Source organism: Lactuca sativa, chromosome 5 (assembly GCF_002870075.4).
Source record: "Lactuca sativa cultivar Salinas chromosome 5, Lsat_Salinas_v11, whole genome shotgun sequence".
In the NCBI taxonomy this organism is placed as follows: Eukaryota; Viridiplantae; Streptophyta; class Magnoliopsida; order Asterales; family Asteraceae; genus Lactuca; species Lactuca sativa.
Window position 1 is genome coordinate 63,284,644 of NC_056627.2, and position 72,089 is coordinate 63,356,732.

Below are 72,089 nucleotides of genomic sequence, written 5' to 3' on the forward strand. Positions count from 1 at the left end.
GCAGAATATTGTCCTACAGGTGAAATTCAAAAGATGGAACAAGAGTTGTGGAACCTTACACTTCAAAACTCCAATATCGACGCATACATATCCAGGTTTAGTGATCTATATCTTGTGTGTCCCGGAATGATCACCTTAGAAGGTAAAAATATTGAGAGGTTTATCTGGGGATTGACTGCACCTATCCAAGGGAATATCATTGCGGCAAACCCTAAGACGTTTGATAGCGCCAAGAGACTGGCCAAGAAATTGTATGATCATGGCAATAAGAAGGGTGCCAAAACAGTGGAAGCGGAAGTTAAGAAAGAAGAAGAGAGAAAGAAAGGAAGAAACAACAAGCGAAAGGGAAAACAGAACTCCAAATCATCTAAGAAGCAACAAACTGTGACTGTCCATGCTGCAACTCAAGCTACCACCACACCACATGCTCCAGCCTCATCCATGCCAAATGATCCAAAGCAATATTCAGGAAATCTCACCAAGTGTAACAAATGCAACTTCCACCATCATGGGGAATGCAAAGAGATGATTTGCACTAGGTGTAACCGGAAAGGCCATACAGCAAAGTATTATAGGGCTCAGCTTCAACAAAATCAGATGTCAAACAACAACAACAACAACAACAACAACAACAACAATAACAACAACAGCAACACCAACGTTGGGGTCAGTTATACCTGTTACGGATGTTTCAGGAGAAATTGCCCCAACGCAAACAGTTAGGGGGCAGGAGAGCAAGGAGAATGCTAACAATGGGTCAGGGTGAAGCAATACAGGACCCAGCTGTTGTCACCGATACGTTCCTACTTAACAACTCGTATGCATGCATCTTATTTGATAGTGGGGCGGAGCGAAGTTTCGTTAGTAATAAATTCAAATACTTGCTCAATCAATAACCCCAGAAGCTCAACGAAGCCTTCACGGTAGAAATGGCTAATGGGAAAACGGAAACAACCAAAGATATCTATATAGGATGTACATTAACACTAAACAACCACTCTTTCCAAATAAATTTGATGCCAGAAAATATTAGGAGTTTTGATGTGATCATCAGCATGGATTGGTTAATCCCCCATCATGCCGATATTATGTGTCACGAGAAGGTCGTTCGCCTTCATCTTCCTAATCACGAAACCCTAATAATCTATGGAGATAAACCCGACACAAACCTTCGCCTTATCTCATGTATCAAGGCACAAAAGTGTCTAAAAAGAAGAACTACGCATTCCTTGTTCATGTGGTGGATAAAACCAAAGAGGAAGCGAACATTCAAAACATTCCAGTGGCATGTGACTTCCCGGATGTGTTTCCAGAAGAACTTCCGGGAATACCCCCAGAACGACAAATTGAATTCTGAATCGACCTAGTGCCTGGAGCCACTCCAATCGCCAAATCACCCTATAGGTTGGCTCCTGGTGAAATGCAAGAATTGTCAAGCCAACTAAGTGAACTCTTGAATAAAGGATCCATAAGACCAAGCTTCTGTCCATGGGGAGCTCCGGTTATTTTCGTTAAAAAGAAAGATGGATCCTTCAGGATGTGTATTCACTATAGGGAACTGAATAATCTCACCATCAAAAACCGGTATCCACTTACACGAATCGATGATCTATTTGACCAGCTTCAAGGGGCTAGTTACTTTTCAAAGATAGATCTGAGATCCGGTTATCATCAACTCAAAGTCCGAAAAGAGGACATTCCTAAGACTGCTTTCCGAACTCGTTACGGGCATTACGAATTCGTCGTGATGCCCTTCGGTCTAACAAATGCCCCCGCTGCATTTATGGGTCTCATGAATCGAGTCTGCCGCCCATTCCTTGACAAATTTGTGATCGTTTTCATCAATGATATCCTCGTATACTCTCGAAGCAAAGAAGAACATAGCCAATATCTCCGACAGATCTTAAAGACCCTGCAGACTGAAAAGTTGTATACGAAACTTTCCAATTGTGAGTTTTGGATCCACAATGTTAATTTCTTAGGACATGTTGTTAGCAAGTAAGGAATCCATGTAGATCCCTCCAAGGTCAAGGCCATTGAAGTCTGGACAATTCCGGCAACACCAACAAAAATTTGCCAATTCTTGGGTCTTGCAGGCTACTACCGAAGATTCATTCAGAACTTTTCCAAGATAGCCAAACCCCTCACCTCTTTGACACAAAAAGATGTACCCTTCAATTGGACCGAGAAGCAAGAGATTTCCTTCCAAACCTTGAAGCAAGCCCTCTGTAGTGCTCCAGTTCTATCCTTACCGGAGGGAACCGAAGACTTCATTGTTTACTGTGATGCTTCGAATCAAGCTTTAGGTTATGTCCTTACGCAACGCGGGAAGGTAATTGCATATGCATCCAGACAACTGAAAACACATGAAGTAAATTATACCACGCATGATCTTGAGGTGGGGGCGGTGGTCTTCGCCTTGAAAATTTGGAGGCACTACCTATATGGTACCAAGTGCACCATCTTTACAAACCACAAGAGTCTCCAACACATTCTAAATCAAAAACCTCTGAATATGAGGCAGCAGAGATGGGTTGAACTGTTAAATGATTATGAGTGTGAGATCAAATACCATCTAGGCAAGGCTAATGTGGTGGCCAATGCCCTGAGCCGAAAGGAGTATTCAAGTCATCGTGTGAAGACTCTATCAATCACCATCCAATCCCATATAACCTCACAGATCAAGGAAGCCCAATTGGACACATTGAAGCCTGAGAATATCACTAGTGAATCACTACGTGGAATGGAGAAGGAGCTCAAATTTAAAGACGACGGAACTCACTACTTCATGAATATAATTTGGGTTCCCAAAATTAGGGGATTCAGAGAGGTAATCATGCATAAAGCCCACAAGACGTGATATTCTATTCATCTGGGGTCAGATAAAATGTATTTGGATATCAAGCAACAATATTGGTGGCCTAATATGAAGGCAGAGATAGCCACTTTCGTGGGCAAGTGTCTTGCTTGCACCAAAGTGAAAGTGGAATACCAAAAGCCCTCGGGACTACTACAACAACTAGTGATACACGAGTGGAAATGGAAAAGGATTACTATGGACTTCCTGACCAAATTGCCAAAGACAATAGAATCCTACAAGATGGAAAAGCTTACCAGAATCTAGGATTACTATGCTATCTAGGTAATTGTCGATAGATTAACAAAATCCGCTCATTTCCTGCCAATAAAAGAATCCTACAAGATGGAAAAGCTGACCAGAATCTACATCAAGGAGGTTGTGAGACTCCATGGAGTGCCAGTATCTATTATATTGGATCGAGATAGTAGATTCACTACAAGATTTTGGCAATCTCTTCAGAAGGCAATGGGAACACAGCTAGATATGAGCATTGCCTACCACCCACATACTGATGGTCAGAGTGAGCATACCATCCAGACACTCGAGGATATGCTCCGAGCTTGCGTGATTGACTTCAAAAAATCATGGGATGCCAACTTGCCTCTGATCGAATTCTCCTATAACAATAGTTATCACACGGGCATCAAGGTTGCTCACTTCAAGGCTCTCTATGGTCGTAAATGCAGATCGCCCCTATGATGGGTCGAGGTGGGTGACACTCAACTAGACAAAGGTCACTCGCCGGCCAGTCCTCTTACATGACCCGAAATCATCCGTGAAACGACTGAAAATATAGTCCAAATCAAATCTCGACTTCAAGCATCGTGAGACCGATAGAAGAGCTATGCTGACAAGCGACGAAGGCCACTAGAATTTTAATTCAGGGATCGCGTGTTATTAAAGGTCTCTCCTTGGAAGGGAATGATTCACTTTGGGAAACGAGGAAAACTGAACCCGCGATACATTGGACCATTCGAGATTCTTGCTCGGATTAGTCCAGTGGCTTACAAGCTGCAGCTACCTACCAAGCTCAGCAACGTACACCTGGTGTTCCACGTCTCGAATCTGAAAAAGTGACTATCAGATGAACACTTGTCATTCCTTTGGAAGAGATTGAGATAAACGGGAATCTCATGTTTGTCGAAGAACCAGTCGAGATTATGGATAGGGAAGTGAAGCGTACAAAGCAAAGTCGCATTCCGATTGTGAAGGTTCGATGGAACGCTCAACGTGGATCGGAATTCACGTGGGAACGTGAAAACCAAATGAAGAAAAAGTACCCTCACTTATTATTTCCTTCACAAACCTAGTTTTCAAAAGAATTTCATGACGAAATTCCCTCTAACAGGGGGATGATGTCACAACTAGCATTTTAGCTAGGAAATTCTATTCTCGTGTAACCATTCAACTATTTTAAAACATATACTCTAAGTAAATATCACTCAGTGCTCATTTAAATTCACCTATTATGTTCAACAAAGAGTCTGAAAACCCTAAGAATCCCGGTTTAAGTCCATATTAGACTAGGATTTCCTTATTGGGCCTAATGGACCAATAAGCTTCCAATTTAACTATTTTGGGCTTAGGACCCTTAAATGGGGTCTAATTGGACCTACTTCCATGAAACATAGCATTTTTGGCCATTTTCGGTCAAAAATAAATTAGCTTACCCTTAATAGGCCTTATTGGGCCATTAACGAATTAATTTTCCCTAATGGGCCATAAACAACCTTTTTTCTTTCAAAATGGGCCGTGAACCATCTAATGAGCCCATTGGACCAAAAAGTAATTATTTGGGCCTCATAAATTCGAGTAAAGACAAATAAAGTCCCAAACTATTCCACCCTTTCTCTTAGCCCAAAATTCTCAACCCATACTTATATTAAAAAAATGGGAAAAAGGAAGAAAATTTGAGCTCTTGACAACTCATTAATGCATGGTTGGTATCCATGCACAAAACCACCATGTTCCTAGGAGGGATATTACTCACCAAGTATCTAGGCAAGCCACTCCTCTTCCCTCCCCTTTTTCTTCCTCTCGTTCGAAGATAAGCACACACACACATTTTCAAAACACTCTCTCTAACACCCTCAAAAATATCCCACTTCTTCCATAAAAATTTCGAGATTTGGTATGTGTCTTCAAGAGGCTCTCATCTAGATCATCACTCTTTGGTAAGTTCTTATCGTACTTAACTCTTTGATTTTCATCCTTAAGCTAAGATCACTCTCTTATGAAGCTTCATTTCGTGATCTAACACCTTACAAACTTCATAAGCTCGAAAACTACTTCAAGGTGTTGCTAGGACCAAAAATCTTCTTCCACTCCTTCTTCAAAACCGAAACATCAAAGTGTATATTGAGCCTAATATTTTCCATGACATGTTTATTGGGCCATGCGACCCAATTACATGTTAATTTGGGCCCGAGCTATGGGTGACATGTTTGTTGGGCCTTGGTGGTCCACTTACATACCTATTGGGCCTAAATTACCCTCTTACATGTACTGGACCTTTGTGGTCCATTTACATGCTAATTAGGCTTGGACTGAAATTCACATCTTTAGTAGATCATAGCTATACCTTTATATAATTATTTAACTTCGTATACTTATATACATACCTTTGGATTTGAAAACATACAACATTCATGTAAACATTAAACATGGTGAAAAACATAACAAACATGAAAGGTTGAGAATCTAGTGAGACTTGTCGGTTGGCACCTCTGAGTGTACAATCGTAGCCTTTAGTTCTAACCAAAGTTTCTTGGAGGGAGAGCGGAAGTTTTGTAAAGATCTACACTGGGTGACCCCCCACGTCTTAGTTCTTCGCTACAGCTAGACTAGGCCAGTCTACGGAGACAAAACCTTAAGCAAATACCAACGTTTGGAAAAATGCCAAGACGGGCAATCTAGTCATTATCATGCATGGTTATAACGGATCATATATAGATCTCATACCAATTTAGCATTTCGGAGATTAACTCTTCGATCGTGTCAGTATAAAACCACTTATTTGATGATACAAGAACGACGACATTATATTAAATCAGAAAATATCAGATTTTCTGGAGAAATTCTATTATTCAATTTCCATTTACTTACAATACAAAGAAATTTAAACTGCATTCCTATATGTTACTGCTATGAAGTTTACACATGCATTTATACTAAATTTTTACATCATTTTCAGACATTTTACAGAAAATATCGGATTTTCTAGGTTTACAAAAGATACAAAGACTTTTATTCAAATATACTTATGAACTCACCAACATTATATATGTTGACTGTTTTCAAAATAACTTGTATTCTAAGGTAATCGTTAAGCAGGAAGATTTCAAGTGTGTATGGATTTATTTTGTGTAAGAATCACTCATCGTACTAATAATACTTTGAATTTATGTAATCTATAAAAATGTACTTGATGTGAACAATTCTGGTTGTAATATGTAACGTTGGTGATGAATGTGTTATGTTTCATGTATATTCATTGTGATGATAGTTCAATTATTAGTCACACGAGCCCTCAGACGTTTCCGTCGTCTGGTTCGCGGGTGTAACATCATCTTTCGTAACTTATGAGTTAATGGTTTAATAAAATGAGAGACTTTTCATTTTATGTAACTTATGTTTTTCTTTAATGGACTTTAAAAGGATGACTTTTGGTAATCCATAACTTGAGGACAAATTATGGATTCCATTAAAACACATAATGATCAAGAATTAAACTAACAAGCAAGTTACAAATAATTCATATAATCTTCTAAACTCATAAGTTCATGAACATGTATATCAACAATTTCAAGAATCATAAATTAACCATATAAAATTTGAAATTTTGATAATAGCTATTGAAAATGGATTAGCATAACCATTACACCATCTAAAACAAGTTTTATAACACCAAAACAGTTTAGGATAATGTTTCTAGTCAGCAGTAAAACTCGAAAATCTGCATTCTGGGGCTCCTACTCGTCGAGTGCACAAACCGACTCGACGAGTAGGATGAATTTACTCATGGACTCGTCGAGTCCCCCATGGACTCGGCGAGTTCATGCTGCAGAATGCAGAAAACTCGAGTTTTTTCAACAATTTGCATCAAGTATCAAATAAACAAGCCTAGGCTCTGATACCACTGAAGCGTTTTGAGAATTCTAACACTCCTATGGTGTACATGCAACCCTATAAACCTTGGATCTATGTTTTACTAAGATACATGCAAATTTGCTTTTCCAAGGTTCTTAACCTAACTAGCATGGCATGGGGAACTTTGAAACATAATAAGCTAGTAGAGTTACATACCTTTTAGTAGTGGTTGATTGGTTGGAGTTTGAGAGCCTAGCACCAATAATGTGGATGCCTCAAATGGAACCCATAAATCACCACAAACCTTGGAAACTTGAGAGAATAGTAGAACTCTTCTTGAAATCGACCCTCTTAGTTTTCACACAAAAACTAGTGCAATTTCAAGTGCCAATGACTCCTTTATATAGTGTGGTGGATTAGGGTTACATCTATGTAAACCCTAATACCCATGACCTTTCATTTGCATGAGATCCATGGGTTAAAGCTCCATGGACTTACCATGCAAATCTAGCCCATTCTAAATAAGCATTAGCCCACACTAGTTAAATACAAGAGTCCATATTTAATTGGTCACACTTTTGATCACTAAATTAATTCTAAATTAATTTTAGATCAATACTAATTAAATAATATGATTTCTTATTAATATATTAGAACTTATAATATATTAATAAATCATAACTTATACTATTCTCAAAATTTTATCCATATAAATTATTTGGGTGAAGTGCAACCCAAATGGACCATGCAAGGTCAGGTCAAGTACATCTCAAATATAGTTATGGGTCACCAATGCACCAGCAACGTTCATGGATCTCATGAACCGGGTCTGAAGGCCGATGCCGGAACGGTCTATGATTCTTTTCGTTAATGATATCTTGTTTTACTCCAAGACCAAGGAGCAGCACGAGCAACATTTACAAGAGGTGTTGGAGACCCTGAGGAGAGAGAGGCTTTATGCCAAATTCTCCAAATGTGAGTTTTAGTTGCGCGAGGTGCAGTTTCTGGGGCACATCGTCAAGCAGGAAGGAATCTTGGTCTACCCGGCCAAGATCGAGATTGTGATGTGTTGGGAGGTCCCGTAGACCACATTAAAGATTCAGAGTTCCTTAGGTCTCGTGGCGTATTATGGGAGATTAATCCAGGACTTCTCCAAGATTGTTGTGCCATTGACCCATTTGAAAAAGAAGAATGTGACCTTTCAATGGGGGATGGATCAGCAGTTGGCTTTTGAGACTTTGAGACAGAGATTGTGTGAGGCCTCGATTCTTGCACTCCCTGAGGATTTGGATAAGTTTGTGGTTTACTGCGATGCCTCTATCTCGAGATTGGGAGTTGTGCTTGTGTAGAGGGGTCATGTGATTGCTTACACTTCGAGGCAACTGAAGCCTCATGAGGTGAACTACCCCACGCATGATTTGGAGTTAGGGGCGTGGTTTTTTTCCTCAAGATCTACACGAACAATTTGTATGGGTTCTGATGTACTATATACATTGACCACAAGAGTTTGAGATAGATGATGAACCAGCCAAATCTTAATATGAGGCAGCGGAGAAGGTAAGATACTGTAAAGGATTACGATTGCGAGATCCTGTACCACCCTGGGAAGGACAATGTGGTGGCCAACGTGTTGAGCCGCAAGACAGAAAGTAATACTATCAGAGATGTTTTCTTGAGGATGGTTGTCACCTCGCCTCTGTTAGATTTGATCAAGGAAGCCTAAATGTGAAGAGTTTTGAGCATTCTAACACTTCTACGGTGTACATGCAACCCTAGATACCTTGGATATATGTTTTCTCTATTATACATGCAAACTTTCAAGTTTCAAAGGCATCATCCTAACTAGCATATTATGGAGTACACAATACAAAAACTAGTTGAATGACATACCTTTTGTTGTAGCTTGAAACCTTAATCCTTTAAGAGCCTAGCACCCCAAGTGTAATGCATCAAATGCTTCACACAACACCACCAACAATGGAAGACTTGAGAGAGAATTCCTTGCTTCACAAAATTGGCTAGCACTCTCCTAAGTTCACTTAGGTTCTTTTAGGTGCCAATTTTGGTAGCCTTAGGGTCTCTTATATAGTGTTACAAACTGGGGTTACACCATGTAAACCCTAATGACCTTCCATATCCCTCATGCTCCATGGGTTAAAACCTTCATGGAGGATCCATGGGTCACCACATGGGTTTAGCCCAACATGAAGAACTATGAATCATAAGCCCACTTTATAAGAATGAATGATTTACCAAATCAACCCATTATATTTAATTAGTCTCTTTTGATCACAAAATTAATTCCAAATTAATTCTTGATCAATACTAATTAAATAATATGATTTCATATTAATATATTAGAACTTATAATATATTAATAAATCGTGAATATCCTCTCCTCATAAGTCCATCCTTACAAATTGTTCTGGTGCCATGCAACCCAAATGGACCATGCTACTCTCAGGTCAATTAAGTACATACCAATTATAGTTATGGGCTTAGACACTAAATCCAACAGTCTCCCACTTGGATAAGTCTAATAACTATAACTGTAAGTATGACTTAAAACACCGACTAGCAATTGTAGCTCTTAAAAGCCTCTGTCGAACTGAGATGCTCCATTTTAGATAAGTGGTCATATAATACTCTGTTCTCAAGATATCAGTCGGATAAATACATGGAACAAGGTCATACTTATCGTCCAGCAGTTTGTTTCCCGATTTCCGGTTTTTTTGACATAGAACTTAATCGAACACGTCAAATTAGTTCTGACCAGGCCCGACACATAGGTCAAAACAAAATCATCGAGGGCCCAAGATACTTTTAATCCTCCAAGGACTAAAACGAACAGATAAACTTCGACATTATATGCTTGTACTAACTATTCATTGAATCATACACAACAGCACGTTTTATAACATTGAGTTACCGATGTGTTTTCGTACAATCAATGTACAACCAACTCATAGTCAACAACTCATATATCTAGGTTTGAAGACTTATATGATATTATCGTCTCGCGATCACTCGAGATAAATTCCATGAAGTGATACAAGTGAGTGCGGGTTGAATCCAATACTCAGACCTTATGAGCACTCATGAATGTTGCAGCAACCATTGCTATGTCTAATACAATTCAGACAAATCTACAAGCCAAATTCATGACAGTCTTGATCCAAAACGTACTTCCAACGTATGATCGACTGTGGATAGTTTGAATAATATAATTATTCTAGAAGTCAAAACATGCAAAGTGAAATAATAGTAAATGAATGATACAAGACAATAACATACTAGTAAATAAAAAACACCTTTTATTTAAGAATCAAATGTCAATTATTTCAACTATTACAAGTTTCGAAAGTTGTCTAATCATTAAAACTAATATCATCCTTCAGCCCAATGTGCCTCGCATGCTGTGAATGCTTGACCCTACTTAGTCCCTTCATGAGGGGATCTGATGGGTTCTCATCTGATGATACCCTCTTTGCCATGAGGGGTCCTTCTTCTATTCTATGTCTAATGAAGTGGTATTTTCTATCGATGTGCCTGGATCTACCGTGATCCCTTGGTTCCTTGGCTAAGGAAAATGAATTCTCGTTGTCACAGAAAATCTCCATAGGCTCCTTTATAGTTGGTATAACTCCAAGGTCTCCTATGAAGGTCTTCAACCGTATTGCCTCCTTCGCCGCCTCGCTTGCTTCTATGTACTCTGATTCGCAAGTTGAATCAGTTATTGTCTTATGTTTGGAACTTTTCCAAGTTATTGTGCCTCCATTCTAGGTAAAGACCCAGCCCGGCTGAGAGCAAAAGCTATCCCTGTCGGTCTGAAAGCTGGCGTCACTATACCCCACCACTCTCAATTCATCACTCCCACCGAGGGTTAGGACCCAGTCCTTAGTCCTCCGCGGGTACTTGAGAATGTTCTTTACTGCAGTCCGAGCCTTGCCGGATTCCCTTGATATCTTCTGACCATGCTCAAAGCAAAGGTCACATCAAGGCGAGTACAAGTCATAGCATACATGTTCGAGCCAACGGCGGAAGCATATGGTATTCGACTCATCTCAGCTATCTCAACCTCTGTACTCGGACTCTGAGCTTTACTTAGTTTGGTGTTGCTTGTCATCGGTAAGTCACCTTTCTTGGAATCATGCATGCTAAATATTTTCAACACCTTATCCAAGTAGGTACTTTGATTAATTCCAATTAGCCTCTTACTCATGTCTCTCAATATCCTTATCCCAAGAATATAGGCAGCTTCTCTGAGGTCCTTCATAGCGAAACACTTCCCAAGCCAGGACTTAACCTACTGCAAGGTTGGGATGTCATTTCCTATGAGTAGTATGTCATCCACATATAATACCAGAAAGCTAGCTATGCTCCCACTATCCTTGACATATACACAGGACTCATCCTCGCTTCTCGAAAAGCCAAACTCTTTGACTTTCTCATCGAAACAAAAATTCCATCTACAAGATGCTTGTTTCAATCCATAAATGGATTTCTCAAGCTTACACACTCTATTAGGGTGCTTTACATTGACAAATCCCTCTGGCTGACTCATGTAAACATCCTCAGCCAACTTTACATCCATGTCGGTCTTCTTCTTGAAGATCCATTTGCACACGACTGTCTTACGACCCGGTACATTGTCAACGAAGTTCCAAAGTTAATTGACATACATGGACTAAATCTCGTTGTCCATAGCCTCTTTCCATTTAGCAGACTCGAGGCCTGCCATGGCTTCCTTGTAGTTGTTACGTTCATTCAAATTTACCAATGTATCACCATCTGCAGTAATATGGAAACCATAAAACCCAGGTGGAACACTAACTCTACCGGAACGCCTCAGAGGTACAGACTTGTCAATCGGCTCAATAAGAGTTCCTTCCTCAGGTCGATCGCTAGTTTTTGAGGTTCCTTCACCGCTTGACTCTTGAAGTTATTCAAGGTTAATTTGCATCCCACTGTCTCCTAGGCCTATAAGCTCTCTCTCTCTCTCTCTCTCTCTCGCGAAAGACTCCTCTCCACGCAAAGAAGACAACATTGCCACTCGGTCTGTAGAAGAGATAACCAAAGGATTTTTGTGGGTAGCCGATGAAAATACACTGGTCGCTACAAGGTTCGAGCTTGTTGTGAGTCCCGTGTGTCACAAAAGCCTCGCAACCCTAAACCTTGAAGTGGTCTAATGTGGGAATCTTCCAAGTCCACATCTTGTGAGGTGTTTAGCCAACCTTTTTGGTAGGGACTAGATTAAGGATATGGGTGACAGTCTCTAAGGCATACCCCTAGAATGAGATTGGTAACGAAGCTTGACTCATCATGGAACAAACCATGTACAACAAGGTTCGATTGCACCTCTCAGCCACACCATTAAGTTGTGGTGTCCTAGGTGGCGTCAACTGTGAAACAATTCCACATTCCTTAAGATAGTCTACGAACTTGATACTAAGATACTCACCACCCCGATCAGATCGGGGCATCTTTATCTTCCTCCCCAGCTGATTCTTTGCTTCCTGTTTAAACTCTTTGAATCTCTCAAAGGTTTCTGACTTATGGTTGATTAAGTAGACATAGCCATATCTACTGTAATCATCAGTAAAAGTCACATAGAAGCGGTTCTGAAGGGTCCATACACATCGGTGTGTATGAGATCCAAAAAACCTTCACCCCTTTCACAAGTACCAATGAAGGGTGACTTGATTATCTTTCCAAGTAAGCAAGATCTGCAAGTGTCATCCGACCTTAAGTCGAATGACTCCAAAACTCTAGCCTTTTGGAGTTGGCCTATGCGCTTCTTGTTGACATGTCCAAGACGAAAATGCCACAAGCATGCCTTATCCAATTCATTGGAAGAATCAAGGTGCAACACATCATTTCCTAAGCTATCTACAACATTCATAGTTTCATATACACAATTACAAGTTAATGCTTTAAAATAAAAATAAAAAACCATTATAATAAGCATTTATATCACCAATTTCATTATCAAATGAAAAACTATATCCTTGTTTGTACAAACCATGAAAGGAAATAATATTTCTCGCCATATCAGACGAGTTGCAACAATTATTCAAATCTATTTCTAACCCACTACTAAGCAATAAAGAGTAAACTCCAATCTTGGTGACATGTGAAACCTTCCTATTCTCCATGATCAAGTTTATCGACTCGTACTCCACATCCTTACTTCTTTTTACGTCCTGCACATCAGAACAAATGTGAAATCCACAACATGTGTCAAGAACCCAAGAGTTAGAATGTGACGAGTTTTTAGATAGAATAGTATAAATACCTACATGGGTGGCCTTAACCTTCCCATCTTTTACATCCTGCAAGTATTTGGGGCAGCTTCGCTTCCAATGCCCTTTTTCGTGACAATAGAAACACTCTGCTTCTTTAGGAATGGAAATGGAAGCAGCAGAACCAGCCTTGGTCCCACTTGAAGAGGATCCATCAAGAGAATTTCCCTCGCGGCTCTTTGAGGGAGCCTTCCTCTTCTTCCCTTTCCCTTGTCCAATTGCCAGAACAGGGGCGATGGTAGGAGTAGAAACAACCGATTTACCTTTGAGACCACTTTCAGCAGTCCTCAAAAGCCCTTGAAGTTTGCTAAGTGTGACCTCCTCCTTGTTCATATGATAGGTTATTCGGAACTGATCATAATGTAACGATGAAATTTTCAAAACAAAATTTTCATTTTTCAACAACCAAATTTTCAAATATATAACATTCTCAAAAGTATTCCACAATAGTTATCAATTCAAAACATATCCCAAGATCACAAATCAAATCTTCTCTCTGTGTGTACGGGTCATGCCAGCGCCTTACCACGATCCTCGCTGGTACCTGAAACACATAACACAACAACTGTAAGCATAAATGATTAGTGAGTTCCCCAAATACCACTTACACACATACACCTTTCCAGGCCATACTCTACATGACCTTTCGGTCCATGTGTCTCAGGGGACTTCCGTCCCAATCCCAGTAGACCTTCCGGTCCTACTCATACCGACCTTCCGGTCCATGACTCCCTGACCTTCCAGTCCATGTCATAATGCCTTCCGACCCATATCATACATAGCATACATATCACATACATAACGCATATAGGACATGTAACGCATAGCATACAATACATACATCTCATAGCATATAAGACCTTCTGGTCACACATAGGTACCTTTCCCGGTACAGTATAGTGAGAAGACTCACCTCGGGTAACTCGGTAACTCGGAAATCTCGGACTCTGTGAGATAGGATCTAGCCTCCGCCTAATCATAGCAAACACTTCTCATCAACACATTACCTCAAGGCTAGACTGGTTCCTTTCCTATCATTCTAAGAAGGATAAAAGACCATTTTACCCCTCTCATGGCCCAAATACCCTAAAGTTGACCAAACCCTAAAAGTCAACAAAAGTCAATCCTCCGGGTTACGCTGCGCGTACCAAACATGTACGCTGGGCGTACCCGGTGCCTTCACAGAATCAGGGTGCGCCACCCCCTACGCTGTGCGTACTGGGATTACGCCCAGCGTAAATCCCAGTTCAGCCATATTGAGTATTTTGGTCTTAAACGGTTAAGACAAGAACTCATATTCCATATCTGACTTCCTTAAGGGTCCTTACTCCATAAAGTCGAAGCCTTTAAGCCTTGCATGGCTAAAAATATCATCTATCACTCAAAACACCTTTCCTCTTTCCACATTAAGACTCTAACTCATGCATGAATCAATATCCATGACCAAGATTGGATTTTTATGAATCCTCAACACATATTACATTGGGAAAGGCCAGATCTAAGCTCATGGAGACTCTTTGCACACAAAGTCTCCACCTTTGAACCAAAAACCCTAAAAATGGGTCCATAAAGGAAAACTCATGAAATGCAAGGAAAGTTTTGAGCTTTTTACCTCAAAAAGGAGCTCCAACCTCTATAGAACTCGAATTTACTCTTGCTCTCCAACTTCTAGCTCCAACAATGGCTTCCTCTTCTCCTTCTTGACCCTAAAAAGGCTCCTTCAAGCTTAAGAACACACACACAAGCTCAAAACGGGTTTTCTGCTCTCTTAGGGCTCACTCAATTAGGTATGGTGGCTGGGGTAAAGGATTTAACGTTCCTTTTATAGTGCACAAGCCAATATTTAGGGTTTACATCTGGGCACATTACGCCCAGCGTAACCCTGGTTACGCCTAGCGTACCCAGGCGAGTCCGCGTCCAAAATAAATGTGTGAGTACGCGCGGCGTACGCTTCATTACGCCCAGCGTACTCACAAATCCAACATACAACTTTCAGGGACTCATCTTGCCAACTTCTCAAAATAGAAGGGTCATAAAGCTTACCTGAATTTCGGGCTGTTACAATTCTCCCCCACTAGAACCAGACTTCGCCTTCGAAGTCTCATGCTGCAAACAACTCCGGATGCTGCTCCCGCATCTCCGACTCTGGCTCCCAGGTCAGCTCGGACCCTCTCCGATGTTGCCACTGGACCTGCACCAAGGGCACTTCCTTGTTCCTCAGAACCGTGGTCTTTCGATCGATAATCACAACGGGCCTCTCCACGTAGTTCAGGCTCGCATCCACCTGAATATCCTCCAGCGATACCACTACCGGCTCGTCGGCTATACACTTCCTCAACTGCGACACGTGGAAGGTATCATGAATCTGCCCCAACACCGCGGGCAGCTCCAACCGATATGCTACCCTGCCTACCCTCGCGACTACCCTGAACACACCAATATATCGGGTACCCAACTTGCCCCTCTTCCTGAATTGGATTACTCCTTTCCAAGGAGATACCTTCAGGAGCACAAAATCTCCAACCTGGAACTCGAGCTCAGATCGTCTCCTATCCACATAACTCTTCTGGCGACTATGAGTGGTCAACAACCTTTGTCTGACCCGTTGTATCTACTCTGTCGCCTGAAGCACTATCTTTGTACTACCCATCACACGTTGCCCTACCTCACCCCAACAAATGGGAGTCCGACACCTCCTCCCATACAACAGCTCAAATAGTGGCATACCAATGCTCGAGTGATGGTTGTTGTTATAGGAAAACTCAGCCAAGGGCAAATACGTGTCCCAACTTCCGTCAAAATCCAGTACGCATGCCCGAAGCATGTCCTCGAGCATCTGAATCGTCCGCTCGCTCTGTCCGTCAGTCTGTGGGTGGTATGCAGTACTAAATGCAGCCTCGTACCCAATTCCTCATGAAATTTCTTCCAAAATCTGGAAGTGAAACGCACATCTCGATCTGAGACAATTGAGATCGGTACTCCATGTCGTGATACCACCTCCCTCACGTACAACTCTGCCAGCCTCTCCGCAGAAGAGCTCTCACTGATGGCAAGGAAGTGAGCGCTCTTCGTCAACCTGTCCACAATCACCCAAATTGCATCGACACCCCTAGCAGTCCTCGGCAATTTGGTGATAAAATCCATGGTAATATGTTCCCACTTCCACTCGGGAATCTCTAACGGCTGCAACTTACTATGCAGACATTGGTGCTCGGCCTTAACCTTGCGACAGGTCAAGCACCTCTCTACGAACCATGCAACATCCCTCTTCACACAGGGCCACCAATACTCCTTCTTCAAGTCCAAATACATCTTAGTGACCCCGGGGTGGATCGAGAACTTCGATATATGCGCCTCCTCCATCAAGATGGTACGCGTTCCGCCCACAAACGGTACCCAAACCCGACTGAAAGGTCATAAGTCCTCGACTATTGGTAACAAACTCCGATACCTGCCCGATCACTCGCTCCCTTTTGCGATTTTTCGGTCTCACGACCTCCGCCTGGGCCCCTCGAATGGTGTCCCACACCGGAGTCATCACTGTCAATCTCATGCAAACATCTCGTAGTGGGGCGCTCTCCGCCTAGGGATGGCAAAAAAAACCCGAACCCCGAAGATTTTGGGGCGGGTCGGGTCACTCTTATCGGGTTTCGGGTCATTATCGGGTTCGGGTCAGGAAGTGGGATATGCATGCCCCGACCCGCCCCGACCCGAAAAATTATATATATATATATATATATATATATATATATATATATATATATATATATATATATATATATATATATATATATATATTTAATGAGATTTCATCCCTCTTACCCATTTCACCCACCCAAAGACTCTAACCTTCAATCCCATCACGTATTCCCAATTTCTCACAATTGTGATGAATTTAGTTACGATATTAGACTTTAGTAATTTCTATTTGGTTCACTTATGTTAAGAACTTATTTGTATTTTAAGCATTTGTAAGGTTTTAATTTCTCAATTGTTTCATTGTAGTTTTCCTAATTTTTTCTACCACCATTTTCGGGTCGGGTTTTCGGGTTTATATCGGGTTTCGGGTTTAGGGTCGGGTTCGGGGATATTTTTAGCCTCAACGGGGCGCCCCGATAAGAAACCCGTCGAGTTTCGGGTCGGGTTCGGGGACAAATATAAATATTGGGTTCGGGTATGGGATATGCCGCCCCGCCCCGTTGCCATTCCTATCTCCGCCCTACGGCTCAGGGCATCGGCTACAACATTAGCCTTGCCCGGGTGGTATAGGATCTCGCAGTCTTAATCCTTTACCACATCCAACCATCTCTTCTGGTGCATATTCAGGTTGGGCTGATCCATCAAGTACTTCAGGCTCTTGTGGTTCGTGTATATGGTACACCGAACCCCATACAGATAGTGACGCCAGATCTTGAGAGTGAACACCACCGCCCCCAACTCCAGATCATGGGTGGAATACCTCGCCTCATAAGGCTTCAGCTGCCTCGATGCATATGCTATCACGTGCCCCCTCTGCATAAGCACCGCTCCCAACCTTGATATCGATGCATCACAGTACACCACGAAATCCTCCATCCCTTTCGGGAGAGCGAGCACTGGGGCTTCGCACAGTCTCTGGCGAAGTGTATCGAAAGAGGCCTGCTGCTCTGGTCCCCATGAAAAAGCAACACCCTTCTGGGTCAACCTGGTGAGTGGCACGGCGATCTTGGAGAAATCCCTGATAAATCTCCGATAATAGTCGGCCAATCCTAGAAAGCTCCTGATCTCGGTGGGCGATCTCGGCACCTACCACCTCATGACCGCCTCAATCTTGGCCGGATCGACCAAAATCCCATTCTGGTTGACGAGATGCCCCAAGAACTGGACCTCTCGTAACCAGAACTCACACTTGGAGAATTTGGTATAAAGCCTCTCCGATCTCAGAACTCCAAGGATCTCCCTCAAATGATCCTCATGCTGTTCTCTAGATCTCGAATACACCAAAATATCATCAATGAACACGATCACCGACCAATCCAGCATCGGCCTGCACACCATGTTCATGAGATCCATGAACGCTGCTGGTGCATTGGTGAGCCCAAAAGGCATCACCACAAACTCGTAATGCCCATAACGAGTTCTGAACGCCGTCTTCTGGATATCATCATCCCGAAACCTCATCTGATGATAACCCGACCTCAAGTATATCTTGGACAACCAAGACGCCCCCTGTAACTGATCGAACAGATCATCGATCCTCGGTAACGGATAACGGTTCTTGACCGTCAACTTATTCAACTCCCGGTAATCAATGCACATCCGGTGTGAACCATCCTTTTTTTGACAAAAAGGATTGGCGCTCCCCAAGGCGACTACTCGGTCAAATAAACCCCTTCCCCAGTAGCTCCTGAAGCTGCGAGGATAACTCCTGCATCTCTGGCGGCGCGAGGCGATAAGGTGCCTTGGCGATAGGTGCTGCTCCCGGAACCAAATCGATACGGAACTCCACTTGCCTCTCGAGAGGCACACCCGACAATTCCTCGGGAAAAACATCCGGGAACTCACACACTATCGGAACCTCATCAATCGAACTTGGCCTCCTAGCGGCCACTCGTGTGTTCATCACATAGGCTACGAACCCGCTGCAGCCCTACTGTAAACTCTATCTCGCCCTGGCAGCCGAACAAAACGCTGACCCACATTGGGTTCCCTCGCCGTACACCGTAAGTACTCCCCCACTAGGGTCTCGTATCGTCACCAACTGACGCTCGCAGTCTATAACAGCTCCAAATCGGCTCAACCAATCCATACCCACTATAACACATACGTCCCCATCACAATCGGGACCAGATCTATCGGGAACTCCACACCGAAGATCTCAAGGATACATCTTCGAATCACATCCGTAGCATATACCGCTCGCTTGTCAGCTATAGAAACTTGCAGAGGTCGACTCAACGCCTCTCATCGGATACTAATGTGCTGACTAAATGCCAAGGAAACAAATGACTGACTCGCACCCGAGTCAAATAATACCAAAGCAGGTACATAATTCACAAGAAAAGTACCTACGCATATCATCATATAAGCACAATATCTCAACTAAAAAATAAATAAATAAAGAATACATACCAGCCACAACATCGGGCACTGCGCGGACCTCCTCCGCTGTCAACTGGAAAGCTCTCCCACGAGCCTTCGGTGCCTCGGCCTTCACTGGTTGAACCTCGGTAACCCTTGCAGTAGGCGCAGATCCCTGTGCTGACCCCTGATGCAACTGCGGACACTCGGCCTTCCGATGGCCAGTCTGGTTGCAATGAAAGCAAACCATAAATCCCTTAGGGCTGTAACGACCCAATTTTTACGCCCAAAAAATTCATTTAAATTAAGTGGTTTGCAAAACATTTGTAGTAAAACATCATCCGATCATATCATTTCATAAAAACATATCTCGTGTCTGAAAACCAAAGCATGAAAATAATAATAATGTCAGATTACAATCCCAGAACATCTCATAATGCAGAAAACCAATGTGTGTGTATGATGTGCCGCTACCGCACCAGCTCCTTCCCCTTCGCTGAAGAGGTACCTAAAAACAAAACTGTAAATTGTTAGCACAAAGCTTAGTGAGTTCCCCCATCGCCCACATACCATACAATCATATAGCATATATACTGCCAGGCATTTCTGGGGTGCCCGACCTACCTGGTACGACCATTCTAGGGTGCCGACCTACCCGTACGGCCATTCTGGGCTGCCGACCTACCCATGCGGCCATTCTGGGGTGCCGTCCTACCCGTTTCAAGTCATTTTGGTGTGTTGAATACCCTTCGGTCCTAACAACCGAACCTCGGGGACTATTCCACTCCCTACTACTACTATCACATATATCATAGCATAAACTATTTTCAGACATATCTGGGGTGCCTGACCTACCCTTCGGTCCTAACAACCAAATCTCGGGGACTATTCCCCCTCCTACTACCTCTATCTCATATAACATATCATGCTAGCAGATAAACATATCATAACATACTGTTAGGCATATATGGGGTGCCTAACCTACCCTTCAGTCCTAACAACCGAACTCTATCACTATCACATATCATATCACGCTAGCATATAACATATCAGGTAGTAGCAACATAGATGAATATCACAAAGACAAACATCTAACGTACGATCCCTACTGGAGGGCCGGCATTGTGGCCGTAGACCCACCACTACTGGAAGGTAACTCCCCTCGTAGTAGCTGCTGAACTGTGCGAGAATCCTCTAACTGTTGCCGCTGCTGCTTCGGAAATCCTCCGGCTATAATTCCCACAAAACACTTAGTCAGAAACTGACATATACTCTTAGGGTAAAATGACCATTTTACCCCTGACCCAGTCAAAGTCAAAGTCAACTTCTAGTTGACCTGACTCGCCGAGTTGGCTCACTAACTCGCTGAGTCCCTATCCTTCCATTAGACCTCATACCCGTCTCTACTCATTGAGTTAGGTGATGACTCGACGAGTTTTCCTTCTAAATGAACATCGACTGAATCCTCATCCGACTCGCCGAGTTGTATGAACAACTTTTCGAGTTCATCATCAACTGATACACAGGTCCTGTCATTGACTCGCCGAGTTGTATGAACAACTCTTCGAGTTCATCTTCATCCTTAAGAAGATTGCCTTGGACTCGCCGAGTCTGTTCATGCACTCGCCGAGTCCCATGAATTTCTAGAACAATGGCTCAGTCCAGAACGTTGGGTCACTCCCTGGGACCCCCTTAAAACCTTTCCACACTCAACTGGGTCCTTATGACCCTCAACTGATATGGGACAGAACCTTGGACTCGCCAAGTCCAAGAACGGACTCGTCAAGTTGGTCACAACCATTCACTGAATCTTCGATTTCTGACGTACAACCTTTGATCAAAAGATAGATCTATGCTCCTACATTCGATCTAGCACGTAAAGTTACAAACTTTACGTGCTTGCATGGGACTTTGAGCTTAAAAGGTCCTTAAACAAGCCCTCTCAAAGCATGGGGCATTCTTTGAGTGCAAGAGCCACTCCTTTCTACCTTGTAACCCCTCTAAGGGCCTAGATCCGAAACATCAACTCCAATCCATGCTTGCAATCATGGTTGGTGACCAAAATGGCTTAGAAAAGCCCTAAAACTTCACAAAATGGGATAGAGAAAATGGAAGAGCAAGGTACAGGCTTTTTACCTTCAATGAGCTGAAAATGGTGCACAAACTCGGATCCCTTTAGCCTCCTCTTGTTCCTTCAAGCTTTTCCTTCTCTCCTTGGATCACAAAAGCACCAAGTCACTCCAAATGCCTTAGATTGTTTCAATTGGGATGAAGGAGGCCGAGTTAAGGCGTTTAAATAGGGTGTAAACCCTCAGATTAGGGTTTTTGTCCAAACAGGGTCTACTCGCCGAGTCCGGGACCTGACTCACCGAGTCCATCGCTTAAGTCTCGCATCCCTTCTCGCTTCTACTCGGCGAGTTGGACCTTCAACTCGCCGAGTCCATGGCCAAAATGCAAATTTTTTAACAAAAGAATACGTACCAAGAACTAGGTGCTACAGGGGTAATCCTTGGCGATATGCCCCTCCTTGCCACATTTGTAGCAAGCACCCGATCGATAGACCCCCTCATGTACCTTGCCGCACTTCCCGCAAGTGCGGCCCTTCTGGCCTCCAGTCCTCGAATCAGCGGACTTGGTCCGCTTGGCTACCGGATGAGACTGAGCCGGCCGCTGATCCATCCTCTGAGACTCGGCCTCCTCCCTGTCCTGAGTCTCCAACTCAATCTCCCTCTTCCGGGTATTTGCCTAGAGCTCAACAAATGTCCGGTACATCGAGTTCGACACGAACTCCCGAATGTCCCTCCTCAGAACGCCCAAATACCGGCCCATACGTGCCTGCTCAGTAGACACCTGCTCAGGGCAGAACATCGCCCTCTCATGAAACTTCCTCGTAATCACAGTGACCGAATCATTACCCTGCTTGAGGGTCGAGAACTCCTGAACCAACCATTCCCTCTCCACCGGGGGAACATACTCATCTCTGAACATGGTGGTAAATCTCTCCCAGTTCACCTCTGAAATCTCTGCAACTGTAAAGCTTACCATCACAAACTTCCACCAGTCCTTCGCTCCTAAGCGAAGCTAGTTCAACGCGAACCAAACCCTCAAATGCTCCAGACATGAACACGTATAGAAGCATCCATCAATATCAGCAATCCATCTCATCGCAGCGATCGGATCCTGCGTCCCATCAAACTCAGGTGGCTTTGTGTTGCTGAACTCCCGAAACAACAACGAGTCACCTCCCTGAGGCCTGGCAGCAGCCACAACTGCGGTAGCTGCAGCGGCAGCAGCCTCAGTCACCGCGGCGTACCGCTCGTCGAAAGTCTCAATCAATATGGTCTTGATAGACCCAAACATCTCCGGAATCTTGGCCCTGATCGCCGCCTCCACCTCATCGTGGATCATCTGACGAAGCTCCTCGTCACTCACACCGCTCGCCTCATGTCTGTGGCATGTCCCAACCTCGATGTCTCTGAAATATAACATAATAATATCAAAGACTCGCTTGAGCATGCTCGCACTCGATAACTCGACCCTACTTGTTCCTTAGTACCCAAAGGATTCTTACTTAGAGTGCGCACTGCTCCGGTGTCTTCGGTAGTACGGGCCTTTATACTACTGTCTACACCACATCAGTGTTCACCCTATGTCCTCCTCCTTGGATACCAAATCACAAGTACTCTATATCTCATTGGCATAGGCTACCCTTCGGTAGACCTCTTATCAGCCACTCACTGCTACCTACTCGCTCTCAAGCATCACATAGCAGCAAAGTCCTTCTTAGGCTAAGGCATCACAAAATCAGGCCGCTCTAGTCCTAATATGAATACCAAGCGAACTCTAGCATGCATAACATAACATATCATATAACATAACCTAAGGGCATTTTGGGGATTCACCGTTCGGGCGCTGGCTGACCGTACACACTGCTCCACTCTGGTTGTCTCAAAACCTCTTGCTCTTTCAGAAAAACTAGTTTTATTGTTTGAAAAATTTCTCAAATCCTCAGTTTGAATTCAGATACGCCCGAAGGTGCATCCGAGTCCCTCAAACCAAGGCTCTGATACCAACTTGTAATCATGAAATTTTCAAAACAAAATTTTCATTTTTCAACAACCAAATTTTCATATATAAAACATTCTCAAAAGTATTCCACAATAGTTATCAATTCAAAACATATCCCAAGATCACAAATCAAATCTTCTCTCTGTGTGTACGGGTCACGTCGGCGCCTTACCACGGTCCTCGCTAGTACCTGAAACACATAACACAACAACTGTAAGCATAAATGCTTAGTGAGTTCCCCAAATACCACTTACACACATACGCCTTTCCAGGCCATACTCTACACGACTTTCCAGTCCATGTGTCTCAGGGGACTTCCGTCCCAATCCCAGTAGACCTTCCGGTCCTACTCATACCGACCTTCCGGTCCATGACTCCCTGACCTTCCGGTCCATGTCATAATGCCTTCCGGCCCATATCATACATATCACATACATAACGCATAAAGGACATGCAACGCATAGCATTCAATACATGCATCTCATAGCATACAAGACCTTCTAGTCACACATAGGTACCTTTCCGGGTACAGTATAGTGAGAAGACTCACCTCGGGTAACTCGGTAACTCGGAAATCTCAGACTCTGTGAGATAGGATCTAGCCTCTGCCTAATCATAGCAAACACTTCTCATCAATACATTTCCCCAAGGCTAGACTCTTTCCTTTCCTATCATTCTCAGAAGGATAAAAGACCATTTTACCCCTCTCATGGCCCAAATACCCTAAAGTTGACCAAACCCTAAAAGACAACAAAAGTCAACCCTCCGGGTTATGTTGCGCGTACCAAACATATACGTTGGGCGTACCCGATTCCTTCACAGTATCGGGGTACACCACCCCCTAAGCTGCGCGTACTAGGATTACGCCTAACGTAAATCCCAGTTCATCCATATTGCGTATTTTGGTCTTAAACGGTTAAAACAAGAACTCATATTCCAGATCTGACTTCCCTAAGGTTACTTACTCCATAAAATCGAAGCCTTTAAGCCTTGCATGGCTGAAAATATCATCTATCACTCAAAACACCTTTCCTCTTTCCACATTAAGACTCTAACTCATGCATGACTCAATATCCACGACCAAGATTGGATTTTTATGAATCCTCAACACATATTACACTGGGAAAGGCCAGATCTAAGCTCATGGAGACTCTTTGCACACAAAGTCTCCACCTTTGAACCAAAAACCCTAAAAATGGGTCCATAAAGCAAAACTCATGAATGCAAGGAAAGCTTTGAGCTTTTTACCTCAAAAAGGAGCTCCAACCTCTATAGAACTCGGATCTACTCTTGCTCTCCAACTTCTAGCTCCAACAATGGCTTCCTCTTTTCCTTCTTCACCTTAAAAATGCTCCTTCAAGCTAAAGAACACACACACAAGCTCAAAATGGGTTTTCTGCTCTCTTAGGGTTCACTCACTGAGGTATGGTGGCTGGGGTAAAGGACTTAACGTTCCTTTTATAGTGCACAAGCCAATATTTAGGGTTTGCATCTGGGCACATTACGCCCAGCGTAACCCTGGGTACGCCCAGCGTACCCAGGCGAGTCCGCGTCCAAAATAAGTGCGTGAGTACGCGCGGCGTACACTTCATTACGCCCAGCTTACTCACAAATCCAACATACAGCTTTAAGGGACTCATCTTGCCAACTTCTCAAAATAGAAGGGTCATAAAGCTTACCTGAATTTCGGGCTGTTACACATAACATGGAGGTAAGGAGTGTAGAATGATATCTATAGCCAGCTCCTCAGGGAAGTTCACATTCAATTTTAGCAACCAGTACACAAACCTTTGCATTTTCTATAAGTGGCCCGTGAAGGGTTCACCATCCTTCATCCTGGTTGTTATCATGGAAGAGATGATTCCATACCTCTCTTGACAAGCACTTTGATGATATCTTTCCAGCAGGTCCTGGTGCATCTCAAAAGGGTAGAAGTCCTCATAGGTGTTTTGGAGTTCAGCTGTCATGGTGGCCAACATGATACAAGATACCTTGGTGGCATCCTTCTCATGTGCCCTAAACACATCGATCTCCTCAGGAGTAGCAGAAGACTCATCAATTTCCTTAAGCTCATTGTCTAGGACATATTCCTTGTCCTTATAGCGAGTGACCATCCTGATGTTCCTAATCCAATCATTGAAGTTGGAACCATCAAAGATGACTCTCCCACAAAGGTTCATGAGAGAGAAGGAGCCAGTGGGGTTTGAGCCAGAAGCAGTGTTGGAAGACATCTGAAAAGAAAGAAAGACAAGTTTAGATTACATAAAGAGTCCTTAATATGACACCCAATATGAAATATTAAGGCTAGGACCCAACACAATATTTTACAAACTAGAAAAGGGATGTCGTAATCCAACTTGCAAAATATTTGAAGGTAGGTAAATGACAATTTACCAATTTCCACCATGAAAACGAAATTGTTATTAAGTTTTAATTGGATTGAAACTCCTAGATTCGTTGAGATTAATTGAACAATTCAATGGCATGTTTAAATCTCGATTATTCCCTTCAGGCTTGTGACAGGGATACCGAGGATCACAAACAAGGTGTGAATAACCATGCAAAATATGCTTGGTACTCCCAAATTTATCACCCAATCAATGTGTCGGTTAACCACACACGCTCCATTGATCTTATGATAAACATCGAACCATTCTTTTCCATCCTTACTAGTCCAAGTTAATGTGGCGGTTAACCACGCACGCTCCACCAACGCCTTGGCAAGGTGCAAAGTACAATTTTCATGGATTAGCATCAATTTCACATTTTCCTAAAGTAACTAAGATTGAGAATTTTGAAAAAGTTTGGTTACTTTATTGATATCATTATATTTTTAATTAGAATTATAGTCCTATCTTACCCATTCAGCTAACGACCCTCCACCAGTCAAAGAAGCGGTGGGTGAGAGTGGACACCCATTAAACTGTCATTTTATAGGCAGTAACCTTATACCGTTATTATAGACCGGCTTCGTGAATGAGGCCTACTAACGGTAAGACTGACTTGATCTTATATATATATATATATATATATATATATATATATATATATATATATATATATATATATATATGGGAAAAGGGAATATACATTATAGCCCCACCTAAGCTTAGGTACTAAACCTCTTGAAAATACATTGTTTTACTATATAAAGATTACGGTTAATGGATTCACGGTTAATACTTCAAGATGTAAATTCAAGATTGACACAATAGGGTTTAGGGTTTAGGGTTTAGGGTTTAGATTTAGGGTTTAGGGTTTAAGTTTAGCGTTTAGGGTTTAGGGTTAGGGTTTAGGGTTTAAGGTTTAGGGTTTAGGGTTTAGATTTAGAGTTTAGGGTTTAGGTTTAGGGTTTAAATTTAGGGTTTAGGGTTTAGGTTTAGGGTTTAGTAATGTTCACTTGAGTTAAGTAATAAACGATAATTGAGGAAAGAAAACAAAGATGGTAAAACAATAATGAAAGAAAGAAATGTTATGGAGGATGATATATTTACCAAGTGAAACCAAACCGGGCATATTTATCATGTTAAAACGACATATTTTAGAGGTTTAGTACCTAAGCTTAGGTGGGGCTGTAATGTGTATTCCCTATCCCCTATATATATATATATATATATATATATATATATATATATATATATATATATATATATATATATATATATATATATATATATATATATATTATCAATTTATAATACTATAAAGTATAAGGGTTGAATTTTAAACTTTTAAAATTCTAGGGTTTGGAATAAGGTATTCTAAAGTGACTTTACAAATTCCAAATTTTGAGGGCAAGTTTTGAAACTATTCAAAACCTTTCAATTCCATAACCTATGAGTTTTAATGCCTTTTAAAGAAGTGATTTTTCATTTTCCATAACTTGAGGACAGGTTATGGAGCACATCAAAGGCCATTAAGATCATCAATTAAACTAACAATCATGTTAAGTAATGTCCATAATCTAGATTAAACTCATATCAACAAGACAATTCAAATCAAATAAATTTCATGTAATTAACCTAACCATATAAACTAATACAAAATATGAAACTTTGACAATTATTTTTTAATTTGAATTAGCATGATCATTACCACATCAAAAACATGTTTATAAGTTCAAAAACAGTTTAGGGTAATGATCCTATTCCAATTCCAGCCTTAAAACTTGAAAATCTACACTCAGGAGCACCAACTCGTCGAGTGCATGAACTAACTTGGCGAGTTGGTCAGATTTGTGAGGGGACTCGGCGAGTTCCCCAGTGGACTCGGGGAGTCCATTGTCCAGAAAGCAGAAAACCGATTTTTGAAGCATTTGAAAGCAAGTAGTATCAAGTATAACTGAAAACAAGCCTAGGCTCTGATACCACTGAAGGGTTTTGAGCATTCTAATACTCCTATGGTGTACATGCAACCCTAGATACCTTGGATCTATGTTTTCTCTATTATACATGCAAAGTTTCAATTTTCCAAGGCATCATCCTAATTAACATATTATGGAGTATACAATACAAAAACTAGTTGAATGACATACCTTTTGTTGTAGCTTGAAACCTTAATCCTTTAAGAACCTAGCACCCCAAGTGTAATGCATCAAATGCTTCACACAACACCACCAACAATGGAAGACTTGAGAGAGAATTCCTTGCTTCACAAAATTGGCTAGCACTCTTCTAAGTTCACTTAGGTTCTTTTAGGTGCCAATTTTGGTAGCCTTAGGGTCTCTTATATAGTGTGACAAACTGGGGTTACACCATGTAAACCCTAATGACCTTCCATATCCCTCATGCTCCATGGGTTAAAACCTTCATGGAGGATCCATGGGTCACCACATGGGTTTATCCCAACATGAAGAACTATGGATCATAAGCCCACTTTATAAGAATGAATGATTTACCAAATCAACCCCTTATATTAAATTAGTCTCTTTTGATCACAAAATTAATTCCAAATTAATTCTTGATCAATACTAATTAAATAATATGATTTTATATTAATATATTAGAACTTATATATTAATAAATCATGAATATCCTCTCCATATAAGTCCATCCTTACAAATTGTTCTGGTGCCATGCAACTCAAATGGACCATGCTACTATCGGGTCAAATACATACCAATTATAGTTATGGGCTTTGACACTAAATCCAAACAAAATGGAGGGTTTGAAAAAAGTGAATTGGAAAGTTGAGCAAATCAGGGGGCAAATCCCCTTGTTTTTCAGGGACAACCGTGGATTGCTGACTCAGTGTGGTAGGGTTTGGGTCCCGACATCTGGTCGGGTGAGACAGACGGTACTGGAGGAGGTGCTTAAGTCAAAGTTTTTTATCCATCCAGGGGCCACGAAGATGTACATGGATTTGAGGTTGAGCCATAAGAACCTGACAATCCATAAATGCATAAATACTTAGATAAAATTGTTTAACACTCAAGTTTCATTCATCAATCTCGACATGTTTGTTACAATGGAGAGTTGCCTATATTGATAGGAGGAAAAATTACTAATCCTAAAAAAAACTAATTAAAAATTTATTTTTTGCTACAAGGAGTAAACCCTATAAAATTTGATTAAATATTTCCTAAATATGGGAGTTTCATTTATCCCATTCTGTCACTATTCCCAAATAGGGAAATCCTAACATATACCTAAAAGATACAAGGTATTATTGATATTTAATTAGAAAAAATATATAATTAAAAATAAAAAACTTATAATAACGATAAGGGGTTTTTTTCTAATTTTCATGTACATTTAAATCCTCATTACCGATCCCGAAACTAGTCGGCTATCTCAATTGCATTGTGATACAAAATGATGCATAATAACGAGATAGGAGGAAAAGTTGAAATAAACATTAAAAACTCAAAACTCGCAAAGAACAATATTTATTCTTTAGAGTATTAATATATGATTCTTATGATTTTCTCAAACTCGTAAACTTTTCTCTCTTCTTCTTTCCATACGTTTGAATCAAAATTGGTGGTCTGATTGTCATGATCGAGGTGGAGCTTGAGCCATTGATTTCGTTGCTTCTATTATTTGATCACTTGGTTTAACCTCTCTATTTCGATATCGTGCACATCTCATGTCTCACCCTCGTCGTCTTGATGCATGAGATCTTGATGGAATGTTTTATCACAAGATCGTCCTAATCTGATCGTCTCAGTTGGGCTATAGAAACGATATAAAGACTTGAGGTATTTATAACAATCTAACCTTGATGAGACTAGCAAAAATTAAGAAAAAATAAGTAAATGTAAAATCATCCAATAAGATATGATTAAACTATTAAACCCTAGATTTTAACTTAAAAAAGCAGCTCCTTCCGGCTCAAAAAGTCCTCAAAATCGCAGCCTAATATTTAATCCAAAATTGGCCTAAAAGTCTTCAAAATCGTGCCCCAATGTTCAATTCAGAATTGATCTGTTCCCAGCCTTATCTAATTGTTCGTATGCTCAACTCACGATCAAATTTGTATATTAACAAAATCAAATTGAATAAATGCCAAGCATAAATGGAAACAAATTCTCATTCCAATGTGATGCCATTATTGCTCCCTTTTTTCATATTTGTCACAACACATCTTCTTTATCTAATGAGATCTTAATGATTAGGATGTCTAACTAATACATTCCCACCTACCCTTTCCTTTTCTAAAACTAATTCTTTTTGGTATTTTAATTTCTCTTTAATTAATTTAGTGAATTTAAAATACATGTCATTTTTGTTTTACCCCTTTTTATTGTAGTTTTGATATATTCATGAAATCTTTCAAATTTATAAGATCTAAAAATTCATGATCACGGACATTTAAACTAAACAAAATATTCTTATATAAAAATATTCTTATATAATATCTAAATTCGTATTTTGATTTTTAGTAGAGGAAAGATACTTCATTTCATTAGGCTGATCTATGTGAGAGAAATAATGTGGATAAGTATGCTTAATGAATCGAAAATAAGTTTACCAAATTCGTAATTAACCAAGAATATTTGTTGTCAATATATATAATATCATTCCACTCTCAAGTCTTAACCTTCCATTTCCAAGGGTATGAATTTGATTTTTTTATATAATATAAGATTGAATTAAAAATATTTAAATCCGCAGTAGATTAAATATCAATTCCATCACAATGCACAACTAGATTCCATATGTCTACTAAATACTAATATATTAAAATTTAAAACTCGATTAATTAATAATTGGTTGATTTAATTATGCTTTACTTTTGAATTGATGGATTTACAAAGCCCAAATATTATTTTTAGAGGAAGTATATAATTATTGTAATAAAATAGTTTGTAGATCCTATTTAATATGTTTATTATTTGTAAAATTAAATACCATAAACAAGCAATTTAGATATTAAGACTATATTTGGCGGACTAGCTGAAAAGCTAGTTGTTAGCTGAAAAACTAGTTGTTAATTAAAAAGCTAGCTGATAGCTGAAAAGCTAGCTGATAAAAAATAACGTTTGGTAAAACTAGCTGAAAAGCTAGCTGAAATATATAAAATTACATAAAAGGACATATAAGAATATGTGTTTCTAACTTTCTATGATTAATTAAGGGGTGTATTTGGAAAATTTTAAAAAAGCTCCTAAAAAGCTAGTCTAAATAGCTTTTTAAAAAGCTAGCTTATCAGCTACTTTTTGGTTACTTTTTGGCTTACCAAATACGACAACATAAAAAAGCTCGAAAAATAAGCTAGCTTATCAGCTAGCTGTGGCGCGCCAAACACAGCCTAATTATTTTTTACAAAACTAGTTGTTCACTTAAAGCTTAATTTTTTATTAAAGTTCTAAAAATATTCGGTAAAATTAATTATAAACTTCTAAATATATGAAATTATATAAAAATTAAAATTTAAAAGTTTTTAGTAGCTAAAAGCTTCTAAAAACTATTTACGGCGTGTTTGGCACGGAACTTTTGGAATCGTTTGGGAGCTTTTAGATTTTTAGCTTTTGATAAAATGCTCTAGTTTAAACAAAAGGTTTTGTTTGGCGGTACGAGCGTTTAACTTTTAGTTTTAACAAAACACTTCGATTCTAAAAACTACTTCATTTAGCGTTTAACAAAACGCTCATGAGCTTTTGAAATCAATTTCCATAACTACCCTTAAAAATATATTTATATATTTATTTATTTTTAATCAATTGTCTTTTTATGTAATTTTGTATATTTCAAAAGCTTTCAGCTACTTTTATCAAACATTCATATAACAAATAAAAGTTATAGCTTTCCGCTACTAGCTACCTGCTACACGCTACCAGCTTTCCGTTATCAGCTACCTGCTACACGCTACCAGCTTCCCGTTATCAGCTACATTCTACACGCTACCAGCTACCCGTTACCAGCTAACCGATACTCGTTTCCACCTAACAGTTATTTTTGTCAAATACGCCGTTAAACATACCTCTTCTAAAATAAATGTTTTATTTAAAATAATAATCTTAAGGTGATACTATCTAACAATTTTTTTTTAATTCCAAATTATTTTAAAACTAAAACATAAAATAGCCTTAAACTTTCAAAAGTTGGTTGTCGACATACCTAAATACATAATTGATCCCATATATTTGCAGTAGATCTTCCTATTTCTCCACTAATCTCTCTCTCTCTCTCTCTCTCTCTCAAATCGTTTTTCTGTGTGAGAGTGAGATTAGAACCTCGAAGCAGCAAGCATGGAAAGATCATGGGATGAAGAACTCCCAGATTGTCGCTATGAACAGAAGCAACCAAGTTTGATCAAACCCAATAGCCCCGCCCCAAATCACATTCTTTATCTCTCCAATATCGATGATCAAAAGTTCCTTAGATTCTCAATTAAATATATTTATCTTTTTCAAAACTCTGTAGCCATCGATCTCCTCAAATCTTCTCTCTCTAAGGTTCTTGTAGATTACTATCCATTGGCGGGCAGACTGAAACCCCTACACCTTGCTCATGAAGAACGTGACGAAGACGATGAGAAGCTTCAGGTTGAGTGTAATGGCGAAGGTGCTGTTTTTGCAGAAGCATACATGGATATCACTGCTCAACACTTTCTTCAGCTTTCCCACAAACCAAATAAGTCTTGGAGGAAACTACTTTTTCGGGTTGATGCTCGCACTTTTGTAGAAACTCCTCCTCTTGTTGTTCAAGTAAGTTCTTTTTGCCACCTGATCGATCGAGCCTATAATTGCTCTATTTAATTAACTACTTTTCATTAATATTAATTTTTGAACATCAAGGTGCCTCTCATTCAATTCTTTAAAACAATTTATTAACCAATTGCTAAGTTTCAAAAAGCACTGCCAATCACACTCCAATTTATCTAAAAGAGTTAGAAATTGTGATTTAATTCCATCTGATTTCTTAAAATTTTATGTTTAATTGAGTGTATGGATATATAGGTGTGAATATATTACACGGTTTGATTTAAAAAAAAAATAAACATTAAACTAAAGTGTAAATAAAAAATATTTTTTAATGTATAATTTTAAAATAAGAAATTAATAAACTTATATATTGAAATTTAATAATATATATATATATATATATATATATATATATATATATATATATATATATATATATAAGTATATGACTTTAATTTTTAAAATTGAAACAAAATAAAAATTGACTAGTGGATAATATTTATTTTAAAAATACCACAAAATGATAAGTGTCAAATTTCATGATAGATTGACATGTGGCAAAAAAACCTTCATTTATTAAGGAGAATATATATATATATATATATATATATATATATATATATATATATATATATATATATATATATATATAAATATATATATATATATATATATATATATTAAATTAAAAAAAAACATAAAAAAATTTATTAAAAATATTGTCTCATTTTAATGTTAATTTATAGATAACTAAATATTAAAAATTTAATATATTCAAAAGATATATTTGATAAAATAACATTCCAAAATGGATATAATCAACAATCGTTTTCGTAATCTCGATTATATAATTGTTTTCGTTAATATATATATATATATATATATATATATATATATATATATATATATATATATATATATATATATATATATATATATTAAATATGAAATTTAAATTTTAAAATTTGAATTAAGTTATGAGATATTCTAATATATAAAAAACCACCTAAACAACTATTTTCAATATTTGTTTTATTATTATATCTAAATTTTATAAACTTTATTTTATTGACATATTATGAGAAAATATTAATAATCCGAAATCTATTGTAATAAATAAATATCTTTTTTACCATATGGCATATTGTTATTCATTTTGTCACATATAATCTTTTAGCTATAAAATTAAATTTTTTATAAACTCGAGATTTCCGTGGATCTTTAAAATATAAAATTTTGAACTAATACTCTAGAAAAATATCATGTGGCACAAGTTATGTTTATTTTTTGATTATATATATATATATATATATATATATATATATATATATATATATATATATATATATATATATATATATACTTGTTTATAACCCGTGGAAACCACAGTTATAAAATCAATTAAACTTACATAATAAAAATTTATAATTATTAATCAATAATTTTAAATAAATTGTTAATTAAGAGATATATCAATTTTTAAAATTATTATAACTTCAAATTTAACATATATTTCGAAATTGTAAATTTGAATTTTGAAATGAGTTATCTAATATATCTAGATGACACATGTCATAATATTAATGAAGATGATATAATATTAATGAAGAGTTGTGTTAGAGTGACACTTGACAAAAAAATATTAAAAATATTTATTAATATATATATATATATATATATATATATATATATATATATATATATATATATATATATATATATATATATATATAACCTAACAAACCGCTATTAGTCCTACATACGACCTACGAAAAATGTCTAAAAAGTCTAGGAAAAAATTACATATATGCATGTAAATATATGCTTATGTATATTAAAAATTAGAATTGATTTTTTTTTTTGTATGAATGACATAGACACAACTTATATGTTTGTTTAGTGTTAGTTTTTTTTTAGGAAATCTACTAAAAAGTCTTTTTGTTTAGGCTTTATAATTGATTTAGTTCTTTTTTTTAGTTAATTAAATTGCAAAAAACGGAAAGTATATTTATTTTGACTATTTTATTCGGTCAACACGTAATCTAACAGTTAAAAATTATACTTTTGGTCAAAGTTTTAAATTTTATTATAAATTTGGTCCAAAATTTATATTTTTTACATAGATCTCAAAATTTCGTTACAATTCATCCTAAATTTAGTTTTACACATTATTTTTTTTATGAAAATTTGTTTCGAATATTAGTTTTTGCTCTAAAAAATCATATTTACACAAAAAAACATATTTTCACATAAAATTCTTCTTTTTTCTATTTATAAAACCATTTTTGTATGCAAAATACCTATTTATAAAATTCGGTATTTATTAAGTGCATAAATATATATAAATCCGTTAATTTATGGGAAAAATATATATACAAACAAATTTTTTCATAAAAAAACACAAACTTCGTTTTGTTTTTTTAAAAAATATTTAAGTTTATTTTTCATCCAAAAAAACTAAGTGTAGCAAAATTCTCGAATTTTGTCCTCTATAAATAGATATCAACATCGGTAAAAAACGATGAAAAACAACCATCTTGATCTATTCAGATTTGCAATGTGAATCTAAATTGTAAATTTTTCATTTTGAAGATTAACAATGTAATTCTGACTTACTATTTCATGTATATGATGATTCACAATCACAATGTGAATGTTAATTGAAAACTATATGTTTGTTTAGTGTTTTTTTTTAGGAAATCTACTAAAAAGTCTTTTTGTTTAGGCTTTATAATTGATTTAGTTCTTTTTTTTAGTTAATTAGATCGCAAAAAACGGAAAGTATATTTATTTTGACTATTTTATTCGGTCAACAGGTAATCTAACAGTTAAAAATTATACTTTTTGTTAAAGTTTTAAATTTTATTATAAATTTGGTCCAAAATTTATATTTTTTACATAGATCTCAAAATTTCGTTACAATTCATCCTAAATTTAGTTTTACACATTATTTTTTTTATGAAAATTTGTTTCGAATATTAGTTTTTGCTCTATAAAATCATATTTACACAAAAAAAACATATTTTCACATAAAATTCTTCTTTTTTCTATTTATAAAAACATTTTTGTATGCAAAATATCTATTTATAAAATTAGGTATTTATTAAGTGCATAAATATATATAAATCCGTTAATTTATGGGAAAAATATATATACAAACAAATTTTTTCATAAAAAAATACAAACTTCGTTTTGTTTTTTTTATAAATATTTAAGTTTATTTTTTATCCAAAAAAACTAAGTGTAGCAAAATTCTCGAATTTTGTCGTCTATAAATAGATATCCACATCGGTAAAAAACGGTGAAAAACAACCATCTTGATCTATTCAGATTTGCAATGTGAATCTAAATTGTAATTTTTCATTTTGAAGATTAACAATGTAATTCTGACTTACTATTTCATGTATATGATGATTCACAATCACAATGTGAATGTTAATTGAAAACTATATGTTTGTTTAGTGTTTTTTTTTAGGAAATCTACTAAAAAGTCTTTTTGTTTAGGCTTTATAATTGATTTAGTTCTTTTTTTAGTTAATTAAATCGCAAAAAACGGAAAGTATATTTATTTTGACTATTTTATTCGGTCAACAGGTAATCTAACAGTTAAAAATTATACTTTTTGTTAAAGTTTTAAATTTTATTATAAATTTGGTCCAAAATTTATATTTTTTACATAGATCTCAAAATTTCGTTACAATTCATCCTAAATTTAGTTTTACACATTATTTTTTTTATGAAAATTTGTTTCGAATATTAGTTTTTGCTCTATAAAATCATATTTACACAAAAAAAACATATTTTCACATAAAATTCTTCTTTTTTCTATTTATAAAAACATTTTTGTATGCAAAATATCTATTTATAAAATTAGGTATTTATTAAGTGCATAAATATATATAAATCCGTTAATTTATGGGAAAAATATATATACAAACAAATTTTTTCATAAAAAAACACAAACTTCGTTTTGTTTTTTTTATAAATATTTAAGTTTATTTTTTATCCAAAAAAACTAAGTGTAGCAAAATTCTCGAATTTTGTCGTCTATAAATAGATATCCACATCGGTAAAAAACGGTGAAAAACAACCATCTTGATCTATTCAGATTTGCAATGTGAATCTAAATTGTAATTTTTCATTTTGAAGATTAACAATGTAATTCTGACTTACTATTTCATGTATATGATGATTCACAATCACAATGTGAATGTTAATTGAAAACTATATGTTTGTTTAGTGTTTTTTTTTAGGAAATCTACTAAAAAGTCTTTTTGTTTAGGCTTTATAATTGATTTAGTTCTTTTTTTTAGTTAATTAAATCGCAAAAAACGGAAAGTATATTTATTTTGACTATTTTATTCGGTCAACAGGTAATCTAACAGTTAAAAATTATACTTTTTGTTAAAGTTTTAAATTTTATTATAAATTTGGTCCAAAATTTATATTTTTTACATAGATCTCAAAATTTCGTTACAATTCATCCTAAATTTAGTTTTACACATTATTTTTTTTATGAAAATTTGTTTCGAATATTAGTTTTTGCTCTATAAAATCATATTTACACAAAAAAAACATATTTTCACATAAAATTCTTCTTTTTTCTATTTATAAAAACATTTTTGTATGCAAAATATCTATTTATAAAATTAGGTATTTATTAAGTGCATAAATATATATAAATCCGTTAATTTATGGGAAAAATATATATACAAACAAATTTTTTCATAAAAAAACACAAACTTCGTTTTGTTTTTTTTATAAATATTTAAGTTTATTTTTTATCCAAAAAAACTAAGTGTAGCAAAATTCTCGAATTTTGTCGTCTATAAATAGATATCCACATCGGTAAAAAACGGTGAAAAACAACCATCTTGATCTATTCAGATTTGCAATGTGAATCTAAATTGTAATTTTTCATTTTGAAGATTAACAATGTGATTCTGACTTACTATTTCATGTCTCTGATGATTCACAATCACAATGTGAATGTTAATTGAAAATAATTCAATTTTCAATAACTTCACAATGTGAATCTCAGCAGATTCACAATGTGAATCCGAGTTAATTTCGAAAAATATATGTTTTTATACTACAGTATGAATGTCTATTTCAAGAGTACAAACAATTATGACTATTGATATATTTATTTTGTTTATTGATAAAAAATCAACCTAGATATTTAAAAACAACAACAAAACAAATTGAGTTTTTTTTTCTAAACTAATTTTTTAAAATTCAAGAGTGGATTTATCCACACTGTGAATCTCAACCGCATATATTTCACTTATGAGGACTCACAATGTGAATTTGACTTATAGTTATTCACACTATGAATCTTAACTGAAAAGAATTCAGTTTTCAACAGATTCACAATGTAAATCAGAGCTAAAATTTCAATTTTTTTTGTTTTTTTTACGTCAATATGAATTTATATTTAAAGAGTATGAAAAATATAAATTTTGATATATTTATTAATTTTTTTCAATAAAAATTAAATATTAGTGTTTAAAAAAACAAATAAAATGAAGTGAATTTTTTTGAAAAAAAAAAATCATTTTTATATATCATTATGGATTTATATTTGAGGATGACGAAAATCATGAACCATAGTATTTGGTTGCTTTTTAAACAAAAAAAAAAAGAAAAAAAAAGCCTAAGAAAAACTTTAAAAAATGAAATTAGTTTTGATATAATCTGGTGCATGTGCATCCAATGTACCAATCTACAACCCTTCCTTTAGTCGACGATCGCTTTAAATTTTGACGTTTTGGATAGCTTCATTGGTTACATGATTAATAATGGTTATATATATATATATATATATATATATATATATATATATATATATATATATATATATATATATATATATAGAGAGAGAGAGAGAGAGAGAGTTAGGTTCAAATGTGGATTGACATCTATTGTGTGGACGTGTGGATAATGTTATTCTGTGAGAATTACAAAGAAAATATGTTGTTTGATAATATGAATACGTTCAATTTTATATATAATTATTTTAATTATTAAGCATTTTCACTAATTAAATCGTCTATAAGGTTATTCTACACTTTTTTTAATGATTCTCATTCTGTCAGAATGTTATCAGTATGTTTATTGAGTCGTATTCTGTAAGAATTAAAATAAATAAAAAATGATGAATGAGAACAAAAGTGAATTAAAATTGGTGAGAATCCATTAAAATAACAGTAGTTTTGTGAGATTGAATGTATTCACATTACTAAACAACATATTCTCTTAGTAATTTTCATAAAATAGTATTATCCACACGTCCACACAATAGTTGTTCATCCACATTATAACCTAGCCCTATATATATATATATATATATATATATATATATATATATATATATATATATATATATATATATATATATATGCATTATAATTGTCCAAAATTCTAAAAATTCAACTCCTAAATTAAATTACTCGCAAGATTTTTAGAAATTTCACCATTATCTTCCTCTTACTTAATTTTCATTTGCAATTATAATATATATAGTTTGGTAGGTGTTTGACAAAAAAATGTGATGTAATAGGAAGATAATAATGAAATTTCCAAAATCTTATAAATAAATCAAGTTAAGGATTGAAGTTTTAGAAAATCTTCCCTAATAAATAAAGAGCTTTTTGTCACATGTCCTCTTCTCCTTCATTTGGACACATGTCATTTTTTAAAATTCTAGAATTTTCTATATTCCACTTGTCATTTTATTGTAATTTTCATTTTATTAAATTAAAATTCATCATTTAATATGTAAGGTAATATATATGTATGGTATTTATTACAAAGAGTTTATATATGTAATATATTCTATACGTTAAAGCCTTATTAATTTTATAAATTCAAAATTTTACTCATTTTTCTTATAAATTCAAACTTTTCAAATTGTTAAAATTTCATATTTAATTTTTTTTTTACATAAACCTATGTAATACATGAGTGTCACACCTAGTCGTATTATATATATGATACAAAACAACCTAGTACGGTAGTTTTAGGTACCTAAACTTATATCTCTTGTAGCGTATATTCACTTTTCCAATGTGTGTGTATGTGTGTTTGTGTGTGTGTGTGTGTGTGTGTGTATATATATATATATATATATATATATATATATATATATAGAGAGAGAGAGAGAGAGAGAGAGAGAGAAAGAAAGAGAGAGAGAGAGAGAGAGAGAGAAAATGTTCATTTGAAACCATGCTAATTTTATAAAACATGGGCACATGATCCTAGTCAATCATCTTAGAGATAAAAAAAAATATAAAATGTAAAATAACAGAAAAAAAAATCCGAAAATTCTTTTTTTAAATATTATTTTCATTATTTAATTTATCCAAAATAAATAAATAAATAAAATTACCGTTCTTCCAAAATATAAGTGAAATTTTATAATAGAATATTACATTGTAACTAATCAAATCGAATTTTTAAAATGTTAGAATATTCTAATATTCTACTAAAATTGATAAATATGTTAAAATATTCTAGTATTCTACTAGAAATGTTTGATTTGTTAGAATATTCTAATACTCTATTAGAATTTTTTGAATATTTATAGTTTAGTATTCTAGTAAAATAATCTTATATTCTAAAAAATCGATTTAAATATTTACAGTATAATATTCTTCTAGAATATTTCACATATATGTTGAAAAAAACAGTACTTTATATATATATATATATATATATATATATATATATATATATATATATATATATATATATATGTATGTATATATATATATATATATATATATATATATATATATTGGATAAAATAAATGACGAAAATAATATTTAAAAAAAAAACAAAAAATTTCATTTATTTTGCATTTTTAAAAATATATTTTTTTGATCTACAAAATGAATGGCTAGGATTGCGTCCCATGTCTCAGAAAATATGACGATCTCACATGATCCTAACCATATATATATATATATATATATATATATATATATATATATATATATATATATATATATATATATATATATATATATATATATATATATATATATATATATCAATTAAGAATTTGAATATATCTCTATGAAATTTGTTTAAAATATCTAATTTTATTAAACCAACTTCCTATTGTTTGTTTGGATGATTTGATTGCAGGTAACGAAACTTCAATGTGGAGGAATGATTATGTGCACGGCCATCAACCACTGTTTATGCGACGGTATTGGTACATCTCAATTCCTACATGCTTGGAGCCAACTTATCACCAAAGCTGTTGACAATCATCTACCAACACCATTCCATTCACGTCACTTGTTTAAGCCTCAGTCTCCTTCCTCACACTTACCACCTTTACTTCATCCTGCATTTACCAAAAATCATTCTAATACTGGGTTTTCCCTTAATCGATATTTACAATCTCAACTGCTCGTTCCTACATCATTGACTTACACCACTTCCCATACCCTTCGTCTCAAGACTCAATGTGAACCATCTATCAAATGTACAACTTTTGAGGTCTTAGCATCTCATACATGGCGTTCATGGGTTAAATCGCTCGATCTTGCACCATCTCTAGAAGTGAAGCTTTTATTCTCAATGAATATTCGAAATAAAGTAAAACCAGAGATTCCAAAAGGATATTACGGAAATGGGTTTGTGTTGGCTTGTGCCAAATCCACTGTACAAGAATTGGTTGATAGTAACTTGTATTATGTCGTAAAATTGGTGCAAGAAGCCAAGTCTACCCTAACTAGTGACTGTGTAAATGGTATCGTAGAGTTATTGGAGGACAAAATCGTGACAACTGATCTCAGTGCAAGCTTAATTATATCACAATGGTCTAAGTTAGGGTTGGAGGACTTAAATTTTGGACAAGGTAAGCCATTGCACATGGGTCCTCTTACTAGTGACATTTACTGTTTGTTTTTGCCGGTTGTTGGTGATCCGAATGCTATTCGAGTTCTAGTATCCTTGCCCAAGAGTGTTGTTAGCAAATTCGAGTATTACATGAATGATTTTCTTGATACAAATAGTGTAGAAGCAAATGGAGATCATGAAAAAGGGAATTTATTGTTATAATTTTATTTTCAGTTGCAAGGATGTGACAACAATTAATTAATGTTAGATTAACTTGATCGTAAATCACCATAAATAATAAACACATGTTATTGAACTTTCAATATTTTTCTTCTTTTGCATTGATATATTGTATATTCATATATGATTGTGATTCATGATGACATTGTTGTTAGTGCATATAACAAACCTATAAAAGGTTATAGAGTTAGTTGATAAAGGTAATTGGCTTTTGGAAAGATGGCAAAGATACCACTTGTACTTCAAGAAGAGATTGAACAAATGGCTTGTAATGATGGGCGAGTAGTTCTCAAGGTATAATGTTATCTATTTGGGGCATATCAAAAGCTAAAGGCAATAACAAGTTATACAAGTATTGCAAGAAAGATGTTCATAAAATTTGTGGGTGTTATAAATTGTATAATAAATAAAAATGAATTCCATAGATAAATCAAAGGGTAATCATGATTTTGAAACCATCCTCCTGACGGTAGTTCCAACGATGAGGTTCCTATTGTTACTATTGGAGGTGTGTCGATTGTTGTAATTGTTGGAGGTATTGATGATACTTGAGTTATTCATTAATCTTGCTATGGACTTGCGTGTGATATAGTCATTGTATTTTAATGTAGCCATAAGTACCAAAAGTGACATGAATATAGGGAACACTTTGAAAGTAAAAACAAACATTGGCTAAAGACATCTGGCCATGGATTTCTGGTTTGGCGTGTGTGATTTTTGTACTAGTGCTATCAGATGTGTTCTCACAAAGAATTGTTTACTACTTTTGAACCAATACAGAATGTTAAGTCGGTTCATGGATTTGATGGTTTCTAATGCACTATCATTTTCAAAATGTTCGATGACATTGTCTGAACTTTAACTGGTGTATGTTATATTCCTACAATGAAAAGAACAATCTTCTCCCTAAGCATATTTGATGATGAAGGTTAGAAAATTTTAAGTGAATATGGTTTTGAAAATCACAAAAGGTTCCTAAGTTATTAAAATCTATTTGAGAAAGTCTAATGGTATTTATCATGCTCGTTGCACTACATCTGCATGTTATGTTAAACCTACTGTTTCAATGACCTCTCATGTGTATTGGTGGGGCCCAAACTACCATTTCTTTCTTTTATATTTTGTCGGCTGGGATGAGACACAAATACACCATTATAATATTTTATGTACAATTTGTTGCAAGTGTGAGCTTTAAAGGGTTTTTTCTTTCTTTATCGACTATGAACTCTTGTTTTTTTATACAACTCTTTTACATATCACTTTTTCTTGTAGAACTCCCTTTCTACCCCTTCCTTTTTTTGAGTAAGTAGTAAACTTAGGGGAGAATAGGGTAAATCTTTGAGGTAAAAATGTCATCTAATGGGTTTTGGAATTTACAAGAATCACAATAGCATTCACAACCTAAACAAACTTTTACACATAAAATCATCATTAAAATGAATTTATGATAATATATGAACTGAAAAAGATGGTAACAGCTCATAAGAGCTTCTTTTCTTCTCAAAGTTGAACAAAACCACCAAAATATGAGCAAAAATAGATCTGAGAAATTCTTTACAAACATGTTCGAAATGAAAAAAAATCTTAACAGATCTAAGGATCTTAGCGATATATATATATATATATATATATATATATATATATATATATATATATATATATATATATATATATATATGTGTGTGTGTGTGTGTGTGTGTGTGTGTTTGTGTGTGCGTGTGTATAGGCTTATGTTATTATATTCAAACTAAGTATTGTATGAATATATGAATCATTGTGTACCAATCATTTTACTTATTTTTGGAAAGTGAATAATACATATTAATATATTATTAAATTAAAGATAATTAAAAAATACCATCTAATTTCATTCTAAGGGTATTTTAGTCAATTAACATAAATTTAAAAAAGGAAAATTGCATATTTTAAGGGAAAATAGATTCTATTAATTTTAAAAATCTGATTGTATAGATGATAATTCTCCTAATTCGGAAATTCTGACGGAATATATTTATCAATATATTGAAAAATAACAAATATGATTGAACAATACAAGAATACACATTCTGACATAATATTTATTTTGGTTTAATGAACTTCTTGAAGAATAACAAAATTTTGGATACAAGTTAAAAAAAATTCATTACATTCTTAGAAAAGAAATATATATATATATATATATATATATATATATATATATATATATATATATATATATATATACTATTCTATGAGAATGTTACGCTTATTAATAACAAAAAAACACAATATATAAATCATTCTACCAGAATATACTATTACATATATTTTTTTCATTATATTGTATATTATTCTGGTAGAATAATCCCTTCTTTTTGGAAGATTGGTGGTCATTGTTCATCTTCATCTCATACAATGTTCATCTTCAAGATTCTATTCTGACAGAATCAGAATTCAAGATTTCATTCCAATAGAATGTTGTAAGTTTCATATGTATCATGTTTTGCTTTGATATCTCTCGTTTCGTTCCCAGCCAAGAAAACAAGAACATTCTTGTTCTTGATTTCATGTATACATGGAAATGAGAAATACAACCACTCATTGTTATTACTTCATCTTCTTTCCATTGCAATTTCAAGCAATAAACACCACATCAATTTCTGTTAAGCAAAACAAACAATTTCCTGTAAAACATTAACCCCAGAAATCCATTCCATTTATCCATTTCTATCAAGAACAATCAAACCCAAAACCCATCAACACTCAACTGATTTTTTGTCTAAACAAAGAAAAGAAAAACAAAATCAAAATCAAACAAACACCCCCTTGCTCGACCCTTTTGCTTGTTTCATCATCATAACGGGGATTCCAAATCACAAAATAATAATAATAATAATAATAATAATAATAATAATAATAATAATAATAATAATAATAATAATAATAATAATAGAGCAATAAGGTCACCTGTGTTGTTGATCCTGTCTAATTCCTATGGAAGACTCACCTTCACCTCCTTTTGTCGAATCCACACCAGCCACCAAAAACCTCTTCACCACCATCTGCTACTGTTGCTTTTCCCCGGTTTTCTTGTTGTTGACAACGAGAAGAAACAACCGAGGATTGTCGGCCAAACACCAGAGGCGCTCACTCCCTGCAATCTCTTAGCCACTACCGAGCCATCGGTCTACAAGGTCGATGCTTTCTTTTCCCCCTTCACACATCACCATCAAAGCAGGAAGAGGGCTTCACGGATTCTTCCCACCTTCACTGCTTCGGCCTCGTCGATTCCAGAGACGACCTCCTTGCAAATCGATCGACAAAATGCGACCCTTTGCACCCCCTTATTGCGTTCGTGTTTCCCTCTCACTGTATTCCATTCGTCTGCCTTCTTCCATCTTTGCTTGATCTGTTAGTCAGGTGATGAACAGGGGGAAATAAAGTCCTTTTTTTTGTTTCAGGTCATTCTTTTTGTTGGAAGACATCGATGACGATTGTATATAAGAAAAGAAATTAGGTTAAAAGTGAATGCTAGCATGATTATAGGGACTATTTGTGGAAGCTATTTATCAAAATACTCATATACCCTTGTTTATTTATTTAATTATTTACATTTTTATTTAATTTTGATTGGCCCACAATCATTCAAATATTCATATAATACTTAGTTAGCTCTCTCTCTCTCTCTCTCTCTCTCTCTCTCTTTATATATATATATATATATATATATATATATATATATATATATATATTCATATGGAAAATGGGTTTTCTGATAACTTGAGAAGGTAAAAATTCATAAAAATTTATTTCTTTCTCCAAGCTAGCTTCTAAACAACTTGAGTAAAGTTATACATAGAAAGTCATCAACTTAATGGGATTTTCTGAAAATATATGAACTGGAAGTGGGGTAAAAACCCATAAAAAAACCTCTTTTTTTATTCTCAATTTTTTTTTTAAAGAAAACACCAAATCAGTATTCACAAACAACTTAAATGAAGTTATATACGAAAAATTATCACCTGAAAGCGATTTTTCTCGTGATAATGAGCTGGTAAAAGAGGTAAAAACTTGTAAAAAATTCTCCTCTCTTCAATTAGTTGAATAAATCACCAAAATCTGAATGAAAAACAGATCTGGAGAGATTCCCGTTTTCCTTCTCTAAGCTTCTAAAGGAAAACACCAAATAAACAACCTAAATGAAGATTTACATAAAAAAATCACAAACTAAGGGAAGCAACTGGAGATATGGTAAATAATCACAAAAAATTCTCTTCTTCTCAAGTTGCTTGATAAAACACCAAAATATGAACAAACATGGGTTAAGAACTCATAAAAGCTTCTTTCTCCACGACTTACTGAACAACCCATCAAAATATAAATGAAAAATAGACCTGATAAATTCATTTTAAACTTGAGAGGTGCTCAAACGAACTAAAACAAAGCATATTTAGATATCTAAGGAAAAAAAAAGATTGAAAGATCTGAACGAAAAAAACTAAGCAGATCAAGAGATCTGAACGAAAAAACTAAGCAAATCAAGAGATCTGAACGATGGTGTAGCAGATCTTGGCAAGAGCCAAATGGATCTGAAAAAATGACGGTAGGAATAAATAGATATGAGCAAAACCTGAGCTAAAACGCAACAGATTTGGACAGATCTAGGCAAGAATGAGCGTGAAACCAAGCGAGATGATGGCTTCTCGTTCGATTTCGGGATGACGCCAAATGATGCGACATCGACCTCCAACATCTCTTCTTAACTTCTGCTATGGTGGAGATCTAGACATCACATTGCAAAGTCGTTAGAACCGCCCCAGGGATTGTACCCCGGGAGCAGGCTCCGACGATCAAGTTAGATCGGTTGGAAGAGGTGAGATGGTTCTACTTAGCTGGAGAGAACCATCTTGGTGTTGGTGGTGGTGTATGGTAGCTGAAGGTGGAGGGTGGCGACTGAGCCACCCGACCGGAGTCTAGTGTGGTGGCTGAGACAAGGGGAGAGTCCCCCTTCATGGAGGAGGCACTATTCACTTTATAGGGGACAATTAAGTCAAGGGGAATTAGGAGAAGCCTTGGGCCAACCTAATTCATGCCCTACTACCAAGGAGTTGGGCAAGATCGCCTGGAGGCGCCGGGCGGGGCTGGTGAGCGCGCACCAGGCAAGGCCGACGAGCGCACACCAGGAAAGGCCGACAAGGGAGCGCCAGACAAGGTTGGCACGCTAGAGCTGTATAGACGATGCTAATGGACCTGATATCATCAATTATTAAAGTAAATTAAAATGATTAATTAGTAGGAAGTTGAAGAGTTAAGAATTTTAAATGAATATGTATCAAGATATAAAACATATCTTGAACACGTTGATTTGAATGACATCCGTTATAATACTTATTAGGCGAATGTTTGTGCATTACGCAGAATAAAATATGTAATTAGAGTCTTGACAAATAAATGTTGAAAAAATTATGTTATTGAAATGAACCATAAAATAATAATTCTTATACTAATTTGGTATATAAAATTGTATTTTTTTAATGATGTTATAGTATAAACATCTATTAGAATCATATCATTTAATGGCTTTTACTTCCAAGTTGTGTGTAAATAAAACTAAATATGGTTCTCTATTTAGTGTAACTTTTAATGTTACTATTATCTATTTTAAAAACTATTTTTTTTAATTTCGATAATAATGATTTCTTGAAATATCAACCATTGTCTGTAAGACAACATAATATAATTTTTGTATATTTTTAGTTAATTTGGTATGTTAATTTAGGTTTTATATTCAAAAGATTTAACTTTTTAACCATTTTAAAAATTATATATTTTTAAGTTTATTTGATATTTTTATTGAAACGTCCATTGATAGGGTATTTTAAAAAGAGAAAATGACACTGTAGCACAACAAAATGTTGCATTTGGTTCGATTTGGTCATTAAAATATTTTTTTGCGCAATAAATCATTAAACTTACAAGTTACCTATCTATCAAGTCATTTTCGTTAGTTTTTAACAGATCTTCCGTTAACCAATTATTCTAAATTTAAATAATGGTCCCTATACTTAAAAAAAAAAAATTCATGGTTGGTCTCACATCAGTACTGTTCAGTGTTCATCACCAGCACCACCACCATTCACTTCAGATAACCACCACCATTCACCTATAGTAATTTACACAATTTTTCGCTTCACCGTTTTTCATATAAAACACCCTTTATCATCATCCAAAATCACCTAATTTTTTCAATTGTCTCACCGTAACATAACTGCACAAATAAAACTTTTCAATTCGCATGAGCAAACCCAATTTACCTTAAAAAAAAACTTTAAATCTTATACTATGTTATAAAGCATATTAGTCATATTTTGAATTTTAAGAGGTATAAGATACAAAGTTTTTTTGTACAAATTAATTATGTATAAATAAATCATTAATACTTGTCAAAAGTTTTAACACTTGAATTAAGGAAGATTATTAAGAAATTTAATTTGGTGCAAATAACAATTTTAAAATACTAAATTCATATATATAAATTAATGTATATATTTCTTAAACTAGACAATAATATTAATTAATTTACATCAAATGTATAAACAAATAATATAAATATAAAGTTTAAACATAAATATTTTATTTAAAAGTGGTAATTTTTAATATATAATAACTAATAATAAAATCTAATAATTATTCTCTTGTTAGAAAATTATTCACGAAAAGAGCTATTTATCGGTGCCGCTTTACGCAAACACATATATAGTTTTAATGATCCTGATTACCATTTTGATGAATCGCTTGTTTTAGAAAAGATGTGATATCAAACGTCTTCAATCTTCGTCATATTTGGGTCTTACGCTGAAACATTTATTAAAAACCAAAATTGTTTTTTGATTGTTTTTTATATAACAGTGGCAATGATATATGCGGCTTTGGGTTTCATCATCGTTTAGGTGGATATCATAGCCTAAAATTGAGTTTTTTGATTACTTTAATAAATATGAAAAATTTAAGTATAAATATTATTACGGTAATACTTAAGAAGTCATATGTTAAGCTATGTAGATCTGCTAAGTTTAAAGGACGATACAGTAATTTTAATCTTGTGTTCAACTATGCCAAACATTTGTTTTAGAAAATAAATGGTTTCCGTCTACGCTTGATATATCAATGTGACGATATCTTTTTTTGGAGATTTAACTACGGGATAAGACTAAGGATTTGTTGTGGAAATACCATAAAGGAAAACAAGAAATCCCAAAGTATGTGAAAAGGTTAGCATGGTTAAGCCTTTGGAAATGTGGAAATCGAATAATGTTAGAGATGAAATTTTATACGAATTTTTGAAATGGTACCGGAAGTAAACGATGGTGCGGGTGATTAATGGTGCTTGTGAGAGACCAACCACGAAAAAATTAGAAACCATAGGGACCGCTTGTGTAATTTAGATAAATTGGTTAACATGGGTTTGTTAAAAAAATACTTTAGTAACCACACTAGACAAAATGGAATAGTTGGTTGTGCTACAATGTCATTTTTCCATTTTAAAAATACCTTTAAAAATCATTGGGTTTTAAATAAAACAAATCCAAAGTTTTAGTTATGGAAAAACACTTAGTCCCATAGTTTAAATAAGTTTTTAAAAATACTTTAAACTATTTTTATGCAAAATTAAGTGCTAAAGTCCTAAAGCGGGGTAGTAATCAATTTACCTCGTCACAAAGTTCAAATAAAACCACACAACCCAAGGCCTTCAAAGTACTATCCATATTTCTAAATAACTCCTAAGTATTCATTATGAGCTGAAGCCAAAATAAGTTAGAAATGCTTAGTAAGAATAGTCGATATTGACTCATTTTATGTAATGATAATGATAATCATCATATTTGAAACCTTAATTAGAAATTGTATTGGTCAGAAAGGTTATCAACACAGTCTCAACCTTCATAGCAGTAAGGTCTTCTAGACAATCACGACCCTCGTTTCCATCTTTTAGGCCACCACAGTCCGTTGCCACTGCACATTCAGTTGAGAATGAAACAGATTTTACACCACCATAACCCTTGGATCCGTAGATTGTTGAACAATTCAGACAGCTCCTTGCTACCAATCCAAATCCATGTCAACTTCCATGTCTCTATCAAGTTTGTCTTCATCCAACACGTCAGGTATTCCTTCATTCTTGTGGATAGTAGATTTTGGTGCATCTCATCACATGTCACCACATTTGTCATCTTCTGCTTCATTATCTTCTTGTACACCTGTCTCTGTTATGTCTTCTAGTGCTAGACCCATGTGTAACACTTGGATTCTGCTATGTTCTGTTGGATTAAGTGTCTAAGCCTATAACTATAATTGGTATGTACTTGATTTTATAGTAGCATGGTCCTTTTGGGTTGCCTTCATTCTAGTAACCTGACAGGATGACTTTTGGAGAAAGAGGTTGAATTTATTATTTGGAATAATAAATTGATTTATTAATGTATTATGAAAATAATATATTAATTATAAATCATGTTATTTAATTAGTATTTAATCAGAAATTAATTTGAAATTAATTTGAAGATTAAAGGAACTGATTAAAGGAACGGGGGGGTGTTTTGCAAATCATTGATAGTTATGAAACTGGGCTATTGGACTCCTTAGATGGGAGTGGACGAAAACTATAGGGAGGTCATATAGGTTTCATCCAAGGCCTCTAGACGAGGAGTCCATGGGCTGCTTAAGCTTGAAGCAGGAAATTAGGGTTTCCTTCAGGAAAACCATAGCAGCCCACAACTATATAAAGACCCCACCACATATGATTTTCGGCGAATGCTTGCTTTTGTAAACCCTAGCCAAAATTCTAAAGTATTCTCTCCTCTCATCCTCTTGCTAGTGTTGTTTGTAATCCATTAGAGGTGTCACATTTGAGGCACTAAGCTTTCAAGAGTCAAGGATCTATAAGGTTTCTTCTTATTTCTACATAACAAGTGAGGTAAACTTCTAAACCCTAATTATATGTAGATTTCGATTTATATATGCTAGATCTAGGGTTTTGCTTTGGTATTCAATTTGCATGTTTAACTAGTGAAAAACTTAGATCCAAAGCAATTAAGGTTGCATGAACACATAGGTTGTAGTTATGCTTAAAACTCATCAGTGGTATTAGACCCTGGGATGTTTTTCAGTTGAATTTGATGCATATGTGAATTGTCCAAAGGAGAAGGGAACAAAATCACCAATCTGTTCATAGAACTCGACAAGTTCCTCTTGGGACTCAACCAGTTGGTCCAACTCGACGAGTTCAATGCCCATAACTCCACGAGTTGACTCATCAAATCCCTGATTTCTCGATTTTCATATCTTGATTTGATTAGGATAATTACCTTAATTCGTTTTCACTATTTAAAAGTTGAATTTTCTAAAAAGGTAATGACATATCTTTATCAAAATAAATGATTTGGTCAAATTTTTAGATAAAGAGTAAATTAATTGATTAATTTAATTATTTAAAATTTGATCTAGTATTTTTGAAAAGTTTCAAAATACACCCTTATGGTTTTATAATTTAAAATTTAATTAAATAGTTTAATTTTGAAATATTAAATTTTAGAACCCTAGTATTTTTAAGGTTTAAATTTAATAAAATTAAAATTTTAATTTATTAAAAGATTAAACCTCTAATATTTTAAACGTTTAAAATACACCCTTATACTATTATAGAATTAAAAGTTTAATATATATATATATATATATATATATATATATATATATATATATATATATATATATATATATATATATACGTATAAGAAAAGTCAGTCTTACCGTTAATAGGCCGCATTCATGAAGCTGGTCTATAAGCGGTGTTTAAGAAAGCTGGTTGTTAGCCAAAAGGGTAGGATAGGACACTAAAATCTCATTAAAAGTATAATGACATACAGTAAGTAAAGTTTTTCTAAAATCCCATTCTTAGTTGCTTTAGAAAAAATGTGAATTTGATGCTAATCTATGACAATGCACATTGCACCTTATTGTTCGTTAGTACAACGTGTGTGGTTAACCGGCACACTAATATGAGACCAATATTGTGGGCAACGAATGTCTTATAATTTATCATTGATCAATGGAGCGTGTATGGTTAACCAGCACATTGATTAGGTGATAAGTGACATCAAGAGTACCAAGCTAATTTGCATGGTTATTCACATCTTTTTTGTAATCCTTGACATCCCAATCACAAAGTGAGAGCATAATCGAGATTAAACATGTCATTGAATAGTTCAATGAATCTCAAAAAGATCTAGGAGTTTCATTAGATTGAAACTGTTAATGCTTACTTACCTAAAATAGATTCGAATTTGATTACGACATCCCTCTTCAGAATTTGAATCGAAAATATGGATCCTAGCCTTAATTTAAATTTTTGGGTTAATAATTAAGGATTAAATAAATCAAGTAACTTGAATTTTCTCCATTTGTAGATGTCGAGTCAAGACAACAATGGACTTCCTAATCCTTCTGGAAATAGTTTTCCTTCTCAGTTTGAAGATGATCTTCCACAAGTTGATCAAGGTGAAAGAATGTTCCCTTATTCAAATGGTGGAACTGGAAATCATACTTCTCAAACTCTTCCTCCACCACCTCCAGTGATTCTCCCCGACCCACATTTTCGTCAAATTGAAAAGTTCAAGGTTACTCAAGCCCTTTTGGCATGCAAATACCTACATGGAAATTCTGTGTGTGCACATGTTCTAAACATGAAGTTGCACATTGACATATTAGGAATGTTGGGTGTCGTTTTCCCAAAGGAGCTGGCTATTGGCTTGGTTCTTCAATAACTTCTTGAGTCATATAGTTAGATTGTTAAAGACTACTATATCACTTACAACGACGTGACCCTTATTGATCTGACACATTTGCTAATTGATGTTGAAGCAAAAATGCGAAAGTGCACTGGTCAAGCAAATATGTTTGAAGGATCAATCTCCCAAGTTTCAATGGACAATGACAACATTGGTAGGATATAAAGATTTATTTTCCCAGTGGAAAGGGATCGGACAAGGTCAAACTGTTTGACTATATGGTAAAGAGAAAATCTAATTCTGAGATAGTCTCGTGTGCCATTCTTGAAGAGTCCATATGTTTCTATTGCCAATTGAATGTACATTGGATGCGAAGCTGCCCTGTCTACCTGAAAGATCGCAGAGATAGTAAGTCAAGTTGTATGACTCTACTTTAGGTACATCCATTATAAAACTCTATTAAGTTCCTATTCATATATTCTTATTACATGATGTGATAGTCACATTTTGATGTTTTGTAGGATCTAAGAGAAAGAAGGAAGCTTAAGAAGAGAAAGTTAATTCTGATCATAAGAGATGGATTTCGGTCACATAGTTCGATGATCAGAATTTAGAGTTGTTGCTTAGGAGTTATGATAGCTTAATAGATTGCTTAGGAAATACATAGTTTTCATATATTTGCATTGTAAGGATAAATATTTTTCCGCACATTATCAATAAAGTAAATTTTTTGTTTTATCTTATTTACTTTATATATCCTCGCGATGGGATAATATTAAATATGGATATGATTCTTTGTGATATCATTTGACCAAGTGAAAAGGAATTCTCATCACCCAAGTTTCAGTTGGATACAAACTTGGAGTCATACAATTCGAATTGTGTGATGTATGAGAATCTTGATCTTTAGAAGATTAAAACTAATTCGTTGATCACATGTTTATGTGAATCAAAGTGAAGTACTAAAGGATCTAGTGCACATTGATGTGGACTGGTCAGATCCACCACAAGGATGATGGGTCTATTCGTCATAATTTACTGATGGTTCAGTAAATATGGTTGTGTTTACAAGATTAAGCATAATTCTAACACTTTGAAAAGGTTTTCAAAGAGTAGTGGAATGAATAAGAAGAATCTATTAGGCAGAAAGATAAAGGTTTCTCCAATCTGAAAGGAAAAGAGATTATTTTAGTATCATGTTTTATGATCATCTTAATGATTTTTGGAACTATGTCACAATTGATCATTTAAGGACATCTTAGTGAATTTGGTTTAACTAATAAGAGGAATCAAATATTGTTAAAATAGTTTAATCAGTAGATGAGTCATACTTCGTTTCAGAATCAAGTTTTAGAGTCATACTCTAGTAACTACGAATTGTACCTTGAAGTAAAATTCAAATTAAGTAGGTTTATAACACCTCATGAAATGTGGAGTAGAAATGTTTTCTTACTCGAGCACATTTGGAATTGGTAAGTTGTGATGTTTTGGTTAAAACAAAGATAAACTAAGACCAATTCCATGAGATATTTTCTTGTCGAGAATCCACACTAACTTTTGAATATTTGTTTTTGCTTGTCAAGGATTGCTCCTTGAGAGAGAAACTTATATATCAAGAAGTCAGTGGGAGTCTTATTGGTCTTGAAGAGTTTCAAGAGTCAATCAAGAATAAACCTTTTAGTTAATACTAGCACACGACCTGAGGTTAATAACCAATTGTGTTGACACATTCTTGTTTTTATGCACCTTCTAGTAAAGTTGACAATGCATGTGAGTTCTATGGTTCTCATTTGACTGCAAAGGCAGATCACGTTGGTTAGTGATAGTAGATTGGTCAATGGAAGTGAGCAGCTTAAATAACATGGAATACATGGTAGGCCCTTGTGCTATCAAATGACAAGAAATTAAGAATAAACAAAGTTCAGTCCATGAAAGGAAAAACAAAATTTGATTTTAGTTTGTCCTCAACCTTGTCTCATGATTATAGGTTGGAATTTATAAATTCACATGGATGGGACCACATACACCATAAAATCTAAGTGGAAAAAGGTTTCGCTCTAACTCATGAAAATGATTATGAGGAAACACTTTTTCTAGTAGATTTTAAATCTGGTTGATATCATTATGATTAGCAGTTGTGATAATTGCATTCTCAAATTTGTATATGATTACGACATCCCTTTTCATAGTTCGAATTGTGAGAAATGGCAAGAAATAGTTTGAACATTCAGGAATTGTTGTTATAAGTTATGAAAAGGTTTAAACACACACGTATGCTATCTAATGAAATGTGTATGAGCTTGAGAAGTCTATATGAAGACTTATCGAAGTACCACGTATTAGAAATCTGAACTTTAGTGACAAAGTCAAGAGCATTGATTTTCTGGAAGTCCAGATGATTTTTGGATACATGTCAAAGCTAGTGGGAGCACAAGTGTTATGCTAATGGGAACATAATTATGCTAGCAAGAGTATAATTGTTATGCTAGTAGGAGCATGATTGTTATGCTAAGTATTGCAAGTTGGCAATGTTGTTTATAGGAAATAAGTTTTCAATTTGCAAATTGCTATATTTGGGAATTGTTTTGCTACAAAAAGGATTTAGGGGAGAAGGCATTTATACTTCATTCCAGATCTAAAAGTTTTGATTTAATGGAAATTAGTCATGAACATATATGAATATCTTGTTGAAAAGATTCAACATAGGAAATTCTATATATGGAAACATTATAGCAAAAGACTAATTAAATATCAAGTCTTAATGTAAGACATTCTGTATCGAATCCCATATGCCTCGTATATAGGATCGATTACATATGCTATAGTATTTACTTGTTCTAATTTTTCCAAATGCCTAGGGCGTTAAGAAGGGAAAAGGACTAGAACTGGATATGACTAGAGTTGTTGAACAACTGTTAAAGGACAATCTGAAGTTCGCTGAAGATTGGTTGCTTATGGACAGTTGGAAGTATAGCATTTGGACAGACCATATTGACATGTTTCAGATTGGGATCATTCTTGATCAGAATTGATAGTCATATGGAAATATGGAAAAGTTTCCATAATGGGAGTTGGTGATTAGAATCTGAATGTGAGTTAGAAACCTTAATGCAAAGAAGGTACTCAAGGAGTTACCTTGAATTTGATACTTCATTACCATGAAATTGTTTTAAGTAACAAAGTTTCAAAGAAGCATTTGCGACATCATTAGCAAAGTCTTTGTGACTTCTAGGTCACGCCATCACAAAATGATCATTGCATGAAAGGTTAGATTCTGACACATTTAGTTGTGAGAAGACTTTTGGAAATTCTTATGCTTGTAATATGGATTTGGAATTGTGATATGAGTATCATTGGAATTATGTCCAATCGATCTATTCACAAAGGAATGACCATAGAGAGACGTAGTATGCATGTTTATTACATGGCATGACTAATGTTTAATTCAAGTGGTTAGTTGATTAATAAAAACTTATACAATTAATAAAGTCTAATTAATATGGTGATTAAATAATAAGTGTTTTATTTATATTCAACAAATTTTAGACCATATTTAATTAGGTTATTATTGTGTTTCACTTCGCATGTTTTACTTCCCGGATAATTAGATTATTCAAAACATCCACATTCGATCATACTTTGGAAGTAAGTAGTGAATTAAAATTGTCGTGAATTGGATTATAGATTGTCTAAGGGTTTAGACATAGCAATAGTTTGCTGTAACATTCACGAGTACTTTTGAAATGGGGATTTGAGTATTGGATTAACCCACGCTCAAAGAATTACTTCATGGATTTTATCATGAGTAATTTTGAGACGATAATATCTTATATTCTTGAAATGGAGACATATGAGTTGTTGTTTATGAGTCGGTTGTGCATTGATAATACGTAAACGCATCAGTAACTTGATGTTATCAAACGTATTGTCATGCATGATTTGATGAGTGAATAGTGCAAGCATATGAGTTGAAGTTTATCCGTTCTTTTTGCCCTAATGGGGAAAAGAGGTATCTATGGGCCCCTCGATGATTTGATGATGACATCTAAAACGCTTGGCCAAGCCTGGATTGAATTGATGTGTTCAATTAGTAGTCTGATATCAGTCTTCAAAAATCAAAAATTGGGAAACAAACTTTGGACATAGAGATTGATTATAGTCCATGTCTCATGTTCATAAGATATCTTGTAGAATGGAGGAATATTTGATCACTTATCTAAAGGACACGTAACTAACTATGTCAAAGTTCGACAATGGCTTTTGAAAGCTACAATTGCTGGTCACATTTTGAGGTCATACTTCAAATCATAGTTATTAGACTTATCCAAGTGGGAGTCTGTTGGATTAAGTGTCCAAGTCCATAACTATAATTGGTATATACTTGATTTGAAATTAGCATGGTCCTTTTGGGTTGCCTTCCTCTAGCAACTTGATAGGATGACTTTTGGAGAGAGAGAGAGAGAGAGAGAGAGAGAGAGAGAGGTTGAATTTATTATTTGAAATAATAAATTGATTTATTAATGTATTATGAAAATAATATATTAATTAGATATCATGTTATTTAATTAGTATTTAATCAGAAATTAATTTGGAATTAATTTTGGGATTAAAGGAACTGATTAAAGGAACGCGGGTTGTTTTGCAAATCATTGATAGTTGTGAAATTAGGCATTGGAATCCTTAGATGGGAGTGGATGAAAACTATAGGGAGGCCCTATAGCTTTCGTCCAAGGACTCTAGATGAGGAGTCAATGGGTTGCTTATGCCTTAAGCAGGAAATTAGGGTTCCCTCCAGAAAACCCTAGCAACCCACAACTATATAAAGACCCCACCACATATGATTTCGGCGAATGCTTGCTTTTGTAAACCTTAGCCGAAATTCTAAAGTATTCTCTCCTCTCATCCTTTTGCTAGTGGTGTTTATAATCCATTAGAGGTGTCACATTTGAGGCATTAAGCTTTCAAGAGTCAAGGATCTAGAAGGTTTCTTCTAATTGCTACATAACAAGTGAAGTAAACTTCTAAATCCTAATTATATGTAGATTTTGATTTATATATGCTAGATCTAGGGTTTTGCTTTGGTATTCAATTTTCATGTTCAACTAGTGAAAAAATTATATCCAAAACAATTAGGGTTGCATGATCACATAGGTTGTAGTTATGCTGAAAACCCATCATGTTCCTTATTTTTCATTTATATTTAAATTGTTACATTTGGACCTTGGAGTAGTACATGGGGCATACCACTTGGTACGCCTAGTGTACTAGCTAAGAAGCTAGTACGCAGGGCGTACCACATGGTACACTTAGCGTACTAAGGAGGGAAGTGATCGCGGGTGCGAGGCCTCGAACCCTTGGCGTATGAGGGTTACGCTTAGTTTACTTGGAGGTTAATGAAACCCTAATTTTAGGGTGTCACACCCTATATAAAGACCTTTAATACCTAAGGTTGGCCTCTTTACCAGCCTCCATTGCCCTAAAATCCAAAGATCGACCTTTAGCCTCCATTGTTATGTTTTTGAGCTCTTGAGAAGAAGTTGGTGTTTCCTTTGCTAATTTTGAAGAGATTGAAGAAGGGTGAAGGTTCAAAGCATCATGGGAAACTTAGAGATCCAGAATCATCACTCATTTTGCATGTCTTTTGAGGTATTAAGTTCATACCTTGGCTTTTGAATGCTTAGAGCTCTTTATATCTTGGTTTTAAGCTTTTGATACCTTTTTGGGTTATTTTGAGGTGTTAAGCCATTTTGGGGGCTTTTCCTTTTAGATCTAATCATGTTATGAGGTTCTTAAGCATAATGGTGCTAGCTTTATGGGGTATATGGTCACATCCATGCATTAAGTCACCTATTAAGTCCTTCTTACCTTTAGGAGCTTCATTAAGACATGCATGCATGTAAAGTTAGCAACTTTACGTGATAAATCGGCTCAAGGAAGTCAGATCTAGCTTTTGCAGTACAGTCTTTATGGATTATGACCTGGAAATGAGATTTGGATAAATGGGTGAGTACATTGGTCGTACAAGCTCGTACGCGCCACGTACAAGCCCTAAATCATGTACGCTTAGCGTACAAGCTGAGTACGCCCCGTGTACTCACCAAGTTGGGCTTTGCAAATTCGATCTTCGGTTTCAGCCATTCTTTTTAGGCTTAGATGTTTAGGGCTTGTTGGGCCAACTGAATTCTTGGGTTTTAGGCTGGGGATATGTTGGACCTTGGATTTAGGGATGAGCATTTGGACCGAACTGGACCGGCCCGACTCTTGGACCAGACCAGTTATGGAGAATATTGTAGATCGCCGACCGGACCGGATGAGTCGTTTCCGTGTCCAGCTCCATGTCCGAGTTTTCCGGTTCTTGGACCCGTTTGGACCGATACAACTTTAATTGCATAGAGTACAAGTCGTTAAAATAAGTTTTTGGGTTTGATATAACTCTTTAAAATGAATATTTTATTGGGTTTGATACGATACAACTTGTAAAAATGATTACGTTTCCGTTTCATGCATAACTAATCTACCTTGATGTTAGATTATTATAACTTGCAAAATTAATTTTCCAAATAAAAGCAACTAACATATAAATCAAGTTCACCATGATCCCTTTCATATGATTTATCTTTCAAATATACATAAAATTCATAATTATAGTCTAAGATTATAGTTAAAAAGTTGAAATATTTTAGCTTTGATAGCTCAACTTTGAAGGATTGTAACTCACTGAATATAATACCAAAATCAACAAAATTATAGTATAAGTTCATCTATAAACTGTAAACTAAATCTTGGAAAAAACCACAGGTCAATCCGATTTAAAACAAATGAGTTATGGTGGTTTAAAAAATTTCACAGATTACAAAATTTTAAAAATCTTGCTGAAAAACTGAAAATTTTCAGCTTTGATAGCTAAACTTTGAAAGATTGTAACTCATTGAATATAATACCAAAATCAACAAAAAAATAGTCTAAATTCATCTATAAACTGTAAATTAAACGTTGGACAAAACCGCATGCTAATCCGACTTAAAACGAATGCGTTATGGTTGTTAAAAAAATTTCACATATTACAAAATTTTAAAAATGTTACTGAAAAGCTGAAATTTTTCAGCTTTGATAGCTCAACTTTGAAATACTGTAACTCATTGAATATAATACCAAAATTATAGTCTAAATTCATCTACAAACTGTAAATTAAACGTTGGAAAAAACTGTGTGTCAATCCGACTTAAAACGAATGAGTTATGGTTGTTTAAAAAATTTCACAGATTATAATTTTTTTTAAAATCGGGTCCAACTGGTTCTAAACCCGGTAATAACCGGATCGGACCGGAAAAAAACCGGACCGGTTTTGATGGATTCCTAGAACCGAGAACCGGCCCGGGGGTTTAAAAAACGGTCTGGTTTGGTCTGTTTTGGTCCGGTTCACCGGTCCGGTCTGGTTCATCGGTCCGGTCCGGTCCACCAGTCCAAATGCTCACCCTTACTTGGACTAACGCCCATGTAAGGGATTTAGGCCCAATTTAGAAATTTGGGCCGTGTTTGGCCCTTGTAAGATTATTTTGGTTATTGGGCCACAATTTGGGCCTTGGGTGGCTAATTAGGATTTGGGCCTTTTGGATTGTGAGTTTGGGCCTTAGTCTTGGACCAAACTAGCTAAGGGGTAAAATGGCATTTTTACCCTAATTATGGATTGGAATCCAATTATTAATTGGATGTTATTTGGTAATGATAGCTCAGGGATTTGTCGGACCAGAAGCCAAAGATCTTTCAGCGTGATTTAGCAATTCGATGTGAATTTCGTCACTGTGTTTAGCGGGTCGAAGACACCAATGCCGACCTATGATAGGCATTGTCTGTGTGTCACTTGTATATGTATGTGCCTGTATGCTTATTGCCTGGGGCCCAATGGTTATTCTATATGATATTATCTATTATGTTTATATGAATTGTATGTGGGTGGGGCTCGTTATACTCATTGGGAGGAGCCCGTTATGCAGTTTGTGTGGGGCTCGTTATACTTGGTGGGCGGGGCCCGATGCGAGTTAGAGGGGACCCGTTATACTTATTGGGTGGGGCCCTTTGTGTGTTATATGTATGGTATGTGGTATTGTGGGGAACTCACGAAGCTTTGTGCTTATGGTTTTCAGTTTATGTTTCAGGTACTTCTAGTTCCAAAGGGAAAGGCTCGTGATGATTGTAGAGCACACACTGTGACATCCCCATTTTCACGGCCAGAAAAGACCGATTTTGTTTATGCTTTGTTTGAAAATCAGAGTAAAATTTTAAATAAAAGTGTTGCAGAATTTGTCCCAAAACAAAATATGATAAAGATTTATCAAAAGCATTTCCATAGAAATGTATTTCATTAAAAGACTTGGGATGTCATGTTCGTACAGATCAAAAGTATAAAGAGTACAATATAAGCTTTACTACATTATTTCATATTTACAGGCCTATATCCGTAATCCCTCGTCCAAACATCATATCTATGCTCAAGCGTCACTACCTATAATACATAAAACTGAGTGGGTCAGGCTTGGGAGCCTGGTGAGCACATAGGGTTTTCAACCAACAATAAATAAATTTATTAATTTCATCAATCAACAATAACCCGATTACGCGTTCCTGTTATCCTCACTTTACGTCCCTAAACACCTATCATAAGGGACCTAGTCTAAGGATCATCATCGGGATGGACACCACTGCTAAGGAGATTCCTTAACAATAAATGTCCTAAATGCAACCATGTGGGGGATGGAGTACACCGGTGAACACATCGTTCACAAACACCTATAGGTTGCGAGCCTGCTAGTGTTCCACTGGACTGTCTAGAAGAGTCCGTGGTCATCATCCATACTCCGTTAGATGACAGAATCAACAACATCAACATCGAGGCCTCTCACCATTTTATCACACATCACCTATTACATCTACCCATGTTTTACCCCAACATTTTCGTAGATATAAAATACATATACAGTTTAAATCATTGAAAACATGTATAATAATGTTCATCCAGCATAGATACCAAGTATTCAGATAATATGCACACATAGCATGTAATTTATATAAAATACTTCATATCTATGTGTAAGCTGAAAGTAACTATGCACTCACCTGGTAAGGTTGTGACTCGGCACTCGGACAGCTCTTCGTTACTTCTTAAAACAATTTTTCCTTGACCAAAACCTAGTATTAATACCAGAAGAGTTTAGTTTTAACGTTAATCGCGACTAATTAATAGTCTAGCTATTATTACTATTATATAAGCGTTAAATAACACTCAATATAACTCATAATAATAGCCCAAATAATTATTTTAAGGTCCTAATAATTTTACTATAATTAAATAAAATCTATATTAAATATAGTATAGGCGTAACTCACTTACAACGGGTTTTTATTAAAAACCGGGCTTCGCTGGAGCAGCGTTTCCGAGCCGAAAGCTTTTCTTCTCGGAGTCGTCGGGCGCTCCGGGGCTTTCTTCTCATGATAGGGAGGTTCCCTAGACTTGGGAGGGGTTTAGGGAGGTTAGAGAGAAGTTAGAGAGAGAAAGAAAGGTTTGAAGGTGTGAGGAAATAATGAAGAGTTCATCTCTTATTTATAGGAAGTGTATAGTAAAGTAGTCTCCAAGCTTCGTCCGTAACTTTTGCATACGAGCTCCATTTTTGTCTGTCTTTTTACCGTTGAGTTCCTATTAATAAGATCTTCAAATTTCATTTAGACCTCGTTAGCTAATTCTCATTCTATCTCGGATTTACAAAACTGTATCGAATTTGTCGCGCTCGAAAAGTAGAGACTAAGCTTCGTCCATAACTTTCGCATACGAGCTCCGTTTTTGTCTTTCTTTTTACCGTTGACTTCCTATTAATGAGATCTTCAGCTCTCATTTAGACCTCGTTGGCTAATTCTCATTCTATCTCGGATTTACAAAACTGTATCGAATTCGTCACGCTCGAAAAGTAGGGACTAAGCTTCGTCCATATCTTTCGCATACGAGCTCTATTATCAACGTTATTTATATCCACGCATTGGTATTTACGAGTACTACAAGTTTCATTTAGATCCCGTCGACTAAAAATCGATCGATCTAAAATTCAGATTTCGGGTTGTGCACTGCTATGCTAAATCTTAGAAAAATCATAACTTCCTCATACGAAGTCAGATTTGGGCGTTCTTTTTATCGATGTTCTTAGTTTAACATATTCTACGCCTTTCGTTTAGAGAGCTAAGGCTAAATCTCGCTCTATCGTAAATTCACTATTTACGCTTCCCGGTATCGTGCCGGTTCTGTCGCGAAACTTCGACGGGTCATAACTTCTTCGTTATAATTCGGATTTCGGCGTTCCTTATATCCCCGGAATCCTTGTTTCTACCACTACAACTTTATGTAGAGATATCGGGTTTATCTCACACTTTAATTTTAACGCTTATTTTTATTCTTTATTAATTATACATTTATAATTAAATAATAAGCACAATAACACAGATAATTCACATAATACTCAAATATTTCATCTTTATTACTTCAAAAAGAGTTACAATAGTTGACCTATACTATTACATTGACAAATATGCTTAGCCCTGAAACCCGGGCGTTACAATTCTCTCCCCCTTAGGATGATTCCGTCCCGGAATCATGCATCAACAAACAGATGTGGATAGCGACTCATCATGTCATCCTCTGTTTCCCAAGTGAGATTCGGCCCATTCGAATGTTTCCATCGGACTAGCACTAAGTCGACCATCTTGCGTCGTAACTTCTTAGTCTTACGATCAACAATTGTCTCGGGCTCTTCGATCAGCCTTTTATTTTCATCCATCCTTAACTCTGAGATTAGATTTATTTCGGGAACATCTCCCGCGAATTTCCTCAAATAACACACATGGAAGGTCTTATGAATACCATTGAGTTCTTTGGGAAATTCCAGCTTGTAAGCTTGGTTCCCAATCTTTTGAAGAACTTTGAATGGTCCAATAAACCTTGGACTCAATTTTCCTCGTTTCCCAAATCGTATAAGTCCCTTACATGGTGAGACTTTTAGCAAAACCGAATCCCCAACTTCGAATGTTATCGGTCGTCTTTTCTTGTCAGCATAGCTCTTCTGACGATCCTGGGCTGCTAACATCCTTTCCCTAATCACTTTCAACTTTTCAGCAGTCTCATGGACTATCTCAGGGCCCATAAACTGCTTCTCTCCGGCTTCAAGCCAACAAGACGGCATACGACATTTCTGTCCATACAAGGCTTGATAAGGTGCCATCTTGATGCTCGAGTGGAAACTGTTGTTGTAGGAAAATTCTACCAGAGGTAAGTGCTCGTCCCAATTCCCATGGAACTCGAGGGTACATGCTCTCAGCATATCTTCCAGTGTTTGAATCGTTCTTTCGCTTTGACCATCAGTCTGCGGATGGTAAGCAATACTCAAACACAACTTTGTACCCAACTCCTCTTGTAGACTCCTCCAAAACCTTGATGTGAAACGACTATCACGATCTGATACAATTGTAAGAGGAACACCGTGAAGTCTTACATTTTCCTTTACGTAAGCATTTGCGAGCTTATCCATAGACCACTTCTCGTTGGCTGCTATGAAGTGTGCACTCTTGGTGAAACGATCCACGACCACCCAAATCATGTCGTGACCGCTCTTTGTCCTGGGTAGTTTGGTCACAAAATCCATGGTGATGTCTTCCCATTTACCCATGGGTACATGTAAAGGTTCTAAACTCCCATACGGTTTTTGATGTTGTGCCTTAACCCTTGCGCATGTTACGCACTCGGCCACATACTTCGCAACATCGAGCTTCATCGTCCGCCACCAATAGTAGGGTTTTAGGTCCCTATACATTTTAGTGCTACCGGGATGAATTGAGTACATGGTCTTATGTGCTTCTTCCATCAGAAGGTCTCTTATTCCTCCCGTCTTAGGTACCCAAATTCGATCTTGGAATACCTTCAGTCCTCGACTGTTTGTACCGAACACTAACGTTCTTCCCAAACGTTCTTCCTTTCGGTCATTCTTCTCTAAAGCTTCTTCCTGAGCTTTCCTGATACTTTCCACAATCGTTGAGACGACTTCAATTCTCAACGCTCTTGGCCTTTTCCTTTCAAGATTGACTTTCCGACTGAGAGCATCAGCAACAACATTTGCTTTACCTGTGACAACCCGATATTTCGAGACAATATGATGGATATCAAGTCAAATTTAGGTCAAAATTTAACTTTCCTAAACTCTTATTTGGGTTAAATAAAGTAGTAGGAATCGTATCAAGGTTTTCGTACATATAAAGAACCCTAGAATCCGAGTTATAACGAAGAAGTTATGACCAACCGAAGATTCTCAGCAAAACCGGCAACACTGATAGACGTAACACAAGAAGTTTCAATACAATAATTTTTAGCCTTAGGTATCTAAATGAAAGTTTTAGATATCATTAAACCGTAAACGTACATGAAAAGAACATCCAAATCTGACTTCGTGTGAGGAAGTTATGATTTTTCTAAGTTACGGATATAGTAGTAGACAGCTAAAAACTCGAAATAGAGATTGAGAGACTTTTAGCCGAAATAAACTAAATGAGAATCGAAGGTCTCAACAATAGAAGTGCAACGGTAAAAAGTCTGACGGAAACGGACGTCGGATGAAGAAGTTATGGAACTTTAACAGACTTTTCATGTCCCGACCTATTATAATATAATATTAAAAATAAAGTCAAGATTTGCCGACGAAGTCTAAACGAAAGTTGTAGATCGTAGTCTCACCTTCGTGTGGATATAAAGAACGTCGAAAACGGAGTTCGTATGAGGAAGATATGAATTTTTTAAGTTTACTAAATAATTAAAATATAAATTTAATTCAAAATCCTGTATTATCTGAAGGAGGAGTCATCGGACCAATCCAAGTTACCCCCAGCGTACTCGGATGCTAGGCTCCGGCTCGTCCACGTTGCTCCAATGCTTCGACCGAGGATGCGCTCATGCATGACGTTGCGTACGCCCAGCGTACGCGAGGGATTCAGACCCTATATAAAGGGTGCGAGGATGCCGACCATTTTTGCTCAATTCTTCCCTTTCTCGCGCCGAAGCTCTGTGTTTCAACCCTCGGAGTCATCCCAAATGCCCGGTTTTCATATCCAAGTTGGGAGAGAAGTTTTACGCTCCCGAGATTCCCAAGAATCCCGAGAAATCCGCTTTCTCGAGTAGAAGTTCTACTCGGTTTTCGTCTCGCTTTCTTCAATCAATCAGGTGAGTTCATACCCCTATAATCGCCACTTTTAAATGTTTTATAAATGTTTTTATATGCTTTTAAGGGGGGGAATACAAGTAAAACACACAATTATTATCGTGTGTTATATAAAGTTTCATTATACACTTTTTATGAACGGAATCATATGTGATTTATAACTATTATAAGGAAACTTTCATATGCAAAATATATCACGATAACATCATATCTTTTGAAATGAAAAATGTTGTTATATATGTATAAATCAAACACCTTGCTTATACTGTATGTATATGTGTCCATCTTAGGCACTACAAAAATTATACTTTTCATAACAAGTGAGCGTTTCACTAGGGATTACTATACAAACAAGACACACTTTTAGAAAACTATAATAGGTATAGTTTTACGAGAACATCACGAACTTTTACATACTAAAAATACTATTTCAAGGAGATACATTCATATACAATAACAAACGAACATTTTCATATGTACTTCAAATCGTTTTCTCAAACGTTTTTACATGTTGAAATACTTTTAGAAACTGTCTTACAAACTATAGGTTTCCTTTTTGAATCTGTTATAGTTGTGCTTCAAACAAAGGTTTTCTCACACTTAAACTGTTTTGTCAAACGGTTTTCGATTCGATTTATAAACTGACATCAAGTCATAAATTCTTATTTATTAAACTTTTCAAAGGTTTTACAAAACTTCTTTTATGCTTTTATATTATAAATTGCATGCTCTATATGTATAGTTATATAAAAAATGTTTAAAAGACTTAGGAAGGCTATCCACCCTGTTTCCTTTTCCTCGATTTGGATGTGGTCTGATGGGATATTGGATACTCGTCCAAAGGTCGTTTTAATATTAGTTATATATCATATGTACATATATAGTCATAAATGTTCCATCAGTTAATTCAGTTCCGACACTCTTGGGTAGCAAGGGTGTATAAACCTACTTGGACACTCATCAATTACATTCTAGTAAAATATTATAGGAATAGTTTCGGGGATACAAAACATTATCCCTATTACAAGAAATCACACTAGAGTCAGTTCATTCATGAGTCTAGACTACATGCTATATGAAGGGATACTCTTACAGAGATTCCTCTTACATAGATACATTTATATGGATACTCTTACAGAGATTCCTCTTACATGGATAAATTTATATGGATACTCTTACCGAGATTCCTCTTACATGGATACACTTATAGGGATACTTTTACATAGATACTATGTGGTAAGAAACAATAAGGGACTAACCATTCCTAAACCCGACTGTTAGCAACAGAGGTAATGATCATCTACGTATATTTACGGTTAATACTTATATTAGGAAGACATTTAAGGAACTAACCATTCCTTCCACCTGCTGTTAGCTACAAAGGAAAATGAACATCTACGGATATTCACGGTGAGAACGTTTCGGCAGTCGCGATGTCGTGTTTATCCTAATACCAAAGGATAATACTTATATGGCTATATTTTCCCTATTACTTTTATTTTGTGATACATTCACGTAAACGATGAAGTAGACTATATATATTGTTAATAGTAGTCAAAAAGGGGAAAACCATCTTTGTTACAGCAAAACATACAAGTCTTCAAAACATTCAGGTCTTGGTAGAAGACTACTTTTTATACTACTAGAAAATATGGGATTTTCTAGGAGTTTTCAAAACATATACAAACAATTACATTGAACGATTTCAAATGTTATCATCAAACTTATACGAACAATGACATTAAATACTTATGAACTCACCAGCTTAAATGCTGATCTACACTTTCAAAATAACTTGTATTCTCAGGTCACCAATATATAGGTACGATGACCAGGTTTTGCGAAGACGGAGCAGTAAAGACTCGTCTTTTATTTTGATTACTTGTTGTAATGTCTTATTTCTATGAAAGAACACACATGTATTAAACTATTACTATTAATGCAATGGACGATGTTGTTGCTTGTTTACTACTTTACATTGTTGTGATACATACATGACGTCCTCCGCCCCAGAACGTTTCCGCCGTTCTTGGTTTTGGGGTGTGACATTACCTGGGTGGTAAAGTATCTCACAGTCATAGTCCTTGAGTAGTTCTAGCCAGCGTCGTTGCCTCATGTTCAATTCTTTCTGATTAAAGAGATACTGGAGACTCTTATGATCAGTGAACAACTTGCACTTCGTGTCGTAGAGGTAATGCCTCCATATCTTTAGAGCGAAAACTACCGCTGCCAAATCCAAATCGTGAGTGGGGTAGTTCTTTTCGTGCTCTTTCAATTGTCGAGATGCGTATGCTATCACCTTTTCTCTTTGGGTCAGAACACAACCCAAACCGACTCCAGAAGTGTCACTATAAACCGCGAAATCTTCAACTCCATCGGGTAGAGAAAGTATCGGTGCTTCACATAACTTCTTCTTCAGCTTCTTGAATGCCTCATCGTGTTTTTCACTCCATGTATACGTAGCTCCTTTATGGGTCAAAGCTGTTAACGGAGCAGCTATCGAAGAAAATCCTTGGATAAATCGTTGATAATATCCGGCTAATCCTAGAAAGCTTCGAATCTCCGTGGGGCTTTTCGGACGTTCCCACTTCATCACAGCCTCGATCTTTGCGGGGTCCACCATTATTCCCTCCTGGTTAACAGCATGACCGAAGACTTGATCTTCTCGGATCCAAAAATCACACTTGGAGAACTTTTCAAAAAGCTTCTCCTTCTTTAACACTTCTAATACTTCCCGTAGATGCTTTCCATGCTCCTTTTGGCTTTTCGAGTAGATGAGAATGTCGTCGATGAACACTATCACGGATTTATCGAGGAATGGTTTACAAACCCTGTTCATCAAATCCATGAATGTTGCAGGAGCATTGGTTAGTCCAAATGACATAACCAAGAACTCATAGTGTCCATATCTTGTCCTGAATGCAGTCTTCTCAATATCCTGCTCTCTCACCTTCAGCTGATGATATCCTGACCTAAGATCGATCTTTGAGAAGTAGCTCGAACCTTGCAGCCGATCGAATAGGTCATCAATCCTCGGCAATGGATACTTGTTCTTCACCGTTGCCTTATTCAGATCTCGGTAGTCTTACACATTCTCATACTTCCGTCCTTTTTCTTCACGAATAACACCGGAGCTCCCCAGGGTGATGAACTAGATCGAATGAACCTGTTGTCCAACAGCTCCTGAAGTTGCGTCATAAGCTCCTTCATCTCTGTCGGTGCTAATCGATAAGGTTCCTTTGCTATCGGTGTTGTTCCTGGTAACAAGTCTATACGAAATTCCACTTGCCTATCAGGTGGTAATCCGGGAAGATCTTCGGGAAAGACTTCTGGATAATCACACACAACCGGTATATTCTGCACCTCTTTCTTCTCCTTCTTAGCATCGATTACGAATGCCAAGTACGATGCACATCCTTTAGACAAACATTTCCTGGCTTTCATCAGGGATATGATTCCAGAATTCACTCTGCGCTTGTCCCCATACACCATAAATGATTCTTTTCCGGGTGGGTTCACCCTTACTATCTTTTTTCGGCATTGAATCTCAGCATCGTTGGCGCTAAGCCAATCCCAAAACGATGTCGAAACCGTTTAACTCTATGGGTAATAGCTCTTTGTGGAATTTGTTTCCATTTAGGTCAATGATGATGTTCCTAATACGATTACTAATAGGTACGAATTTGCCACTGGCAACTTCTACAATCAGGGTATTATCTAGTTTTTCTACAGGCAATGCTAATTTCCCACCAAATTTATGCGACACAAAGGAGTAGTTGGCTCCGGAATCAAATAGTATATTCGCAGGAAAACCATTTACAAGAAAGGTACATGAAGCGACGTCTGCTGCCTCCTTCACAGCCTCGAGTGTCATCTGGAAGGCTCTCGCCTTCGACTTTGGTGGTATGTTGGGTCTTCCTGCCTCCTTCTTCTTCGGGCAATCCTTTGAAATGTGCCCCTCCTCGTTGCACTCATAACAGACCTTCTTAGTGAACGTGCATTCGTTGGCATAGTGCCCAGGCTTTCCACATTTGAAACAAGTGACCCCTCCGTTACACTTCCCAGAGTGCTTCTTTTTACACTTGTCACACCACTTCGCTTCTGATCCTCTTCCTCTTGAACCAGACTTCGAGAATCTACCCTTCTTACCGGACCTCAAGGATCCGTCAGATTTCCTTTTCTCTCCCACCTCCACTCTCTCCAGACCCTTCTCTCATATCTGGGTCTCCACATTCTTAGCATTCCAGATGGCGGCTTTCAGAGTGGTAGTTTGCTTGACCATTGGACTGAAGTCCGCTGGTACTCCAAGGGAAATTTTTTTAACCTTGGAGAGTTCAGTTGGAACGAGGTGAGGAACAAGCTTCATTTTCTCAGTAAAGCTTGCAGCGTATTCAGTAACGCTCATTCTTCCCTTCTTCAGATTCTAGAATTCGTTGTTGATCTCCAGAAGATCCTGCTCAGAGCAGTATTGCATCTTCAACTGTACCAGAAAATCCTCCCACGACATCTTGCTTGCTTCACCTTTGGGCATTGAATCAGCTAGTAGCTTCCACCAACTTAGTACTCCAGATTTCAACAGAGGAACCGCGAGAGCGGTCTTCTGCCTGTTGCTACACTCGCAACTCTCAAACATCGTCTCCATTTCAGAGATCCAGTTCATGACTTCCACCGGTGTCGGGCTTCCAGATAGACTCGGTGGCTTGGATGCCATGAAATCCTTGTATTTTCATCCACGTCCGTCATTTCCTCCATCCTGGTGGTTTTGCCTAACTATCGGTGGGTTGGCTTGACCAACATTCCCACTGTAGTTTCCCTCCTCAGTCTGCCCTTCGTTCAACTCGAGCTGTTCAATCTGAATAGTCTCTTCCTCTCGATTTTGCTGGACCAAACGTCTGGTTTCCTCCATTTGACGATCCAACATTGCCTGGATCATCGCTTGCACTCTGGCCATCGTGACTGGCTCAGGTGCAACTTCTTCAACAACAGGTATTTGCTGAACCACTAGGGGTTGGTTCTTATCTCCATTTGCGTTCACTTTTCCGCTACGGGTCCTTGCCATCTTGATCTATACACCGAATAAGGTGAATTTAGATCTTTATTTAGGATAGACATTTAAATCGTCCTTATCACTCCGAAACGTTTACATGCTAGTTCTAATATCGTAGTCGTACGTTTAGAATCCTAAACACATAAGGATTCTAGATCCGGTCGGCAACAGACCATAGATCCGAACAAATAACAGCATATCATGCACAAAGCATTTAGCACATAAAATCATTTTAGGCACAATTCCTAAAATAAGCTAGTGCTCACACCTCACAATCATCGCTTAGCATTCTAAGTTTAAGTCTAGAAATCCTACAAATTCCTAGTTCACTTAAATTAATGCTCTGATACCAACTGTTACATCCCCATTTTCACTGCCAGAAAAGACCGATTTTGTTTATGCTTTGTTTGAAAATCAAAGTAACATTTTAAATAAAAGTGTTGCGGAATTTGTTCCAAAACAAAATATGATAAAGATTTATCAAAAGCATTTCCATAGAAATGTATTTCATTAAAGGACTTGGGATGTCATGTTCGTACAGATCAAAAGCATAAACAGTACAATATAAGCCTTACTACATTATTTCATATCTACAGGCCTATATCCGTAATCCCTCGTCCAAACATCATATCTATGCTCAAGCGCCACTACCTGTAATACATAAAACTGAGTGGGTCAGGCTTTGGAGCCTGGTGAGCACATAAGGTTTTCAACCCACAATAAAAAAGTTTATTAATTTCATCAATCAACAATAACCCGATTACCCGTTCCTGTTATCCTCACTTTACGTCCCTAAACACCCATCATAAGGGACCTAGTCTAAGGATCATCATCGAGATGGACACTACTGCTAAGGGGATTCCTTAACAATAAATGTCCTAAAGGCAACCATGAGGGGGATGGAGAACACCGGTGAACACATCGTTCACAAACACCTACAGGTTGCGAGCCTGCTAGTGTTCCACTGGACTGTCTAGAAGAGTCTGTGGTCGTCATCCATACTCCGCTAGATGACAGAATCAACAAAATCAACATCGAGGCCTCTCACCATTTTATCACACATCACCTATTACATCTACCCATGTTTTACCCCAACATTTTCGTAGATATAAAATACATATACAATTTAAATCATTGAAAACATGTATAATAATGTTCATCCAGCATAGATACCAAGTATTCAGATAATATGCACACATAGCATGTAATTTATATAAAATACTTCATATCTATGTGTAAGCTGAAAGTAACTATGCACTCACCTGGTAAGGTTGTGACTCGGCACTCGGACAACTCTTCGTTACTTCTTAAAACAATTTTTCCTTGACCAAAACCTAGTATTAATACCAGAAGAGTTTAGTTTTAACGTTAATCGCGACTAATTAATAGTCTAGCTATTATTACTATTATATAA

General features: G+C 36.1%; 1 protein-coding gene across 1 annotated transcript; it reads left to right on the top strand.

The window, feature by feature from the left end:
* Window positions 1–31,976: 31,976 nt before the first annotated feature.
* On the top strand, window positions 31,977–41,704 carry LOC111920645 (alcohol acyltransferase 9). The gene is made up of 2 exons (XM_023916217.2): window positions 31,977–32,530; window positions 40,680–41,704. The coding sequence occupies exons 1-2, from the start codon at window positions 32,072–32,074 to the stop codon at window positions 41,601–41,603; spliced, it is 1,383 nt and encodes a 460-aa protein (XP_023771985.1). The 5' UTR covers window positions 31,977–32,071; the 3' UTR covers window positions 41,604–41,704.
* Window positions 41,705–72,089: the final 30,385 nt, after the last annotated feature.

Coding starts and splice junctions, on each gene's coding strand:
- LOC111920645 (XM_023916217.2), top strand. CDS start 32,072: ATGGAAAGATCATGGGATGAAGAACTCCCAGATTGTCGCTATGAACAG. Junction 32,531..40,679: donor CTCCTCCTCTTGTTGTTCAA/GTAAGTTCTTTT, acceptor ATTTGATTGCAG/GTAACGAAACTTCAATGTGG.